The sequence below is a fragment of the Chenopodium quinoa genome, unplaced genomic scaffold (assembly GCF_001683475.1).
Source record: "Chenopodium quinoa cultivar QQ74 unplaced genomic scaffold, ASM168347v1, whole genome shotgun sequence".
Taxonomy (NCBI): domain Eukaryota; kingdom Viridiplantae; phylum Streptophyta; class Magnoliopsida; order Caryophyllales; family Amaranthaceae; genus Chenopodium; species Chenopodium quinoa.
Window position 1 is genome coordinate 5,316,386 of NW_018745286.1, and position 72,089 is coordinate 5,388,474.

Sequence of the window (72,089 nt, forward strand, 5' to 3'; positions counted from 1 at the left end):
TTTAAAAAAAAAAAAGTAGATCGTCGAAATTTTTTAACCCCCTTCCTCCTCATTACCCTGGACCCATTTATTGTGATGTCAATTACTAATATTCTATCTGTTAATGTCATCTAGTTTAGGTTAGACGAGCTTGATCAGCTCAATGGATAAGTGACTTGGGGATATATTTGTTTCAGTATATAGGCTGAGGCTGTTCTATTCGGCTTTTTTTTTTTTTTAATGTCTGAACCTATATTATCTGAACTTATTTTGTCTTAAGTCAAAATGAGTTATACTGAACGGGGCATATACCTTATCTGCTCTTACTATGCTTTAGGTTAGGTTTAGCCCGATTTTGGTTTGATTTTGGCAATTTTGTACGAGTGACGAATTGCTGCTATGAAATCAATTTTAGTCTACAATGAAGGTCAAAGTTTGACGCCCCAATAAAATAAAAATATAACCAATCGATTAAATTAGATTTAGCTATTTAGTACAGTACAGCAACACCAGAAGTGCAGATTCAGTAATCAGTGTTGAACTGTTGATCTTGCTGGTAAGTTCTAGCAGGAGGAAGTGTGCTATTGCTAGCTTTTGGTCACAAATTGCTGCAGCAGCTGTTCGTCAAGTTGAATCTGTACTCCGAGTCTTCTAACTCATTCTTCGACCTCTTATCTGTAGGTGACATCTAATTTGTGAGAAACGCCCTCTACTTTGTCGAAACTTGAATAATGCGTACAACATACGAGCTATTTTAAATTGAAATTACTTCGTATATTTTATTGTTTAAACAAGTTCTGATTGAGAGGGAAAAAAGAAATCAAACGAGAAAGATAAAAATCAGAATCTGTTGCCTAATTATCAAAATTAATGTGATACACAGACATGTAATCGTAACTAATGAAGCTATGTACCTTCAATTCATATGATTTCACCTTAAACGCGTAATGCAATTCCTTTGCTTTATAATACGGAGTGATAGAATACATCTTATGAAATTTTTAAAGGAATGAGTAAAAACTAACCCTTAAAATCTCTTCTTTTTTTGTTTATTATTATTTTTTTTCATAAATTAAATTTTGTAAGTGTTCAACTTTGTGAAAAGCTTGGGAAAATAAGATCAAAATAAAAGTGTGACCTATTATTTAAAGACTGTTGTAGTGAAAATGACAATGCAAGATTAAAACTAGAATGAGATATGGAAACGCACTTTCTTTTGGAACAACACCATGATTTACAACAATTCCTCCAGCTACGCGATATCCTTGGCAGCTTTGGTGGCTGTTGAGCTCTCATCTTTCTTTTCCTGTATTGATTAAGCAAGAGTGTATGCCATGAATCAGATCAAACTCTAATTGTATTATAATCTATATACTAGGGTAGCCACTAGTAGAATTATTTCTCCGTTCTCACTCGACGTTTGCCACAAGATTGACCCATATTCATGATGATAGAGGACACAGAAATGTGGCAATTTTTCCAATGGGGTTAATCATGCATAAAGAGAAGAAATAAAGAGAAAAGCAACTAAAGTTTCAGCTTCTTTTACAGTCTTCTACGGGTTTTCTCAACTAAGTTAATTGACATCTACAAAAATTGAGTGAAGGGACAAGTGGGGTAGACATAGGAAGTGGAGGAGATAGGATCGAAGAAGAGAGAAAAGTGAAGGGTACGACAGTAATAATTAGACCGAAAGAGGGAGAAGGGAGGAGAAAGAAAGAGATGTGACATTGTGTTAATCACTTGTTAAAATTACTCTAATAAAATTATTTTGAAGATTATATATACTACCACCATATTGTTGTGAGGAAAATTTTGAGGAATTTTCAAAAATCATATCATATAAAAAGAACTAAAAAGGGAGATACTTCTAAAATCATTATATTCCGAGTCCTTTACCTTAAGCTTAGAGGCCATAATAAAAGAAAACATAAAAATAAAATCAAAGCCTCAAAGGAAGAATAGGAAGATTATTACTATCTATCAACAACTATCAATCATAGATGGCATCATTGCGCAAGTTGATGTTCTTTTAGGTAGTTGGTGAAGAATATAGCATATCTAAAGAAACTTTTTAAAAAAAAACCATTAGATAACTAACATGGCAAAATAAGCTGTTTTTAAAAAAAAATTAAAAAAATAAATAAATTGTTGGAGAAAGTAAAGTAGTTTCACAACTTATCATGACCAAAGGCAAGATGTAGTTATTTAATGATTAACTTTGAAACCTTTAATGTCATGGTCAAATATTGTAAGGGTAAAAAAAAAAAAAAAAAAAAAAAAAAAAAAAAAAAAAAAAAACAATTAATCCTTATCAAGAAAAAGGTATAAACCCTCTAACAATTACACCAATGAAGCCTTGACCTAGTGGTTAAGACTAAAAGTCTTGGACACGTGATCATCAAATCCCTCATTTGGACCAATTTGTAAATCTCGTCTCGCGTACACATTAGCTACCTAGAGACAGTGTGATAGCTAACCATTTCGAAGATGCGCAAACTTTACTCTGTTAGACTTTAGAAGAAAAAAGAGTCGGTCTTTGCATTTGTTGTTCGGTATCATATATCCTAAGATTGATGCCATTTTGGTCTAGTGTTACAAATTTAAGAAGCTGTAATTATTTAATGGTGATTTTTATGAATCTAATGATATGCACAAAGATTTAGCATCTGCACAGACTTTTCTGCAAGCACACATGTGCCCCATATGCTATTAGTATTAAAATTTGTTAGATTATACTTAATTAAACTGAATGACAGCTTTAATCACATAATTTGCACATCAAAAATCTAAATAATTGGTTTCTTTGTCTAGAGATGTTGGGAAACCAAAATCAAACACTTATAAGGGAAAAAAAAAAAAAAAAAAAAAAAAAAAAATAATAATTAAAATAAAAAATCTTGATTTTGAAATTATAAGCAAAATTTAGTCAACCAAAAGCCAATAAATTTGAATCCAATTGTTCTAGGTTCATAGTACCAAAGATGAAAAAACCTTAAATAATAAGATAAGAAAAACACTATTAACCCCAAAACTTGTAGAACCCAGGACAGGGCAAATAAGCATATATAGCAAAGAAGATTTACCTACACAATAAAAGCAAGAAAAAGGAGATGAAACACCAAAAAAAAAGACTATTAAAAATAATAATAATGATAATAATAGTGCCATATTATGAGTTTGACCTAGAGGGGATAGAATTTTGGAAATCTCATCAAGCTTATCTTCCCTGTCCTGTAAATTAATTCAAGGGGGTTTTTAAAGTAAGACTCGGTGGATTCTCACTTGGCCATCATAACCTTGACAAACTCCTCGTAGTTGATCTGACCATCACCATCTACATCAGCCTCACGGATCATTTCATCAACTTCTTCATCGGTCAGCTTCTCACCAAGGTTTGTCATCACGTGACGAAGCTCAGCTGCAGAAATGAAACCGTTTTGATCCTTGTCAAAAACTCGGAAAGCTTCTTTCAGCTCCTCCTCTGAGTCAGTATCCTTCATCTTCTTGGCCATCAGGTTGAGGAACTCTGGGAAGTCAATTGTTCCATTTCCATCAGCATCTACTTCATTAATCATGTCCTGTAGCTCGGCTTCAGTTGGGTTTTGTCCAAGTGAACGCATCACGGTTCCGAGTTCCTTGGTGGTAATACAACCTGGAGGAAAATACACATTAATTACATCAATGGAATGAAGTCGTCACAAATTTAGACATATGCAATAACCAGAGAACAGAAGTCAAGGATAATAATGTATAACAAGAAACCTCATCATCTGTAAAAGCAAGGAATTCACTCATTAAGCAAAAAGGAAAAGAAAAAAACAACCATTAAAGAAAATAAAGCTAAGCAAAACCAGATCACGGGAGCTGTCACGGGCAAATAATAATATGATGAAAGAGGATATGAGATGTATAGTAGGTGGTCAAAAAGAGCATGGAAATAATTCAGATGTAGATGAAACAGTTCAGCGCCTTTCTATTCAAATCACGTAAGTCAGGTTCTTGTAAAGCCATAAGTTGCAATCACAAATTCACAACACACTACAGGACCAAATGCTTATGTATCATTTACTCAAGGTGCACACAATTAATCAAATGAATGCCTGAATATGTTATACCGTTGAGAATTGAGACATTCTGAAACATAAAACAGCGACAGATAATCAAACTTGAATGGGTGAACTACAGAGCTATTGACATATTGACCTTTAAATGCGCAAAACTACCAAGTCTCGGGGCTAAATATTACTTATGGTAACAGTTGACACATATGGTTGACTGGTTGACCTTTATTATCCCCCTTAATTCATCACCAATGTACAACGAAACAAGTTCTCACATAGATTTTAGACATTGTCATCGAGGTACATTTGATCAACTCCAACAATTATCCGGTGGCAATTCAGCAACCAATCTAACAATATCATCTGTCAAAAACACCAAGAAAAGATAGAAATAATGACATTCGAACATCCACTTCCTCAGTTCCTCCCCTTCCCCTCCCCAACCCAAGGCCAAACATCAAGTCCTCCCCTCCCGCTTCCCAACATAAAGGCCAAACATCCAATTTCTCCCATCCTACTCCCCTACAGACAGGCCGAACATCCAATTCCTCCCCTCTTGCTCCCCAATAGAAAGGCCAGAAAACCGCCTTTTTCCCACCCCCTCACCAACAGAACGAGATAAACAAAATATTATAAGCAATCATACCAAACAACCGATGGTTGACTACCTCATCTACAGGTAAAAATCCTACCAGAGAAGCTCAGCTCCTCGAAACACATATCGATATGTCAGCTATTAAAAGAATTTTGGCAAACTTAGGGTTCATAATTCGAATTTTTTACTCATTTTCAAAAACATCCCACAATAGCTTCAACAAATCACAAAAATGGCAAAGAAAAACCATTCAATTCAAGAATTTCATTCTCATCCAATCAACCCTGTTGCATTTGCTTCCATATATAACATCAAACACACCCGTAAGATTAAGCAAAACCAATTACATATATAATTCCATCAAATCCCACAAATTCTCCAAACTAATCATACAAAATCAAATCAAGTATAAGATCTAAATCAAACAAACAATCAACCAGATCGAAAACACAATCAATTACATTATCAATTATTTAAAATCAGGGTAAAAAAATCAAAATCAAAACAACCCATAACAAGATCTGCAGAAAACAACAACATTTCAAAAACCAATCACAGATTAAATTATCAAACGAGTCAAAATGATCAGAAAACCAAAATCAACAAAAAGAATGAAGATAAAAGAAGAATTCAAACCATCGCCATCCTTGTCGAATAGGCTGAAGGCTTCCTTGAATTCAGAGATCTGATCGTCGCTGAGTTGATCAACCATTGTTGATGTAAAGCGAGAGGAAGAAGAAAGAGATCGTGAAGGGAGGAGAGAGAAAAGGAGGGCAAGAGAAAGAGAAAATGGGAGTATGTGAGATGGATTGGAATGAAAAAGAGGAGAGGGTGTTTATATAATGTAAGGAAAGGAAAGGTAACAAAACTCGGGGCCCAAAATAATATGTGTATTGTAAATGGAGTTTCGAATTTGATTCTTTAGCCCATTTTGTGTGTTATCCTTTTCTCTCACTTTCCCCCCATTTTTTTAGATGCTAATCTTTGATATGGAATATCATTGCAAAATGGATTTATTTAAAATGTTTTTATCAAAATAATAATAACAAAATAATGATGATGATGAGGATTCATGAGAGGAACATACACTCACTCCGAATGTAGATTTGTATGTTTAATTTACTGTTAGAATTTTGATGCTATGACGGGGGTTTTTGAGAATAGTATGTAGTTTTAATTTTCTGGAAATATAAGTTGTTCCTTGATTTGATATGGCATATAACACATGTTCACCTTGATAAGAAGTTTTTGGACTCCTACTTCTGAAGTAAGTAGATTCAATTATGTTGGCAAAGGGTTTTGGTTATAAATGAAGAAGTGATTTTTTAGGGTAAGTGTAGATTTGACTAACCAAAATAACTACTTAACATTCAGGTTACCAATAGGTGTTGATTGTCAACAGGCAAGGCAACACTGAATACACAATGATGCCATCAGAATACAAAAAATAAAAAAAGCTAGGGCACTAAAGCAATTTAATTCTTCACCTTCAAGCATTTGGTGTAGGGAATCATTTACAACTGTCTCACAATAGTTACAGTAACTTGCTAATATTATTATAGTGAGTTCTTCTTGAATTCTCTCATTCCAAATCAAGTATGCAAAAATTAGGATTTTCATTCTATAAATAGTCTATGCCACTCTTGATTTTGAATCGTGTTTACTATATCTCCATATGAATGTTTGTCGTCACTAGTGGAATGTTCAAATAATTTGGTCAAAATTGGCTTTAATGCCTCATTTTTGGACCACAACAAAAGGCAAAACATTTCAGCACTTGGTAAAATGATTTAATAAACTTAAGCTATAACATTTAATGACTTAAATGCGAAGGTTAGTTCATAAAACTAAAACACTTAATGACTTAAATGCAACGGTTAGTTCATAAAACTAAAACACTTAATGACTTAAATGTTATGGTTAGATCTTTACAGTTAGTTCGCTATTACCGTGTCACATAAGATTCCTATTGAATTTATCTTTTAATTCAATATAGATGTTGTTTTTTTTTTTTTTTTACAGAAAAAAGTCATAAAGAACATTAAATTTCATTAAATAAAGCTATACGATATCTACAATTAACGATAATGAAAATAGATTTTATAAAATCAAACAAGAATTAATCAAGGAAAGGCTAAGAATCCAAATACATAGATATAACACTTCGGCACATTCTCGATTCGTTGTCTCATACAACTTTTTGAGTAGATCCGTCGCTGCTTCATAATTTTGTGAGAAATAAAATTCTTGTGCCGATTTCGTACAAATCCGAGTCATAATCAATCGTAGCCCCGCATAACTAGAGACCCTATTAAGCGCAAATAAAACCTTGTCTTTCGAAGGAGATTGAAAAAACCTTGTATTTCGAAAGAGATAAACCCTCTCTTTTGAGGGAGACATTATTACAACCTAAAAAACAAAGAAATCGTAAAAGATATAAAGATTGGGGTTTTCCACCGGTAAAATCCGATGGAAGCCCCTTCAAAATTTAACAATGGAGGCTAGAGTTTAGGAGAGAGAAGAGGCTAGGGTTTTTATTCAATACATACGCTTTTAATTTTACTCAATAACTATACAACAATTTAAAAAAATAAAAAATAAATAAAAATGAGTCCTTTCCTTAACAATGCAAAAGAAAGAAGCTTGGAAAAAAAAATTATACCAAAAAATAATTGTTTTCAACAAGAATGTAACTTGTACAAAACCATCTTACTAGCAATGAAACTTTTAGAAAATTTCCCACAAGAAATTAGATTAATACGGAGCATAACACTACATCTTTACCTTATAAACAACCTGTTCACGGATCATAAATCTATATAGGCCTTGTTCACTTCACCTTAAAAAATAATATTTAGTAAAAATAATTTTAGTTCGGTAAAAATAAGTTCAGTTCAGTAAAATTAATTTCAGTTCAGTGAAAATCAGTAATTTTAAAGAAGAAATATAAAAGAGAATCAGTAAAAATAATTTCAGTTCAGTAAAATTAATTTTAGTTCAGTAAAAATAATTTAAATTCAGCAAAAATAATTTCAGTTCAGTAAAAATAATTTCATTTCAACAAAAATAAGGTGAAGTGAACGAGGCCTTAATCTATATTATTATTAAAACTCCAAGGCAAGGAGTGGCATTCCGTCATGTGTAACATCTTTCGTTCCATTTCGCCACATCATTTTTTTTCAACTTATAAACTTGCCACATAAGCAATTACATGTTAATGATGCATCAAAAAAAAAAAAGTATTTTCTCTCAATTCAAAGTTTGTAACCGGCATTATTTATAACGGTCTTAATTGTTGGTCTTAATTAAGAATTGAACAATTATATTATTATTGAATTGCTTGAATTGGAGCAGTCTGTAAAGATTGTAACCGATGATCAATTGTCTATCAATTGGAATTCTACAACTGAATAATGAATGGGTGAGGGATTAATGAGTAATTAGTCAACAAATTCATCCCTATAAATAACAAAACCCAAAGTATAATTGTTGGAAACGATTCACTGACCCTCTTGGAACAAGTTTTTTTGGTTGAGTTTTTTTATTTCTTATTTGTTTACAACCTTATTTGGCCTAGACATGCAAAAGGTGAATTTTATTATGTTCATGTTTTTATACCTTTATCAATGCAAATAAACTTTAGCCTAGCTGTATTGGTTTTACAATTCTTTTACAAGCATTTTGGCTTTGATAATTGTGTAATAATTAGCTATGGAGTATATTTTGTCTCGGATTCCATTGATTAGGTCAATATAGCTAATTGGATGTAAAATATTCATATAAAGCTTTAGTGTATAAACTTCACTATATATTATACTATGTAGCTAAATGCTTATATTTTTTGGGTACTAGTGTACTATTAGTACATCAAATAAATTGACGGGAGGGTAGAGATATATTAAAGAGTCAAATCACAAATGTAGGTTTGAAAAATATAATATTAGTGTACATCACTATTGAAAGGAATGGTGTCCTTCGAAATAGTGTATTATTCCGATAGAAGGTTCAGAATTAATTAGAAAGCCAATAATTCAGTGAGGTCAAGTGATCGGAATGCCTAGCCGGAGGTTGCTTCCGATCAGTAATATTAATGAATAATTAATATTACAGCTTAATCTTGACTGAACCCTTCGGGTCACACCCAATCGTGTAACCAAACCGAAGCGACGAATTCATCCGAAGGATTAAATGAGTCGATAGAGAGTTTACGAACTAAGACGTTGGATTCCGAACTTAGAGCGTCGAAGCCGAGCGTCTTAAGTCGGGTCGAATTTAAGAACCGACGAGACGAAAAAATCAGTCAAACAACAAGTCAACGTGCGCGAAAGTCCTAGCTTCGCGATGGCCTAGCCAAGCGAGCGCTAGGTAGGCTAGCATAGCTAGTCAAGCACCTTGCCGCAAGGCAATGCTTGGCCGCAAGCCCAGCATGCATCGCATGCATTGGCTGGGCAAGCTAGTCGAGCAGCCCTGCTAGCAAGGCGTGGCAGCATACCCAAGCATGCATGCGGGCTAGCAGCAGGCCTCGCAAGTGAGAGCATCGCGCAGCGCTAGCAGCCCACGTATGCTAGCGAGGCTTGCCAGCGTGGGCTGTGATGCTGCTAAGGCCGAGGACGCGCGCATGTGTGCGGGAAGGCTGGCAGGCCCAGCCAAGCACCAGGGCGCCAGCGAGGCATGCCTTGGCGCGCAAGGCTGGGTGCTAGCTGGTGCCTTTTGATTAGGAGGGTTGTGAGGGGCGGTTTGTCTTGGGGAGCAAGGGAAAGTGGTCCTTCCCTTGTGGTCCTTACCTAACCCCCTACTCACCTCATGCCACTTGTTGTTTGATGATTGTTTTGGCTTTTTAATTTAATTTGAAATTAAATTAATTATTAATTTTGCGTTTTTACCTTACTATCCCACATTGAAAGATGATGGGAATTCTTGGGAACAATTCCCTATAAATACCAATCATTTGGCATTGGGATTTTCACTTGAGTTGGTGAACTCTAAGGGATCTCCAAAAGCGATAAAACCTTAGCTCGTAAAATCTAAATTATTTTTGGTCTAGCCCCGTCTATGTTACGGGGTAGGGACCAGTTACGATTCGGTAGCGAGAGTGTGAGCCGTTGGAGGTTCTTGCACTTGCGGAACTTGAAGCTTTTAAGTCCGAGCTCAACGATTGAGGAAGGACGCTACTAGGGTGAGCATTCTTTCTCTCTCTTCTCTATCTTCTCTTATGTTTATGTTTATTTGCATGTTTTTATTTATGTTGTAATTATTATGCATGCGATCCAGTTATCGGGTTTTGTTTCCGCGCGGTGTTGGACACCGCAAAACCCAACAGCGGTATAAGAGCCTCGTGCATTTAATTTTTACAACTAAATATTAATTAAGGTGATTTAAAATGGATTTAAATTTCTGGTTGTGCTTCCTAATTAGATTAGGAGCTCGTTTTTAATTGGATTAAAATCGTATTTATGCTATTTTTGGCTTACAAACTCCAATTTTGACTCAAAATTAGTGAATTATGAGTGGAATCGACGTTTTAAATCATGTTCTATCCACAAAGTATTTAAAAATGACCTTTCAGAAGCCAAAATCCACCCAGAAAGTGGTTTTTCGAGGGGTTTTCCGTTTTTGACAAAAAATTTTAAATCTTTAAACCTTGATTAATTATGGCATGCAATTGTTGGATTATGTGTTTGATTATACCATTAATGTTCTGCAATTTTAACCCTCATTAAGCATGTTTATGAAGTCATAATTGGTGCTTAATTTGATTAGCTCTTATTTTCACATAAACTTGCAATTTCACATTTTTGCAAATTAATTGCTTGGAGTGTGAATGTTTATGGTGAAAATATATTTTTGAAGCCCCTAAAATATTAAAGATTCAATCTTTAATGGTTTTTTTGGTTGGATCTTAACTTTCTAAAATCCATATTGAACAAATTTTTGGTTTTAATCGTTTTTAAGTTGATTAAAGTCTTAAATGTTCATACTTGTGCTTGAAATATTATTGTTCTTCATATTGAAAGATTACAATATTCAAATGTGCACAAGTGAGTGTTGGATAAAAAAAAATTATTAGATAAATAATTATTTATTCAACTATTTTGTCAAATCTCATTATTAATTTATGCGGTTAAATTAATTGTGAGAATAGCCCTCAATTTTTGTAGCATCAAGTTGTGCCAAAAATATTTTAAAGAATGGTTCTTGAATTAATTTCGGTTTGTGCACTAAAATTGAATTTAATTAAGTTAGACTTGTTATTTTCATATTGCTTAATATTTAGAATGAATTTAGAATGAATTTCTTTTTATGTCACACACAAAATTGGAATAAAATTTCGAAGAGCAAGCACGTAAAACGAGGCACCAAGCCTCGAGCACAACCCTCGGCTAGCTGGGCTGCTTGCGCAACCCGCATGTGGCTGCCGAGGGAGTGCACCGTGCTGGTGCGTGTGTGGATGCGAGCAGCAACAACTTGGTGCGGAGATTTGCGTGCGTGTGGCGTGAGGTTGATGCTGCTAGGCAGTGTGCAGCTCGTACAACGTAGCATGGGCCAGCACATGCATGCGTGCAAGCACGCTGCTAACGCTAGCGTAACGCAAGCTAAGACACTGTTAGCGACTAGCAGGTCGCTTGACGCTGCTGTGCTTACGCGAGCAGCACCCACGCATGGCTGCAGGGCCATGGTGCCTAACAAGCTAAGCCTCGTGACTTGGATGTTAAGCACTCGGGCGTTTGAGGGGCTCTGAATTTTGTGATTTTGCTTTTTTTTTTTTTATTTTAATCAAAACGAGGCTAGGCCTCGGTTTTTGCCGGCATTTGCACGGCATTTGCAAAATAATTTTGCAAATTTTTGGGTAACCGACTTAATTAATTTTAATTGGATTAATTTTAATTAAGTTGGATGTGGAATTTACTAGGAGCTTCATTAATCGTTTTGAGCTATTATTATTGTGTTAATTCACATAATCGGATAACAACTTTGACTAGTTTTAATTAGGCGCGTTAATCGGATTAACCACCTAAGTTAGTTACTAGTTTGCGCGTGTTTTGCATTGTTGCTTAATTTATTTTGTAAAATGCTTGGGTCATTCACTTTAGAAGTGAATGGGTGAATGGAATAGATATTCTAATGCAGGTTTTACAAAATGGCAACTAGTGGGGCTCGACTAGGATAGTAAATACGGACTATGTTCCATTTTTGTATTTTTGTAAATCTAAACACGGACTGCGTACCGTTAAGTATTTTTGTACTTAAATTATTTAGATTAGTCCTAGCTTTTCTAGTAATTGCATAATTGGTGGTGATGTCTTGAAGTCTGTGTTTCTAAGAAGACGAAGCCAAGAAAATGCAATGAAGGCCCTTGAAGATTCAAGTTTCAAGGGGTCATGCTAGTTTCCAAATGCATCTCTATTTATGCCCTATATTTTTTACTTATATATAATTGCGATATTAGATGCATGTTTAGGATTTCAAATGTTGAATGATTAATTTAGTTCATTTAAATCAACCAACATAGAAACCCTAACTCCCATAGAATATTGAGTTAAATTTGCTATTCCAAAATGACATTTATGGAACTAATGAGAATAGTAATGGGCTATGCCAAAGCAAGACATAACTACTTTCCTAGGGAAGTAAGGTATGTTGGTGGGCTTGCCAAAGCAAGACATCATATACACGTTAGTTTTGGTTAAACTCAACGATATCAGTAAGGAGTCCTTAGATGTCGTGGCAATGGAGATAAATGTCAAGAAAGCATTAGATGAGACGTTTTATAGAACCAAGAGTAGCTTAGTGGTATTAGCAATTAAATTGCTTACCTTAAAATATTAAGTGTTAAGACAAGCCAAAGCATGCTTAATCACTTTTTGATTTTTGGGATCTTGGAATCGTTTTATTCTCACCTCATTGGGACAAATTTATAAATGTGTGAATAGAACGTAAATAAGTTAATTGAAATTGCTTGGTTGCATGTATTTCAATGCTTATTATGTTATCTTGATAAATGGTGATACTTTGCACTTATATTTATAGAATTCTAAATCAAATTTTAATGTTTCCAACGATTGGTAAAAGGAAATCTTTTGAGAATGATTCTCAAGGAAAGAAAAGGCATTTCTAAAATACAACTGCTCATAAATGACTTTTATAGCTTAGTCCGAAAGGACAGTTGGACATCATGTATTCAAAATACTAGGTAGTTTTGATAAATATGAAGCATTGAGATGAAAAACTCAAATTCTCAATAGTTGACAACCAACATATCTTTTCGCTTCATACACTAATGAGTAGGACTTATTGATGTAGTAATTCAAGTACGAATTAAAGGAAAAGATGGAACTTTGTTTTACGGCGCATCAGATGCTTAATTATGCCTAACAATGTATAAAAGTGAAAACACTTAAAGAAATGGTTCTTAAAAGTTATGAGATGATGTATGATAAGAAATATAGGAAACAAGGAACATTGGAAAGGAATTTGAGATTCCAATTCTACCTAAGAGTTCATGTTATCGTAGTTAAACTAAGCAACTCATTATCTTCACAAGTATCGAATACTGCTTGAGTGTTCCACTTTTAAAGTGAACTCAAACCATTGAAGTTAAGCAAAGTTATTGACTTACAAGCTTGGAATGAAGCAAGTGGTGCTACATCGGTTGTAAGGTCATCTGCTTTGTTTAAAGACCTTTTAAAGCTAAAGGCTGGAACAAATAATGGTTATTGTGTTCCATAATCAGCAAATGATCCGTTTACACATGGAAATACTCACATTCAAAGTAAAAGAGCAATAGTTGTTGGTTTTATTTGAATGACATGGTTGTTTAAGCCATGAGTCAAAGATGCTTGGTTATAAACAAACATTTATCTAACATGAAAACTCACAAGGTTCAAGTCATGGACATGATTTGTGTTCCAAACATCTTTAGCAATGTCACATCGACAAGAACATACTCAAGGCTCTATCAGATAGACTCTTGAAATTTGATCGATTTAGAATTATTCTAAGACAAGCAGGTCTTACTTGTTAAAATCGAAAAAGAAAAGAGCTATTGTGCTTGGTATAGACAATTGACTGCAAAAGCTAAAGAGGATTCCATTACTTCAAAGTTTTCACAAAAAATTTGAAAGAATATGACCATATTCATCAAAGTGAATAAATTGGATCTTGAGTAGCTCAAAAGTTCAGTGAAGTATAGAATCGACTTGGCAAAATATCAAAACGTCTAGATTAGATCGAGCGATGTTTGCTTGAGCCAAGAGTGATCATATCAAGGTTATGAAATTGGAATTTCATAATTAGCTCCACAAAGAATATAGTATGTCTTGACGGAGGCCTCGATGCCATTTGGAAATGACTCGAATGATGATGGATCACATCCCTTCCTATAAAGTCGTTAAAGATTTGCACACGTGTTACACTAAACAAAATTGTCAAAGCTAAGAAAGGACACCATATTCAGTTATGGATAGAAATAGTTTCTAGCGTCTTTTCAATTATGTGTCTAGGGCTCTTAGCTTAATGGGAGCTCATTGGCTCAATGGGAACTAAGTGGCTCAATAAGAGCTAAGGTAGCTCAAGTGGGAGCTAACTGTTTGTTTCACAACAAACTTTTACCCAAAGACAATATACATGTCTCTTTATAAGCATTCATGTGAGATTACGGGCATTACTTCCACAACCTGATTGAGAACATAGTATTGTTGCTCTAAGTGGTTTCATTCTGAAAAATAACACAATTCCAAAACGATAAGTGAGAGGAAAATGAACTCGATGACCATCGAGACAACAAACTAGAAAGGAGAATCTTGGAAGGCTTTAGAAGGGCTTCATGAAAATGATTGATCAAGAATATTCAAAGGACTTTACAAGTGCCTTATAAGAGAATTCATTACTCACAAAAACTTTAGAAGTGTGGGAGTAAGATCAATATAATCAAAGGGCTTTAAAAGCGCCTTGAGACTCAGTATTTGATGCAATTACCCCGTATAGGTATAAAATTCACCAAAAGGCTTAGATTGAATCATGTAAAGTTTCTATTAAGTTAGAAATAAACCTAAGACTTACAAGCATACTATTTACTATTGGATGGTAAGGGAATAGTGTCTTATAAATTAGTTACGACAAATTCAAATTCCGAATAGTGGTTAGAGGCCATAAAAATCAGAAACAGACTCCATGTTTGAAACTTGATTAATTTGCATGACGGGTAAAAACCCATCAAATGCAAATAATTTTTCAAGGAGAAAACTAACAAATATGGAATTGTATATGTATACATAGCTAGATTAGTTGAAAAGGTGATAATTAAATTCACAGCGTTGATTTTAATAGAATCTATTCACTAATTGGAATGCTTAAGTCTTTTCGTGATTATTCTAGCAAAATTGCGCATATGAAATACGGCAAAATAGATACCAAAACCTTGAACTGTTCAATGGGTTAGGGGCCCATTTAAAACCCTGACCCAACCCTTTTATAAACGGGTTTTATCCATCCAATATTTAAATGGGGCGGGCTTTTAAAGGGTTATTACATAATAGGCTTTTAAAGGGTTGAGTCTAAGTTAAAAAGGGCTGAAATTGGATAACTCTTATGAGGCGTTTTTTATCCTAATTTTTCTGTTTCTAAAACTTCCTAACATCAAATTATAATACCTTGAAAAAAAAATTCCCAATTTCCCCCAAATTACGAACCCTAACAAATTCCCAATTTCCCCCAAAAATAAAAAAATTAAACGTTTTCTCTCTCTTCTTATTCACCAGCAAAAAATTTATGTATGAACCCTAAATATTTTTTCCTACTCGAATTCTTCGCTCTGATTCTCACAAATTGCTACTCTAATTATTCTCTCCAAATAGACGTTCAGATTTCACACATTGTTGCTCCAAATTATTGCTCGAAGTCGGTCAAATCGCTAGTCGTTCAGGTATTGATTTTGGTAATTTTTCGCAATTCTACTAATTTTGGCTCAAAATTATGTGATTAAGCTTTTGATTTTGTAAGAATTTGTTGATTTCGAAATCCTTGCTCTAAATTTGTTAATTTTTTTGTCAATTTGTTGCTGATGTTAGTATTGCTATCTCTAGAAGTTTTCGGGTTTTTTAATTATTCAAGTAATGTAGAGGCAATGTTAGATAGATTATGGATTTCCTACTTGTTGCTATCTCTAAATTTCCCAAATTACGATTGCCCTATTGCACTATTTTATATAATTTCCGTTTATGAATTTGATTGCTCTTTTTGAATTTGTAATCTGAAATTTCAGTGTGAAATTGTGATATAAAGTGATGGTTTAAGTTGTAGCTATTCTTTTTTGTTACCTGGAAACATTTGGATTTATGGATGTACTAATGTACTAGTAATTTGCAATGTGAGGTTGACAGACTACTAATAAATTGCATTGCCTCTTTTGTTGTCAATTTGATTTTTTTTTTTTTTTTTTTTGTTACTTTTGTGCATATTTAGTGGTTTCTGAAAATTGGGAAATAAAGTTGTTGGGATTATATTTGGCATATGTATTCCTGTAGGCTGTACCAAAGTTTGGTTTGTTTGTATGATTTGCTGCCAACCTAACGTTTGTATTATTTGGTGAAATTTGTTTTTTGGATCAATAATTATTAATAATTATTATTATTTACCTACTTTTGCAGTTTTTTTTAACTATAGAAAGTGAAGCAACTACAACATCAATGCCGGTAGATGATGAGCTTGATGAATCTAATGCCGCCCATAAGCGTAAAAGGAGTAGAAAATCTAAAGTTTGGCAAGAAATGACGGAAGGAAAGAATGCAAAAGGTGAGTGAATTGCTTTTTGTAAGCATTGTAAAGTGGAGTTTATTGCCCACAAAAATAGTGGCACATCTCATTTAATACGTCATTTGCTTGAAATGTGTAAAAAAACAAACTAATGGACTTCCACTTGGGGAGGCGGTTGATGATGAGGAAGAATTTGTTTTTGATATGAGTGAATTAAGAAAGGAGATTTTATTGTATGTTGTTGAAGGTTCTCATTCTTTTTCGACCGTGGAAGAAAAAGGTTTTAGGCGGATGATGTTAAAGTCTAATCCTAAATTTAAACCATTTAGTCGAACAACTTTACTAGAGACTTTTTTTCTTTGTATGCCTCTTATAGAGAGAAATTAAAAAAAAAATTGAGGAGTGCACCCGGACGAATATGTTTGACAACTAATAATTGGAAATCATCATACACTTGGCAACGTTACATTTGCATAACCGCCCATTTTATTCATTATGATTGGAAACTTCATAAAAGGATCATTAAGTTCACATCATTGTCACCCCCTTTTGATGGACAAAGCATCTCTGAAGAGATTTTTATGTTTCTTAACCAATGACATTTAGATGACAAAGTTCTTAGCTTAACAATTGACAATGCAAGTTACAATGATGTGATGGTTAAGCACATGAAAAATCGTCTTAGATCAAGGGGAATGTTGGTTAGTGGTGGTTGTTTTTTTTCATATTTAGATGTTGTGCTCATATCATTGATCTTATTGTCCAATCCGGTCTATCTTGTATTGAGAACATATTAGATAGGATTAGAAACTTGGTAAAATTTGTTATAAGATCATCTTCTAGAAGCAAGGATTTTTATGATACCGCTCAAAAGCATTTTCATTTAGAGGCTAAGAAGAAACTTCGTATGGACATGCAAGTTTGTAGGAACTCTACATATATGATGCTTGATAATGTGCTTTACTATAAAGATGTGTTTATTCATTTGGGGTCATTACATGCATCTTTCAAGAGTAATGTGCTTTTGGAGGATGAATGGGATAAATTGAGTGTTGTTCACAAGTTTTTGAAACTCTTTTATGATGTTACATATATGTTCTCGGCCAATAAGTCTCCAACTTCTAACATATATTTTAAGGGAGCATGTATGGTGCATCGTCGTTTACTTGAAACATCTAAAGATCCACATGAATTTTTAGCTCAAATGGTGTTACCTATGTTGGAAAAATTTGACAAATATTGGTCCGAGTATACATATATCTAGCTTGTGCGGCAATCCTTGACCCAAAGTTTAAGTTAAAGTTTGTGGAGTATTGTTTTGACAAGATTTATGGTTCGGATGAGGCTATATATAAAGTTGAAAAAGTGTTGAACACTTTAAGATCTTTGTATAATGAGTATTTCAACTTCCCCAATTGTTGCTCCCTCTACTACAAGTAGTAGGATTGAAGATGAAGACTTCTTTGATGATTATCAAAGCTATAGTTCAAGAATTACAAGGACTCAAACAAAAAAGTCCCAACTTGAGTCATATTTGGAGGAATCGGAGCTTGATTTGAACATGGAGCTAGATATTCTAGAGTATTGGCAACAAAATGTAGTGAGATTTCCGGAGCTTGCAATATTGGCACGAGATCTTCTAACGATTCCGGTTAGTATGGTGGCTCCCGAGTCGGCTTTTAGTGTAGGGGGGAAAACTATCTCCTAATCGTAGCACATTGAAACCCTAAACGATTCAAGCCCTAGTTTGTGTTCAAGATTGGCGCCGTGATGAATATAACATCCCTTCAAATTTGGATCGGGTGATTCTAGCTCGGATGATGATGAGGCCGTTGATGATGGAGATGATGACGATGAGGTTGATGATAGTTTCCTATACTAGGTAATTGTTTTGATTTTTCTACTCTTATTGTTATAATCTTGCTTTTTTTCTTGGTATAAATGCCGAAGAGAAGTATTTTTTGCTGGGATTCAGCTAGAGATTTGTATTGAGTATTACATGTCTGATGAAATGCTTGAGTAATACACTTGAATTTTTACTATGACTTTATGTCATTATCCCATCTTAGGGGCTGCTTCTGTCAATGCATCATATGATTACCATTGGAAACTTGGAATAACTGATGCCTGATAAAGGTTGTGTGAAATGTTCTCGCAGCCATCTATAATGCAGTATATGTTGAGGCTGCTGCAACCCAAATAATGGCTTAACCAAATGGGTTTGGTAACTAGGATATGGGCAACAAAACCCGGCATGATTTGTTTAGACTAGCTCTTCCTTAAAATAACATTGCTTAGTTACTTGATTGTAACAAATTTGTGACAAGAGCATTGCTCAGTTCTTTACTTTTAACTTGTTGGCTAAGACCCTTTATAAGGCCCCTTAAAGGCCCTTTATAACTCTCTTATATTGTGTTAACTTCATGGTTGTTGTAGTATGTTTATACATTTTGAATGGGCCGGGCCGGGCTTAATGGCCCATGGACAAGTTCGGCCCATATTGGATTAGGCTTGGCCTGGCCCATTTCATATAAAGCCCAGCCCGGCCCATTGAACAGGTTTACCAAAACCGCCTTCCTAAAAAAAGGGTTTTGGAAGAGACTAAGGAAACAGTTTAAGGGTTTTGATTAATCTAACTAATGCTAGATTTGAAAGCAAGCTCTAGAAATCCATTGGTGGATTGAGGGAAGCATGTAGGAATTGGAATGGGTTTTCTCATAAAGTTAATATAAGGTTTGGCTTGTTGAGAAACATGGAAATTCTTTAAATAAAGAACTTTAGTGGGAGCAAAATTCAATTTTGTTAGGTCCAATAAGAAATTTACGAACTCTATTGTAAAATAACTATCAAATGCTAAATGCTTAGATTTGAAAGAATTTTTCAATGATGGACCAAGCTAAAGGCATTACTTAGTACATAGTGGGAATTAAGAACTATTATATAGACTTAATAAAATGTTTGAACGAGTAAAGGAATTACCGTATTAAACATGAAGGACTTGAAAAGGCCTTCAATCCATATTTATAAGACTAAGTAATTGTTTGAACTAAGTATAAACTAGGCAAATACTAAGTCAAACAAGAAAGACTCGAGTAGAGACTTCCAGCCATATAGCAAACAGTTTAGCAAGACTCATTGAAACTGGATGAGCTAAAAATCATATGAATGGGATCAAATTGGAATAATTTTGCAATTAGATCCATCATGTATTCTATGATATGGAATCGTCACATGACCTGCATGTTTAGAGCATGACAAGTATAAAATACCAATCGACTTGAATCTAAGCAATGGATCTTTAGATTATGATCAAGAACGTCCAAAGTACTTGGTTAAGTAAAAGGATGAGTTCTTGATGCATGGAAACAAATATAATTTGAGTATTGATGTTGCAAGCACAACCTCAGCAAGGATTAGATCCTTGATGAGGAAGCCATTTATAAGCACGAGGTTAAGACGTGTCGTGGCTTGCGAATGGCAACATGAACTTATGTCCATGTATATTGTGCGAAAATTTAAGGTAAATTTCCATAATCACAAATGCTTAGGGTATCCAAATCATTGTGAGCCAGTTGGAGTAAAATCCAAGCAAAGTATCATTAGGAAATATGCTAAAGTATATGTTAACATTGCTGCCTTAAAGGCAATAATAAGGAAGTTGTTAAGTGGATTGTTCGTTGTTGAACTTTGATGATTGTAGGTTGCCAAGTTGAAGATCTCAAATCATGAAAATGTGTGGGAGCCATTAGTTGGACAATAAATCCTAAATCACATATAATCCATAAACACACTCGAATTTTATCATCTTATTATGAAAGTGTTCGATAATGAAGATTGAAGATGCTAAGATTTGCAAAGTAATCATAACTAAACCCATGCAATAAGTGAACCACAACATTCACAATTGCATGAAAGAAATCAAGCATATTAGATATGAGTATGATTTCTATAAATGTTTTGTAAAGAGTATTACTCTAAAAACATTTGGGGAAAACTATTTATCGAAAGATGAAACGTTGAAAAGTTTCATAGTTGAATAAATTTCTTTTACTAATAATTCCACAAAATATTTAATTGTGGTTTAGAATTAAATAATAAGTCCATTTGATTTGACGATATTCAAAATATGGTATCAAGACAATGTCTTGGATAAAGAAACACCTATTAAGTGAACGTTGAATATCATATCGAAACTATCCCTAATCGAGGTCATTTGAAAGTTGGACGATTAATGACCGCGTGAGATTAGTGTGTAGTATGATTTATAGCAGTGTTTCTTGTGCTATAAGGACAAAAATGTCATAAATCATTTGCACAAGTATAAGTTTGGAACTGTATCGGATCGACCAATGAGAATACTTTAAGAGACTTAGCAATCGTCATAAATATATTACTCATTATGGCTATCGGAATCTCTTTCCTCAACCATGAGTATTGTAAGTTCTCTTGTTTAAGTACTAGTCCGCTTTGATGTTGTCAAACGTCTGTCGTACTAGGGGGCTATAAAGGCAACACTCGAGCAGTTAGGGCCTCTTAGTAAGGAAGCTAACTATGCAAGACTGGGAATGTCCCCTTATTAACAGTAAGGAACATGTCTTTGTTGTTTATAAACCTGGGCACGAGCCGGGTTGGCCCGCGTGCCGCCCGGCACGGCCCAAATTCAAGCACGGCACGACACGAAGATCAACTCCCGTGCCACGGGCCGTGCCACGGACAGGGTTGAGAATTCCTAGGCACGGCCCGGCACGAGCACGGCCATGGCCCGCCGTGCTGGCCAACGTGCCGGCCCGCAGGCACGGCCCGGAACGGCCCGCGGGCTAACAGTAATATTACCGTTTATTCTAGCTCCTTAATAAGCCAAAAAAACGGCTAAAAAACGACTAGTTTTTTGCCAATTTGCTCCCCAAAAATTCTATAAATACTCACCTCCATTTCATTCCCAAATCACAAAATCACAATCTCTTCTTCTTATCTCTTATATTCTCTAAATCTCTAATAATCCTTATTTTCTTAAATTCTCTAATTATTCTCTTAAATTCTCTAATTATTTTCCTAATATCGGAAAAAATTAAAAAGTTCGTAATCGTAATTAGTGGAGCGTTGAAGCACGGTTGTAAGATCTAAACTAATCTTAAATTTATTATTGTTTTATTGTTATTATTAGAATAATCTTGTTTAATTATTATTGTTGTTAATTGTTATTGTTGTTGTTATAATTGTTGTTATTAATTATTATTATTGTTACAATTGTTGTTACTATTTATTTTTGTTGTTATTGTTATTGTTATAGTTGTTGTTATTACTTAATATTATTGATATTTTTATTGTTAAAATTGTTGTTATTAATTATTATTATTATAGTTAACCACTTTTTATTAAAAAATTAATTGTTGATTATGGCATCGAACAACCCATCATCTAGGTCTAGGGGGAAAGGCCGACTTATCCGTAGTAGTAGTTCTAGGGAACCACCAAATACAACGAGCCCCCAAATTACGAGTCAAACCAATGACCCCATTTACTTCCCCCCGGGCTATGAGCCATATAATACGTCGGGATTTCCAGCACCACCACTAAACCAATTTCCACTACCACCATACCAATTTCCACCTAATTATATCGGTGATCAACAAAACTATTGTTCTAGCCAAGGTAGCCAAGAAAGTACCCGAATTTCCTCCGGTTCTACCCCTTCTACTGCCACTCCCACTAGTCCCATTACTAACCATCACACACATCATGAATGGTTAACCGAAACTGAGATGCTACTTTTGAAAAATCGAAGGAGTGAGGTATGGCGTTATTTTGTCCTAAGTAAAGATGGTGAACAATGGGCAAAATGTAAAACATGTAATAGTGTATTCACGGCAGTTACCAAAAACGGGACGGGACACTTATCTAGACACATGAAAGCTTGTGCAAAACCAGCTAGTGATCCAACCCAGCCCAAATTTCCCAATTCCATCCATACGGCTTTACATACAACTATGAGAGGGATAGGGATGAACTAGGAAAAATGATAGTACACGCCGAACAACCTTTTCTTTTCTCGGAAAATGACGCATTCAACACCTACATTAACAAAGCACTACAACCCCAACATAAAAGAATCTCTAGGAAAACCGTTCGTTCCGCCGCAATGAAAAATTTCCTAGAGTACAAAGTCCGGTTACAAGCCGAATTGAGTAACCTTAACTGTAGAGTATCTTTAACAGCCGATTCTTGGGATAGTGGTTATAAATATCACTATTTATGTGTGACTTGCCATTGGGTAGATGATCAATGGATGTTACAAAAAAGAATAATACATTTCAAAATGCTGGAATACCCACACACCGGCATTAACATTGCTCACCATTTAATGCAAGCAATAGACGAATACAACCTTCGAGATAAAATGATGTCTATGACTTTTGATAATGCAACCTCTATGACATACACAACTAATCTTATCAAACAAAACTTAACCGATGTACTATTAGACGGTGAAGCTCTTCATACTAGATGTGTTTGCCATGTACTTAACTTATGTGTACAGGATGGAGTTCGGGCAATTGGCCCATACTACAGCAAAATCAGAGATGCTATTATGTCTATTAATAACTCTAACATGAGATACCAAGAATGGAAGAGTTTTCTAAAACAACAAAAGATAAGGGTAATAAAAATTAGAACCGATTGCCCAACTAGGTGGAATTCCACCTATGACATGTTAGCAAAGGCAATTGAGTACAAGGGCCCGTTAACATTATTTTACAACCAAAAATTTCCACAAAATGCTTTGTATGATGATGATTGGAAAAACTGTGAAAGATATATGCAATTTTTACAGTTATTATATAACATGACGTATTGTTTTTCTACTGTTTACAATCCTTGTGCTCAAAACTTTCTTTCTAATGCATGCTTACTCGCCCAACTTTTCGCTGATCATCGCCATCAAAGTGATTATGATCAGTATCTTCCAGCAATGGAAAAAAAGTGGCGTAAATATTATAGTGAGATTCCTTTGATTTATATTTTTGCTTCCATATTAGATCCTAGGCAAAAGTATGAAAACACATTTATGTTAGTTGACATTTACTTTCAATGCATGTTTCTTGACGATGATGTAGAAAACTATAAGACTAATGTGAAGGATCAGTTTTTTGCTTTATATAGAGTCTATGAAGCCAAATATGGCACCGTTCCTCGCTCAGGGCCTTCCCAACCATCCAAAAACGTAAGTAAGAAGGCCAAACATTTATTTTCACAAGCTACTAACTTGATTTCAAGGTTTTCAGGTGATTCATCAATCAGGAGAACGCAAAGCGACGTCTCGGAGTTGCAGATGTACCTGAGTTACGACTTCACCAAAGGCATGGACGACGATGAGATAAACAACCTCGACCTCCTTGCATGGTGGAAACAACAAAGCTCGAAGCATCCAACTTTGGCGGCAATGGCACGAGACATTCTTGCTATCCAAGTTTCCTCCGTCGCCTCCGAACGAGCTTTCAGCGCATCCGGAAGGGTTTTAGACGATAGAAGAACAAGTCTAAAACCCGAAACACTAGAAATGTGCGTGTGTTTCAAAGATTGGTTGGATGCGGAAAATCGCTCACAAGACCGTTCTTACGACCACAACGACAACGAAGAAGGAACCTCCGCTTCCGGTTCGGGTTCGGCTAGTTCCCAATCTATGCAACTAGCCGATGACCTTGAAGGCGAAGGCGAAGACGAAGACGAGCAAGAAGAAGGAGAAGAAGAATAGACAATTATTGTATATTGTACGATTTTAAAAATATCAATTTTATCATTTTCCAATTTTTGTTTAATACCATCATTGTATGATTTTTATCATTGTTATCATTGTACAATTTTCTCAACTCAAGTAATAATAATATAAAGTATGCATTATTCACATCCAAAGTCCAATTTGCCTTTTTTCCCCGTTTTGTTACAATTTGTAAATTCATATTAAAAAAAAAAAAATTATACCAATTACTAATAAATCATAAACATTAAATTTTAAAGTAATTGTATAAAGTAAATATATAAATATAAATATTGAATATACAAATTATAAAACATAAATATTCAACTTATAATTATAAAATTCATAACTTAATAACTTATAAGTTATAAACTTATAAGTTATAACCTTATAAAACTTATAATTATAATTTTATAACTTATATACATTATAAACTTATTAATTTATAATGTTGTCATAAAAAAAAAAAAAAAATTATTTGAAAACTGCACCAGCCCGCAGGCCGGCACGTGGCCGGCACGACACGAGCCCTCCAGGCACGAGGGCCGTGCCGTGCCGTGGGCTGGCCTGTGAAAATGCCCGGCACGGCACGGCACGAAATCCTGGGCCCACCGGCACGGCACGGCACGAAATCCTGGGCCCACCGGCACCCAGCCCGTGGCCCGCGGCGGCACGACCCGCGGCGGCACGGCTCGGCATGGTGCCCAGGTTTAGTTGTTTACAAGGCCTCTGGAAGAGCAAAACTGTAAAAATGCATGGCCTCTGGAAGAGCGAAACTGTAAAACTGTAAAACGAGACGGAAAAATCAGTCAAACAACAAGTCAATGCGCGCAAAAATCCTAGCCTCGCAATGGCCTAGCCAAGCAAGGGCTAGGTAGGGTAGCATAGCCAGCCGAGCCCCTATTCGCAAGGCAATGCTTGGCCGCAAGCCCAACATGCATCGCATGCATTAGTTGGGCAAGCTGGCCGAGCAGCTCTGTTAGCAAGGCGTGGCAGCATGCCCGAGCATGGATGAGGGCTAGCAGCAGGCCTCGCAAATAAGAGCATCGCCCAGGGCTAGCAGCCCGCGTATGCTAGCGAGGCTTGCTAGCGTGGGATGTGCTGCTGCTTGGGGCCGAATACGCACGCATGTGTGCAGGAAGGCTCGTAGGCCCAGTCAGCACCAGGCCGCCAGCGAGGCATGCCCTGGTGCCAAGGCTGGGTGCTAGCTGGCGCCTTTTGATTAGGAGGGTTGTGAGGGGTGGTTTGCCTTGGGGAGCAAGGGAAGGTGGTCCTTCCCTTGTGGTCATCACCTAACCCCTTGTTCACCTCATGTCACTTGTTGTTTGATGATTGTTTTGGCTTTTTAATTTAATTTGGAATTAAATATTAATTTTGCTTTTTTACCAACTATCCTACATTGAAAGATGATGGGAATTCTTGGGAACAATTTTCTATAAATACCAATCATTTGGCATTGAGATTTTCATTTGAGTTGGTGAACTCTAAGGGATCTCTAAAAGCGAGAAAACCTTAGTTCGTAAACTCTAAATCATTTTTGGTCTAGCCCCGTCTAAGCTACGGGGTAGGGACCGGTTACGGTTCGATACCGAGGGTGTGAGCCGTTGGAGGTTCTCGCACTTGCGGAACTTGAAGCTTAAAAGTCCGAGCTTAACGGTTGAGCGAAGCACATTACTAGGGTGAGCATTCTTTCTCTCTCTTCTCTTATGTTTATGTTTATTTGCATGTTTTTATTTATGATGTAATTATTATGCATGCGATCCGGTTATCGAATTTTGTTTCCACACGGTGTCGGACACCGCAAAACCCAACAATTATGACTCACGGTTGTAAACGATTCAATAAATTGTTGTTCAATCTAGTATTTCTTTTTAGGTGTTCATTTGTGAACAAAGCTAAATTTTATTCTCACTTTTATCAAGGGAAAATCTAGCTCAGCTACCACCATTTTGTGTATAGCATTACATGATATGTTTTGATGAAATTAACAACTTTAAAATTTTTATATACGTATAATGACCCGGGGCATCACCCAGGCCATATACTAGTTTAATTATTAAAAATGATTAGTTAGCGAGTCTATGATATGATCTAATTATGTCCAAAATCTTCTGTATAGGTTGCTCAAAGTCAAATACTTCCGAAAATCGATCCCAATATCTTCCAGAATCGGGAGGGAGGCTTTAACCACTTGAGTCGTTATCCCTACAAGTATTTACTTGTATTATTAAAAATTATGAAAAATTAAGACATTATTTGAAAATATACATTAGCTAATACAATAAAATATTACTCTCTTCGTTGCTAAATATTTGACATGTCCGACTTTTTTTCACTATTCATATACTAATATTAACCCTCGTTTTTTTAGTATAACATATAAAAAACATACATTGTTAAATAGGTATTAATATTTCATAATATCAACTGTTTTTATATATTATGTATTATATATATATATATATATATATATATATATAATCATATATATCTAAGGCCAAAGTAGTGCATTGGTGTGTTGTTGTGTATGTCAAGACGTTAAATTTGACTGTGTTATTTATTCAGAAACGGATGAAGTATACAATAACTTTTGACTTTTCAAATTAGTAAAAAAAAAAATGTGGTCAAAGTTTATAGTTAGATAGTGACACAATCAAACTGCTTCATAGCGAATCGGGTACAACCCAGCTTTAGCGACCCCAGGGATATCAAACTGCTGGGATATATATTGGAGTCAAAACCAAATTGTTACGAGTATTCATAGGCAAAGGGTGAAAGAAATTGAACTTAGAGGTGTTTAATAGGCCGGATCCATGTTTGAGACACATTTTATTTAGGCTCGTTTGCTAATACATACTTCCTTTGTTCTAGTAGTATTGCAATAATTGGACTTTTGCACTATTCATCATGCTTGTTTAACCCACATTATGATTTATATGTAAAGTAAAATATAGTCATGTTGAGTTTTGTTAGATTTGTCTCGTAAAATTCTTTCACAATATCAACTTTTTATTATTTTTACTATTATATAATTATAGATATTTAGCATATAAAAGGTGTTTTGGATGCGTAATTTCATCCTTGTTGCAATATTTGTGAAACAGAGGAAGTATTTTATAATGCAAATATCATTTATTACATATTAGCAAAAATTAAAAATTTTAATATTTTAAAAATAGATGTTGAGATGAATCTAACAAGATAGCACATGACTGTATTTTTTCTCAACACGAAATCATAAAACGAAGTCCAAGCAAGTTATATGAATAATACACAAAGTCAAATCGTGTCATCTAATTTGGAATGGAGAAAGTATTGTAAAGTTGTCAGGCTTTTAACGGGGCGAGCTTATACGGGCAAATGGGCAATTGCCGAGTTCGGGTCGGGTTCTGAAATGGTCACTTCTTTTATGTTCTGAAATTCTCTGATTTCTCTCAAAACGAATTTGTCTCTTTCTTTATTGAAACGTAATCTAACCTCTCCATTGAAGCAGCTTGTGAGCTTTCTCTCCTCCATTGAAGCAGCAACTGAGGTAAGATGTTTTTCTTAATTGTCTAATATCAGTTTCACAATCTAGTTTTAATTGTTAATTCAATTTATTTAAGTTGGATTGGTTATTGAACTATTTATTTGTTATAGTTTAATTTGATGATTGATTCAAATTTGGTTGCTGGTGTATTTTCAATTCTAAAGAATGGAAAATTTTAATCTAATGTTGTAATGATTCTCATAATTTCAATCTAATGATGTAATGATTCTGCATATAATCATGCATTCAATTCAATTGTTACTGCACTTTTCGTTAAGCGCAATTTGTTGAATTCAATATACTGATTTTGCTTAACTTGATTTGATCATGCGTTTATAATTGGTACTGCTATTTCCATTAAATTCAATTATACCTGTGTAGAACTTTGATTTGATCACTCATTTATTTGTTTTCTCTAACTCAGCAATTTTATAATGCGAAATATGAAATTCTGTGCTCAATATCCATGTCTCTTTGTATTGCTTTGTTTGGGGTTTAAGAAGTTCAGCTCATTTGGAAAAACCCCTTTAAATTCTTTGAAATCTGAAGATACTCGAATTCAATGCTTTCATGGTCTTGTGATGGCCGCCTTGATCACACCTTTTTGGTCCTCTCATACCAAGACTAGCTGCTATAAATCTGATCAGAATAGTAAGTGTTGATTTTACAGTAGGCTTACTGCATCTGTTTTTTTTTTTTTTTTTTTTTTTTTCAAATTTATTTTTCTTTTTGGTGTTAATAGCTCCTTTTACATCTTAATCCCTAGCTAACCATTTCATATTTAACAACAACAACAAAGCCTTAGTCCCAAAATGATTTGGGGTCGGCTAACATGAATCGTCATAAGGAATCGTACGATATAAAGAAAAAGACATAACAAAATCATCATAACCATTTCATATTCAAATCTAATGAAATTTTTTACAGTTCATGATTTACCTTTATTGCTCAATGTGTTATATTCCTCGAGGATAAGATAGATACAGAACATATCGGGGACATAGCTCTTGTAGAACATAATCAGCATGTTTCATTGTTTCCTTACTATTGCAGTAAGATAGCTATTCTGAGTTGAATTGCTCAGAAAGATCATATGTTTTTGTGTAGCCATTTGGTAAAGGTATAAGAAATGCTCTCACTGATAGCTTTCACGCGTACACTTGGACATGTACATTTTTTTCTTTGCAAACTGATTTCATCTCTGGGATTTCTTTTGCTGTAGTGCACAAAGACTACCTTGTTATTGCAAATTCAAAGACGCAAAATTTGTTTATCTTTATATCATTTTTATGATGAAAATAATTCCTTACAAGGACTGAATAATATGTTTTGTTTGTGCCAGTGGAAGAATTTGTTATGTTTTTCAATTAGTAGAATGTTGGTAATCTGTACTGTTTTTTTTTTGACATTTGATGCATAACATGCATTTACTTTGCTTAGCTTGAATGTGTAAGTGTAGGGGTGACCAAATTTGTCTAATTTGTGAAAAAAAAAAAAACAAATATTTGCTCAAGTGACAAAAAATATCTAGAAGGAATGTAGTGAAACTAGAAATAAACCAATTTTCACTTTTGAACTCTTTGCTAGGAGACACTTATATAGATGTTGAAAGAGTATGTACTACCTCTGAATGTCAATCATACGAGCATGCTTTGTCATATTGTTGTGTCTATGTAGGAAAGAAATGATACACAAATACATTACCTATTTACCTTTCATTGTTAGCAATGATTGCTAGAGTTCCCCTCAAGTGCAGGTTTAAATAATTCAATTTTTAAATTTTTGTTTTTATATATATAATTTTTATGACGTATATGTTATAGAATGGAAAAATCAGAAATATAGGAATGAGGATGAAGAGATGGGGAAATTTGATAAATGTATATAACAGCTGTGCATTTATATTATTACTAAGGGAAACTTTAATCCCAGGCCTTCAAGTGGCTGGACAGTTCCATTAACAAGCTCAAATAAAATTCCGTTCCCTCTAACAAACTATCTGCCCCTTCATCAAGCCAACTTTAATAGGCTAATGTGCATCGTCAGAAGTGCTCCTTTCCCTTAGGCTAGTCCATTATAATCTACTCTGTATCCACTATTGAACAACAAATGGTGTACTTGAGGTACTTCCTTTTTTTTTTTTCGGGTAGCTGGTCACTTATATGTGCAACTTGTTCTTGAGATGGAGGTTTCTGTGATATATGTCTTCATGTTTTTGGTAATGCAGAAATTTTGTATCATTTATCAGACAATGGGGAGATCGACTGGAGATGATATGATTCTTAGCTACAATGATGTGGTGCTTCGACGCTCTGACTTGGATATCCTTAGTGGACCTCATTTTCTCAATGACCGTGTAATTGAGTTGTACTTCAGTTACCTATCATCATGCTATCCCTCTGATAACATCTTACTAGTTCCACCCTCAATTGCTTTCTGGCTGCAGAACTGTTCAGATAAAGATAGCTATAAAGCTTTCGTTGAACCTCTAAATCTACCCGCTAAAGCCCTGGTTGTATTTCCGGTCAACAACAACGACGATGTAACCAAAGCCGAGGCAGGAAGCCATTGGAGTTTGCTTGTATATTATAGGACTGCTAATGTGTTCGTTCATCATGACAGCTGTAGGGGATTGAACCATGCGTGTTCCAAAAAGCTTTACACTTCTGTAGCTAAATTCATGGGCAACATAGATTCCGATGTCAAGTATCAGGAGGATCAGTCCTCACCACAACAACAAAATGGTTATGATTGTGGATTGTTTGTAACTGCCATTGTGAGAGTCATATGCAGTTGGTACACAAGCAGTGAACGTGTAGACCAGGAACATATTTGGTTTTCTGATGTGAAGGAGCAGGTGACATCAACCACTGTTTCAAAGATGAGGAACGAGATTCTGAATTTAATTAAAGAACTCATGTCCGTGTCATGAGTGATGGAAAAGTTTGATCGATGTCCATTTTATTGTCTATTGTAATTCCTAGGTTTTAACATCTTAACTGTAGCTACTCTGTAGTATATACTGCCATGCTTTCCTAGATGCAGATTAAACTTGTATTTGTGTTCTGCATATAGGAAGCTGCTAAATCGATTAAGTATATGTATATGCCCTTTTGGCTCACTACTCTCATTGACATCCCCATCTCGGACCTCCCTCATTCTCGTCAATATAATCTTGTACTTTCCCTGCCCTCTTCACAAAGTAGATCTAAGACCGACGTTTTGTACATCGTCACACATACTAGCTACCAATGCATGAAAATATACTGTTGAGGTAAATTAGGTTAATGTTGGTAAATTCAGATGAGAAACCAAATCAATGTCATGGAATTATATTAATTACGTGATGGAATTATGTAAGCTAGTGAATCATTAAATATGTTACTAGTAATACTAAGCTAAGAGAGTATAGAAAATGAAGAAAAACAGCCTATATAATCTTGGCATTGTGAAAAATATAAAATATAATAAAAAGTGTCATAGAGATCGCTATAATATGTTTGATAAGAAAATTGTGCATCCTGTATGCTTCAAAATTTGGTGTAATTTATTTTGGAAACATTGAACATGTGATTTTGTTGGTCTTATATAACAATGATTTACAGTAGCCTTTTGAAAAGTGACTACCACAATACTTATTAAGTGGCATAATTTAATTGGATGTAAAATGTCACGTAATCTTTGACTTATCAAAACATATTTTAATTAAAATTTATTTTTGTAATTTCTGAAATTCTTTTTTATTTTCGAAAATTATATTTTATAATTTCTGATTTTTTTAATTTCATAATTAATTTCAGAAAATCAAAATTCAAAATAAAAAAATTAAAATTAAAAAAAACTATTATTCATTGTACTGAATTTCAACTGATGATTGAACACGGCGGCTTTGCGGCGTTGATGCTGTCCACCACCAATAAGATGGTTGTTATGGTAAAGCCGATCGCGGCGAGCACGCTCCTTCTCAGCCTCACGTTTACAAGCTTCAATTTCTTCGTCGCGGCGTTGAGGGAGATGGCGAGATGGGTTGTTATGGTGGTGGTGGATATCATCCCAAATTCTCAGGGAATTATCGCAATGTTTCTGGGTATCAACCAAATCATTGCCAGGTTGAAGCCTCTCAATCTTGTAAACAATTTTCTTAACCACCTTCTTACCTTTCCTTCCACTAATTTTCTCAGTAAGTGACCTATCAGCTTTCTGGGTTTCATCCATGGAGGTATTTTTCTTCTGCTTGGGTTTTGAGAGGTCAAGAACTTCATCAGATGGAAGAATTTTTTTTTTTTTTTTTTTTTTTTTTGATTTTATGATATTAATTAAGAAATTAAAAAATGAATTTCAGAAATTATAAAATATAATTTCAAAAAAAAAACAGAAATTTCATAAATGAATTTTAATTAAAATATGCTTTGAAAAGTCAAATATTACATGACAAATTACATCCAATTAAATTATGCATGTATAATAAGGCTTGTCGTAGCCATTTTTCAAAAGACTACTGTAAAATTTTCACTTGTATAAATGTTGACAATCCAGACCACTAAAATGTAAAGTGGCATAATGTTTATAACAAAAACAACTCACATTATGATCCATGCAAATTGCTTATTAATGGGGTTAATGAAAAATTAAGTCAGTCTTGAACAAGAAGTCTTACAAGTTACAAACTTACAATTATCTTCTTATAGTCTTTTCAACATTTTATTAGGGTGTTTATGATAAATTTGATTCTTTCTTTAAATTTAACTCTACATTAAGGGAAACCATTTTAAAAAAGGATATACGAAAATTATAGATTATTTTTATTTAAGGCCATTATTGCAAGTATATAACAATGTAATGATGCATTTGTTAATGTAATGCAATCTAATAATAATGTTAAATAAATTTATTTTATATTATCTACAAAGAAATTAAAATTAATCTTGCGATTTGTAAACGTCCATTACAAGAGCACTATACTAGTTTGTAATTAAATTAAATTCATAATTAATTTTAGTTGATCTTTTTTGGGTCAGTTAAAAATAGGTTGAGTTGACATACGTGTTCATATTTATTTTATGTATAGTGAAGAGCAAGTCAAGTTACCCAATGATAAGTAGAATAAGATCGAGTTAATGTCACAATGGATTGAGCTAATGACAGGTTGTGTCGAGTTATAATTGGTTTCGCGTTTTAGTTAGGTAAGGTGCCTATTCTGGCATATCGTTTGTGAGTCGAGTTAAAAGTTGATTGATATCAGGTCGGGTTCAGGTTTAAGTTCAAGTTCGGGTCATAAAGTATTGGATTGTTGAATGTCTTATTTTTGACAGCTTTTTACTCACCCCATACAACTAACAAGTAGTCAACCTCTATAATCCTCACCAATTATCAAAAAATTACTATTTTCTTAACATGACCTTACAAATCATTAAAAAAATACTCATAACACATTAACACTTATCACTGTGTGGAATCGAGGAATCAAGGAATCATATATTGCAATATCATATCAAACCAAGGATAATCCCAAAAATTAAGAAACTTTAGTTAAAAAAATAAAAAAAATAAAAATAAAAATAAAAATAAAAATTGTAGTCGTTTGAAAACACGCAAGCAAGTTGCAAGTGAATAGTAAGTAGTTGGTAGGGCTAACGCGGTTATAGTGCGACGGCCAAACCGTTACACGCCGGCTCCAAACCGTGTTATAATTTATAAAATAAAAACTATCCTTAATTAAAATATAATCAGACCAAATTCTATACCATAATTGTTTAATTATTACCATATTTATTTATTCATTATCGTTGTTAAACCTTAATCCGCGTATAAAACCAAAAAAAACAACATTGACATAATTAGCTGTCACTCAATATTAAGTTTACTCGTTCTTCTTATTTTCATACATTTATATAAATAAATTCCACCACTTTACTTATTCTTTGTTTACACTTGCTCACGTCTTACACCCATTCTCTCTCTGCCGAATCAAATTGGAGGATTATTGTAAGAAATTTGGAAGATTATTTAGATTGAAATTCATTTTCATCATCATCTTTCTTCAAAAAGCTCAATTTCATTTCGACGTTTGAAGTTTCGTTTATATTTGCTTCAGAAAATTTCAGGTTTGTCATCGGATTTGCTATAATTTTGATTATTTGGTTGCATTAATTTCGTTGTTTAAATTCAACATTATTTCTGTAATTTTAATTTCGTTGTTTAAATTCAATTTGAATTTTAATGCGATTAGTGTTGATTATTGCTGATTTTTAGTGTTTATTTAGTCAACATTAAATTGTTAGTGCTTTTGAAGCTGATAAATTCATTCAATTTTATTTATAAGTGATTTTTTTTTTTTCAATGATTTTTTGAAAGATTTTGATTTGATTTTGTAGAAAATTTATTTAAGTGTCTAACATTTGATCAACATTCTCATAATTTAAGATATGAGTGGAAATTTGATTGTGATTCTGGAACTAGTGTACGATTCGCCGCTAATCATTGTAATTAATTACAAGTCAAATTTGTTGATGAAATTGGACAATCGTAAAAAGTATTACGAAAAAAGTTATTCATGTTAATTAAATTTGGGGAAAATTCATTGGTAAACTATTCAAAAGTGATTAATTTAGTAAGTGCCGAAAAACAGAGGATAAAAGCAGAGCAAGTGAGTCTATTAACTATTATACGTATTAAGAAGTAAGAAATGCGGATTTTAATTGTAATACAACCGGAATTAGTTATCGTTATTATGTTTAAAATGTAATTTATCAACACGACAATTATTTTAGGACGGAGGGAATAATTTGTTGTGTTATAATAACACGGCAATTATTTTGGGATGGAAGGAATAATTTGTGTCAGTTATAATTTATATTCAGTATTGTAAAATTGTTTTGTTCTATGATCAACAAAGTAATGAATGTATAATTGTGTTTGAAGTAATTGTTAATTCGTTCACAAACTGTCTAGGTGATGAATCAAATTTAACCTGTTCACCATAATGTTGTTTTCTCCACAATGTCAAGATAGAATTAAAGAGGAAAATTAATCAAATTTGACGAAAACATGTATAAGTAATTTTAAGGCTTAATTGGGTTCGTATGATTTCATCAACAAAAACGAATACGATTTCCAAATAATCAAACTCGACAAAAGACACTTATTAAACTACCATTACGACTAATTGCGAATCAAGTAGCGTAGCACAACCTTCCTCGGCCTGCTCCATAAACTGAGATGATATTGTCAAAAGAGACTAAGTCTTAATAAGTAGACATCATCCAACTGTGATCATCTTGCACAATTAGTCAAATAATTAGATTAATCTCCATATAATTTTTTCTTTGTTTCTTACGTTTTGGACTTCATCTCCACTTGTGTAACACTCCTAACAACCCCAGGAATTGTTTACTAATCTCTGTTTTTGACCATTTCACTACATTAGCATCACAATACTAAATATATTATTGAATTGCACGTTTGATTTTCGTCGTTAAATAATATTTGGATCTTCTAGGAAATCAAGGAAGATTGATGCAAATTAGCTTTTGTTGTGTGATAAGCATACATTATTTGATGTATATAACTTTTAGGGAGATGAAAAGGCATTTCCAGCTCTTTGAACATGATGTACAATAATAACACTAGCTGATCAAATTATTTTCTTTTCAGATCCAAAATCCTCTCTGGTGACACTGGCGAGTGATAAAGAGATGACTGATCAACGAGTCTACCCAAGAGAATCACCACCGGATTCTGGTGAACACTCGAATGCTAAGCTGATGGCGAATTCTAATTCACCTTCACCACCAGTATCAGGTGAGCATCAGCGGCATGGGCGGAACATGAGTCAAGACTCATTCGCCTCCTCTAAGATGAGTTATGGCTACGGTTATGGTCCTAACCCTGGAACTTACGTTGTGCAAATACCCAAGGATCAAGTATACCGCGTCCCACCACCAGAAAATGCACATAAGTTCAAGCTCTACACCAAAAAGAAGGCTGGCAGAAAGGGGTGCAGACGTTGTTTTTGCTGCATATTCGCTGGAATACTCATCCTTGCTGCTCTACTCGCCGTCACCGGTGCAGTTTTATACCTTGTCTACAAACCTAAGGCTCCTAGCTACTCCATTGAGAGTGTGCACGTTAAAGGAGTCAACCTCTCAACAATCGCAACATCCTCAACCATTACTCCGGTGTTCAACGTAACGTTGAAGTCCACGAATAACAACGGTAAAATCGGGATTTACTACGAACAAGGGAGCTTGATTAAGATTTACCATGATGGGTTAAATCTATGTAATGGTAAATTGCCAGCCTTCTACCAGCCCCCTAAAAGCTCAACGGTTTTTTCAACAAAGTTAACGGGGGCTGGGATCGTATTGTCCGAGTCAGCACGTGACAAACTGCTCACACAACAAAAGAATGGAAAGGTACCATTAGACATTAACGTTAAGGTCCCTGTTAAGATCAAGATAGGATCCATTAAGACATGGACTATCAACATCGAGGTTTCGTGTGGTGTAACGGTTAACGCGTTGGCGACGAATTCCAAGGTTGTATCAAAGAAGTGTAAGGTTAACGCCAAGCCATGGTAATGTGGGTAAGACTGTACCCTAATTGACAAGAGCTCTTTCAGGCATAATTGATGGTTTTGGTGGGACCTAATCAAAATTGATTGACAAGAAGAGGATGACAAATTATGGAATGATCTTCTTTAATCCTACCTTGTGTTATTTTATTCTTTGTAAAACATTTTTTTGGGAAAACTTTGTTGTTAAATATTTGATGTTTATACTACTGAATTTATGCATTCAAAAATTGAGGGGGTGTTTTCTCAAGTGAAGATGGAAAACAAGAAAGGCAAAGTAATAGAGTTATACAAAATTTGAGGACATATGTATAATTTACGCAATAAATGATAATGTTTTGTCATGAAATATGAAGATTTGATTCGTCTTTGTTGTTTATATTTCTCATTCCACCTAGCATTTCATATATAAAAATAGAAAAAGAATTATCAGTTTAACAACATTTATTAAAGCTTCCTTTAATTCATCGGAAAAAACTTTAAATAAAATACATTCAAAGCATTTTACTGTCGCCTAAAACCTAGCTAATTTGAGTAATTTGTGCTGACTTTCTCTTTTATTTTTCTTTTTTAAAAAAATTACTCCCTCGGTTTTTTTTTAAGGAAAATAGGCTGGAGTAATGGAGTATCAACTATAAGTAGTGCGTGCAAAATAATACGACCTCAATCAGCTATTAGTGGTGTGTACAAAATAATACGAATTCTTATATGTACAAAATGATACGCCGACCACCAGAGAAGATATCTCAAGGAATATTTCGTTCATATTCATTCTAATATGATTTTTTATATTAAATATTAAGTAACACAGAAAATTAAAAAATAAATAAATACTACTGAACATGTCCTTTATTGTTTGATAAATAGTTGCTTAATTACCTGAAAATCGTGTAATTGCAGATTAATCGTTACCCGTCCAATTCTTAGGAAGTTAACTTTTGCTAAATTAGGAGAGAAGATCTACAACATCTGGGATTTAGAGCAATACATGGGCATTGCACTTAATTTTCAGCCATCAAGCATGCAAAATAACCCAAAAATTCATCGTAAGAGATGAATCCAATGACAGATCTGTACTGACCATTTTGCTTATACTAAACCTACTATAACTTTTGCATTTCATGTATAAAATTTAACCAAATACATCATTCTGCTATTTTCTTACAACAACAATTGAATCAGCTGATAGAAAGGACTACATGACTTTGTAGGGAAGATATAATCAAATTAACTCCTTTTATTAAACTCGTAACGAGTGAAGAACCTTCGAGACAGGAGTATATCTTTATTCTTCATCCCTGTACATATGCCAAAACCAATAAAATTTTACCCCACCTCCATTGAAGAAAGAATATATATACCTGTATCCGTATACCATATTGCCCCTGTCAAACAGCTATAATTACGGTTGAGACATCTTGTGCTCATAGAGTCTCTTAGCTTCTTCAATTTTAGTCTGTAGCTCCGTAAACATATTCAGAGAATGATCTGAAAATTTACAAAGCTCATTGAGAAAATGGACAAAACTTAGTTGGAATCGATCATAGCCTGTATTCCACTCCTCAAAGCCTTCATGAGTACGCATTTCAACCACAGGTTGTGCTTCTTTGAAGGTCCTCTTCCCATGGACTTTCTCTTGGTGAGGAATGAAGTGTGATATCTCGGTTGCTAATCCCTTGATTTTATCTGCCACTTCCGTCACTGACAAATCTTTGAGTGAGTCATGCCAAGCACCACAGATGGTGTATATTGGAGGGCCTGCAGATCTCAATCTCCGCTCTGGTGGAGGCCCCCACCTTCTCTTCTTTGAAGATGCCTCCTGAACAATGACACATTTGTTTAACCATTCATTAATTGCCTGGATGTAAGACTTCAGAGCATTGATCCATTTGGTGAAACTCAATGACAGTTTGTGCAATTCGTCTTCAAGTTGGAGAGTGATGTAACGACGTGATTCTGATTGTAAGGATAGTTTCACATTGCCATTTATGAATGCAATAGTAACTATATGCACCTGTAACTTGTGGCATTCAAACATCACTCCCCACATTCTTCGTAATCTGTCATGAAATGAACCTCGTGAGAGAAGCATTCAATCCAAGGAAAAACAGTTGAGACCACAGTGATCACAAGGCCGTCTAAATCGCCTCAATTATAAAATTTCAGCCACATGATGAGCAAGACATTATTATACTCGAGTAATGAGAAACAAGGAAAACTCAATGGTAGGTCTCCCATCCTACAAACACCAGTCAGGGTCTGAATCTCATCCCCTCCAACCTTATGATTGAAGTAATGCTTATACGGCGATGGGACTACAGGCCCTTTGCTAACTTGAGACCAGGATTTAACACTGCTAGATTATTAGTGTGATGTTAGGCCTTTAGCATGTAAAAATGCAGTGGAGCTTAGTACTCAGTAGAGACTAGCAATTTTTGCGTGTTTAGTTTTTTGTAATTTAAAAAAAAAATAAAAAAAAAATAAATTAAAATAAAATTAAAAAAATAAAATGAGATAATTTTCCTCTATCATTAATTCCACCTCATACAAAAACCCCAAACTCTTCTACACCATGAAAGCTTTGACCATCCTTTACCACCACCCTAAAGACCATCCTGACCCCTAGTCCACCACAAACATCACCAACTGCCCAAACCAAAAGAAACCCTACTACCTAACTTCACCTGCCCAACTACAACACCAAACATGCCGAAATCGGAAAGTTAGAGTTTCTATGTAATCCATTATTTTAGGTCATGATCCAGAATCAAGTGGCTTTTATAATGCTTATGGAGCCTGAACTACAGCAGATAGCCTGAAGATTGGTTTTGCAAAAAAATTGTCATAGAATTTTACCTATACTTCCTAGTAGTAGTAGTAGTCCATTTCAGATATTTATTTTCCTTTTAATACAAAATCGAGCTTCACAAAAAGATTTATTTTTTAATGAAACCATAAAACTTGGCATATCTTTGGTACTGCTATTTCTGATTGTTGAACTAAGAAACCTGGAAGGACATACCCTTCAATTAATTCCTCAAGTTGTGGCTGCAGCTCTTTGTCCCGCAATTCTTCGATTCTTCTTGATATTGAATCGATTCTGTGGATTGCAACTCGAATCCTAGAATGCAAATCCTTGACAACAGCACGAGTCTTATCAATCTTCTGATGACTTTCACTTGTAGATTCTTGTTCTCTCAAAATCTTACATTTCATGTCATACTCCCTTCTGACAAGCTGACTAGCCTGTAATCAGAGCATGTTTTTACAGATAGAACAATATAAAAATGAGGACAGTACACAAACCATCATTAAGGTCATATAAGTATCACAATATGCATTAGTAGATTGCCATCAAAATACAATCATTTTTGCCACACATTATATGGAAAGTAGCATTCAAACAGTAACTTTCTGGATGAAACATTTTTTTTTACTCCAATAGCAGAAAAGGTCCCACTCTTCTACCCTTTACCCGGGAGTCTTTGCCTATTCAACAAATTATACATGTCCATCGTAAGAAAAGCGTGCACAACAGAACCACATTTAATTACAGAAACTATTTCTATTGAACAGCCCAACAATTAGTCAGCTATGCAGCAAGGAGTATCTATGCAAAAAACATGGTAGAACCTATTTAGTAACTAACATGGCAAGACCATGTCCCAAGATTCTCAAATATCACGAAAGACGGGCTATGAATCCATGTTCAAGCATTCAACCTTTATGACATGAAAGTAGACATAGAAAAGTTGCCATATCCAGAAAAATTGTCACATTACAAAATAACCTAGTGATATGGACTATAGTGACAAACCTAAAGCCCAATACTATTGACCCTGAAGAAAGGAAAATTTTGGAGTTAGGATGAATGGAAAACACACTAAGTTAAGACTACATAATTTCTAGATAAAACCATTAATTATCAGAAATATGATAGCAAAGCACAAACATTGCAAATTTTATCTGTCTTAATGGAACCAGGGAAATTTGCCTAAAAAATATTCTAACTTAACATCCTAAAAGGTCTGTTTCATCTTTATCTGTCTCAATATGATTGTGACTTGACTAACAAATTATTGGCGAACATTGTTAGTTTGTTATATTAAATATCACCTATTGCTAAAAGATGGGAAAACAGCAAGGTTTGACCCATTGATTAGCCAAATGCCAAAAGTTACGAGGAAGGATCTAGCATATTCCTATTGCAGCAACAGTCTACCCAAGTCATTTCCCAGATCCAGGCTGGTTTAATATGCTTACTCAAAACTACTGGGTGTTTAATTCCAAGCCACAAAATAATTTGGAACCATTGTTTACCCAAATTTAAACAATCATACAAACCACATAACAACTAATAGAACAGTATACACTAATTTTGAAAACTGCAACAAATCTTCAACTAATGGCATACCAGTACATAGATAGCTGAATCAATCCCAAACTATAAGGACGTCAGCGGATATGAAAGTAAAGTTGAGAAAGGTCCAGAAAAAACAGTTAAGGGAAGATTAAATACCTTAACTTCATCATATAGCTTTCTCTCCCAGGCAAAAAGTCTATCTAAAGTAGAAGCATGACTACCAGAATTCATGTAGATATTATCAAACAGATCACTTGTAAAGTCCTCAACATCTTCTCTTGCATGTGAATCAAGTGGGTTCCTGGATGATGATGAGCGGAACGATGTAGTCCGATGCCACGTCAAGTATTTCATTGAGGACTGAGTAGGCTCTGAAGGACAAAGGAAAAAAAAAAAAAAAAAAAAAAGATTAACAGCTAATAACTCTTAAAATTCATCACATACAAAATGAAAGCCAGACTGGTCAGAGACAAAGAACAAATGCTGCAAGCTCTTCCAACTATGAAAAAGCAAGCTCTTTGGCAATTGACATCAGCATCAAACTAGCAAATTGCAAATCTATAAACAATTGAGTTCATGATATCCCAAAATCATAATATCAAAGTTGTGGTATATCCCAAAATCATAATATCAAAGTTGTGGTATATCCCAAAATCATAATATCAAAGTTGTGGTATACAGTCTATACACTTCTCTAACTGTTCTTATACATTGCCAAAAACATACTATTCAAATTAATAGGTGGGAGTACATAAATTGTCAGGAAAAAGTAACTACTGGCCGTTTCTGATACGTGCAACATATTTCCTTTAGGAATGTTTTACTAAACATGCATCATTTCCTTTCAATGAAATATTTTTTTATTTTGGGGGTGAATTCACTTCACTGCACATTATATAAGCTGTGCACGATTGCTTCACAAATTGAAGAATCAGTGATGGGTACTTAGCACTTAGCAGGTACCTGGATGATATGGGTACTCCATGAATATGTCCCGATATGTTTCCAAATAATAGATACGGTCAATGATTTTGGGTACAGTCAATACTTGATGGGGGTTATTCAAGGATGTTTTTGGCAAAATTCATCGGTACCCATTCTTTTTCAACTATAAAGGGGTATTCATTTTTCTTTTTCTTTTACCTTCATTCTTTCCACAATTTTCTTGAATTGGGGTCATATGGATGTTATGTTTTCTTCGATCATTTATATGCTGCCTTTTGTAAAATCTATTTTCTTAATTATTTGTAAATTAATTTGTGTGGTTGCGTCATTGTAAGTTGTGAGTCTTGTGACAGACCTAACTGTTAATTATTCAATCTTTAAATTCCTTCTTTGTATTTTTTTTTTTTAAAATGTGCAATTAATTTTTTGCCTTTTTTTTTGGTTGTATTCTTGCCATACTCATTCCTTGAAATTATGATTTTACTGTTTTTCAGTCCCCCATACTCTTCCAGTTTTTATCCTGTAACAGTTTTCGTGCTACCTAGGGGGACTAATCCATTTGTAGTTCACACTCTCCTTCTAATCACATGAGAAGCAAAATGTTGTCAAAGTTCATCCCTTTCTTCACACAATTTATTTGTATGCAAATAGAAATTATGCATTTATTTTAGAAATAGAGGCAATAAATACTCTATAAAGGTTTCAACATACATAACTAAGGCTATGGTCTCTTTATCTTATTTTCAAGAACTTATTCTAAATATATTAAGACTAACCGCAAATTTTCAGCCCATATCAGGTCCTATTCTCTTAACCTTAATTATACTAAACTAAAATTATATTTGCTGAAGTGAAATTAATTTTATTGAACTGAAATTATTTTTACTGATTATCTATTATATTTCTACTTTAAATTTATTAAATTAAAATTATTTTTACTGAACTTAACTAATTTTTACTAGTACCTGAAATTATTTTTATTGAACTGGAATTGGAATTATTTTTACTGAACATTATTTTTTTTAAGGTGAAGAGAACAAGGCCTTACTTTTTAATACTCATTGTCAGATCTTAAAATAATGTATTAGTAAACATCTATGTTACATGGACTCGGGAACGAGTGTTGGACACGGACACATGTCCAAGTGTCCGATCCGGCAAGTTCCAAAATTTTTAGGACACGGGGACTCTGTTCGATATTTGGACACGGGTACGGGGACATGTCTATACGTCACTTAAAATTTATATAAATAAATTATATATTACAAAAGTTTTAAATTTTTCATTACGTCCACCCCTATTTTTATTGTTTTAATTCTTTCCTCAGTAAATTCTCCTAATAAATGGCAATCTTCTTGTCTCCATCTTCTCTATATCAATGGTGATCTTCGAACAAGATGTGTTTTTCTTTCATGTTTCTCCTATTTTTTCCTCTCTATTCTTAATGGAAGTGTCCGAGTGCACAGTGAAGGGTCGGACACGTGTCCCGTGTCCGTGTCGTGTCGTGTCGTGTCGACACAGACACTTTGTGATTTTAGCAGTGTCCGATTAACATAGGTAAACATTGTAAAAATTATAAATTTGGAAAATATGAATAAAGACAAAATAAAGAAGATCCCACTTGATAATGCTTGATTACACTAACACAAACTAAAAATATTCGGACCAAACCAGACTACATAAATTAAGACCACACCAAACCACCTTATATCAATTAAAGAGAACATACCCTAAAAGTCCTTCAGAAACACTAACAACAAACATTACATACAGTGACACAGGCACATGATACATGCTTATTATGCCCTTTTTCCTAGCCTTTTGCAAGGCATCCCTCTGAATAGCAATGAAGTTCATTCACATGTGCAATTACCCAAATGTTTAAATAATTTCTTCACTCATGCCATTCATTGATTTTACTCATTTAAGCCCTTACTCATTTTGTGTACTCCCTCCATCACAAATTAGTCACTCTTAGTTACCACAGCAGGTTTTTCATGCAAAATAATTGACTTTACAACTTTATTGTGTTTAGTTGATAATTTTTTATTTTTTTTAATTATTTTTTTTCCCTGTTGTAAGTGGAAAGTAGGTCATATTTTTAGGAATGAGTGAGTTATTTCAATGTTCTTATTACACACACACACACACACACACACACACACACACACACACACACACACACACACACACACACACACACACACACACACATATATATATATATATAAGGTCATTTCCATCTATATAAGTGTTGCAGATAATGTGGGAAAAGTAGTGAAAATAGTATTAATAAATTAACAAGGAAAATGCAATGCTGGTTACTTTATAAAAAATAAAGAGTGATATTTCAATTCGATCGTTTACTATTTTACTGTAATGTGTACCTATGCAGATATTATGAGATATAGGGACCGTATATTTAAGATATAGCCAACCCAAATCCAATGGCACCAAAAAGACTTGAGAAAATATCATCAAGCCCTTGTCCTTTTCCTTTCCTTTTCTATTTGTCTCCTATCACTCAATATAAGCTTTAGAAGTTTTCATGTCTTCTTCATCACATTCAGTTCTAACAACACACTCCAAATTCAGCTAACTCCGAGACTTCAAGGCTAAGAAAAATATTTCATGTTCTTGCACACATCCATTAGGCGAGGCTGTGTTTGGTTAAGCAAGAAATGACTTCCATGGAGAGCTCTCGTATAGCACATTCTAACAATTAGACAAGAATTATTTCAATGAACTTCATATTGTTTAAGACTGAACTACAAATTAATCACTATCTTCACCAATTTCCTTAATGCCTAAGTAGTGGTAGAACCACTATGGTATCTATGTTTTCCTTATCTTAGCCCTTTAATACTATTCTCCTGCTTTTGTTTCCCCCTTTCATTTCAAACCAACAAAACAAAAACTCTTACCACCTTTTAAATTCTTAACCCAAATCCTTCCTCCTTTAACACAGGATAAGAAATTAAATCCTTAACCCAAAACCCTTCCTCCTTTAACATGAAGTAACAAATAAATGACATTCAAAGGATAAAATCCATTAGTATATTGGAGTTTTTAAGCACACCTATACATTTGCTGTAATTTAAAATTTTCACCAAGATACATTCATTGTATGTTGAAGCTTCCAAACCCACACCCCAAACTTCCTGGATCTGCTACTGTGCTTGAGTACTTTTTGTGGACATTTTTGTGGACCATCATTTCCATTTCCACACCCCAAGCTTCCAAACCCACACCCCAAACTTCATTGTATGTTGAAGCCAAAAGTTATATGCTTAATTCTGCCTAGACATTTTTGTGGACCATCATTTCCATTAATAGCTTAATAACTTCAGAGTTTAGACTAAAAATCAAGCACTGTGTCAATCAAAAAAGTATTCCACTTCATCCCCAACCCAAAATCAGCCTCAAATCATCACTCAACTTGGTCCAGCAAACTTCTTGGGTTAGTGAAGCGTGGTTTTATCCGAATTTGCTTGAAAACTTAGAAAGAGATCATGTGAATTATTTTGGGACTTTAGGGAGGCGAATTAGAGAGAAAAGAAACATAACCCTAGATAGCAAAAGTTCATCTAACTTCACTAGCTCAAATCTCTCTCTCAATCAGTCTATTGAAGATATGTGTGGCCTTAAATAGGCATTACAAACTAAAAAATAAGAAAACCAATAAGATTCCTAATAGATAAGAAACAACAAAGATTCCTAAAAAATAAGAAACCAACTAAGCTTCCTAAAATAAATAAAATTTAGGAATTTTTGACTTTTACCACCTTTAAATAACCCGCTTTTATATTTAACTACCTTAAATAAATTATTTTGTATTTTACCACCTTAAAAAACTTTTTAATTTTATTTTGCAACTACTTAACAAATTCCATCCATGAATTTGAATTTGTTAATTGGTGACAAAATATTTTTTTAAAAAAAAAATTAAGGTGGTAAATTACAAAAATTGATTAAATAAAATATTTTTTAATACCTTAACCAAAAAAGAGCTGACCAGGTTACTCATTTTGAGTAACAAATCTTATTACTCAAGTGGCAGGTTTTTAAAAAAAAAAAAAATCAAACCCATCTTCTAGCTTCACCGCATCTCCATCACAGCACCACCACCATCACAACCACCACCCAAAACCCATCAAAACCATCACCATCTCTCCGCCTTCCTCTCCGTCTCCCCTTTGTCCTCTTCTTCTTTTTTCTGAACAATGGCCCCAACGCTGCTTCGCGGCGAAACAAAAAAGACAACGTAATAGCAAATAGTGAAAAGTAGGGTCATATCAACCCCTTAGGGAAAGTTAGTATTTCGTGGCAGCATTGTAGGAGGAAGAAGGAAAATTTTTGGAGCCCTGGAGCCATGGATCTAATGCTGTGAGCTAGTTTGGTAGAAGGAGGAAGAAGGAAAAAGTTTCGAGCCCGACTATTTTACCCCCAACTTACACACCGAAATGACCTCCGTATCCCTTGAGTAACTTGTATTTGCTCACTAAAAAGTTACTTTTTGATTTTGCCACCATTTAACAACCTCCGTCCATCAATTTGTTTACATGGTGGCAAAATTAAAATAAAAAATATATTTAAGGTGGTCAACTACAAATAAAATTATTTAAGCTTTAAGGTAGGTTAATCCAAAACTCGTTTGAAGGTTAAAAAAATACTAAGATTTATCCTAAAACAAATCTCAAATTAAAGAATCCTAATGTGCTTGAAACACGAAAAACTCAAAACATGTAAGTCGAATCTAGACTAAAATAATAATCTAAGACAAACCATGGTTGCACACGCATCAATTGGCAAGCTCCGATCATGAGATGGTCGAGTTTGACCACAAAGGTGCAAAGCTTAGGCCTCTAATTCAATCAACTAATGATGGGGCTATTACTTTGCGGTGGTTGATGAGCTAGCAAGGAGGCCAAACAGAAGGTATGGGAAGATTTGAAGGTGGGTTTGACAGCGGTAGTACTCTCAGTTCTTGTTGGTTTGTAGTATAGACGTATAGTCAATAGGGTAAGGCATAATGTAAGAATCAATGACACAAAGAAGGTTTTTTTTAATTACAATTGGCATCATTGAACCTTCCAAGTAGAAATAGAAGGAAAAGCAAAGGGTTCAATTACAGAACAAATCAAGAGAAACCTAGATAGTAATTGTCAATAATAATTTTCAGAAAATTGTAAGTTTATCCATTGCATGAATTATTTGATATATACTTCTTTTATTGCGTTACCAAAACAAAATTTTCATTTTATGTACTCTCTTAAACTTAACACTTATCACAATACAATTTTAAGTTATAAGCTGTTTGGTTATCAATTGTTATTTCATTGAAAAGATAGATTTGATAAGAGATAATAGGTTTTTTATTTTTTATTTTTTTAAAAAAAAAAAATTGAAAAGTAGATTTGATTAAAGGTAATAGAGTGTCATTTTTATGAATGCAATTGAGTGTGGGCCTGCACTTTATAGTATTTGGAAAGAGAGAGATATTAAAATGATAATAATGGGACATTAATTTAATTAGAAGCGTAAATCTAATAAGGGACATCTGATATACAACATATATTTAGGTCAACTAGAATTTTATGTTATGCCTTAATCAACCTGATTCTTAATTTTGATAAGAATTCAAGAAGTAAGATAGGAAAGGAAAGAAGGAAGAGAGGTAAATAGAGTCATATCTTGGAGACCGGAAAGTCATATGAAGTAATCTTTAATGGAAGGAGGGAGCATGAGCTATGTGGTGACCTAGTGGTATAGCACGAGTATGTAAACATGAAATTGTGGTCTTATATATAATATAATCTCTTGCCTACTTTTTCTTAGTCCAACCAATTGTTATTTAAACAAAGGAAAACGGACCCCTTTCTTTCCTAACATCCTCCATATTCTTCTATGCAACACTATAAATGAGTCAAATCTCAATCGACTTAAGTTTACCTCTTCTCCTTTTGTGATCTTATGAGACGACAAAATGCTTCCTCATCAGTCATCACATGAACCACACCATATCTTCTATGAAGGTCACATCTATGAACTTACCTCATCTTCTATCACTCATTTTATATAATTTGTCTTATGAGGCCACATGTAAAATGAAGCAATCTCATCTTTAGCTCTTCGATTAATTGAATAACTCTCTCTGTGTGCGCATTATGAGTTTTAGCTTTCTTTCACACCATGCTCTTCATTAGGGATGTCATTCACTCACCCAGAAGGCTAAGAGTGTTTCTCTACTCAAAGGAAAAACAATTCAATTTCTTGTATCCAAGCATGGAAGAACTCCTATGCAAACAACCCAAACGACAGTGGCTCAAAGCCCCAAATGCTTGTCTCTCCCCTCTCCATGGCCTGGTAGCTAAAATTTCTATTTCCTTTTTTCACTGTGAACACTTGCTAAGGCTTGAATTTTTTTTTTTTCTATTTTTTGGTTCCAGATTAGTCACATTAGAGTATGAGCATTGGTCACAGTAGCTAGTATTCCATTAAGCCATTTCCGCACAACAGGTTGTGCTAGAATGACACCTACATTTCTCAACTGCAATGTGTTGAGAAGAAAAAAGATAGAAAGATACAGTAGCTAGCACTCCATTAGGCCAATTTGGCTCAGCAGGTAGTGCAAGAATGACACCTCTATTTCACAACTGCTATGTATTGAGAAGAAAGATGATAGATGTATACAGAGACATAGTAAGGGAAAACACAAGGCAAGTCCAATAATATGCACACAAAGACATTAGAGTCAAGGCATACACAACAGCAGAATAATGAAAGTCACCTTCTTGAACGTGGCTTGGATCTTCTCCACAGGAAAAACAAGCCTTGAGTAGAGTAGCTGTTGTTGACGCACCAGCTGCAATAGAGATGTTGCATGTTTTAAAGAAAATTTAACAAAAGTTGCCTTACAGAAGAATAGCATAGGAAGATTACACCCTTATCCTTTCACAAAATACCTTAACCAGCAAATCACTTTAGATAGTTCCCCTTCCCAGCACAGAAGTAAAAGTCCACCTCATATAATTCCAAAATTATTCCCAACCAGCAAGTTACAGGAATGTTGAATATAGATGCACTTTACAAAGTTAGCATATGAAGCTACTTAGGGATCTAATAGCAGCATTAAATATATGGGACGTGGCCAGGCAGTCTCCTGCATCGGGACAATGTCAGTATGCACAGCCCCTATGGAATGTCATAAATGGATTTGCTTCGAAAATTTGGTATATGCAGCTTCTTATAACCAAGTAACAGCATATAATCCACATGGCCAGGAAATTTCCCAGGCTCTGGACAAGGTAAGCGTGCATAGACCAGTGAAATTAGACAATGAGAACACTATATAGGGATAAAAGACTTTTACGTCCCTTATGAAAAGAGAAGTGTGAGAGAAAATCTATTTCCAACTGGGTTTTACACTTTAACTACATTAAAGGTGAGATAAGTTCCATCATTCATTCGCATCTCAACTGCAATTTTGGGTGGACCCATGAATGGTAATGTAATTCCCATGTCTAAGCAATATTTATGAAGCGGCATCTATACAATATCAATGGAAAATTTCCAACTCGTTACTTCCCAATAAGAATTACATGCTGAAATCACATCCCACATTTTAAAATGAGCCTCATAATCTACACAAAGCACTTTATGTTAACCCCACAGACCATATTGCATATGAAGATGCATACCAAACAGTAATCTATAATTATACAAGTCTTGAGATTGGAAAACAAGAAAATATAAAGTGCATGCCAATTTGATATAAAGACTACCAGTGAGCCATTATCATAAGCCTCAAAATGAGATAAACATCCAAAATAATTGAACTGAAGCTCAAGTCTTAACAGAAACTTAAATTTTTTAATGACACACGAAAAGAAATATCAAGTAATAAAGATGAAGGAAGAATTGGATTCTTTTCTCTCTCTAGATAATATGAAAAGAAGAAATGAGAAAGGGTCTTACACTCTTGCCCAGGCATTAAGGGACGAAAATGTATTCTGGTTGCTTCTAACATTCTTGGTACCTCTTTCCCAGATTCAGAAGCCCTAACAAACAGACTTTCAACTTCTCTCATACTAGAGAGAAAGTCTTTAGGGGCAATCTTATGCTCAAAATCGTCATCTTTCTCTGATGTTACCTTAGTTGCAGGAGTAATTGTAGGTTCTGAAGCTTTTGTTTTCAAGGGTGACAACTTAGGAGAGCTGACTTTCTCTTCATCAAACATTTCATTCTCTGATTCAGCACTTTGCGCTGTAGGAGAGGTGCTTGTTCCACCATTACTTTCTTCTCGGTTTAGATTTTTAAACCTTCGAACTAGTGTATCAGAAGAGGGATCATCAAATTCATCGGAATCAGATTCTTCGCTTCCACTAGAAAAGATTTTCTCCTCACCATCTTCCAGTTCAGGAACTTCCTCATCTTGTTTAATGTGTTTAAGGTTATCATTGTTTCCAAAATCATGGTCTAGATCTCTTTGCTCACGGGGTGACAAGTGATTGTCAATTGGATGGAAAAGCCCAAAATAATCCCAAGGTGAATTTTCAGGTAGATGGGACGGAGTTCCAGGCTGGTGAGTTGGAGTTTCTGACGGAGAGCATTCGGTTCTATCAATGGACCGAGGAGTGGAATTTTGTGGTGTGCTCAATGAAGTTACAGTCCCAGTGACAACTACTGGAGGCTTTTCTTCAACTTTTCTAATGAAGCTTCCCCTGAAATTCATACGGTGCACCTGATACCGGCCCGCAGTAGGAGGTGAAGGAGATGGAGCCAGACGTTCATTAGTCTCCACACGTTGTGACACTGATGGTGAAGGATATGAAAAACGAGAAAATGACTTCTCTGTCAAAGCAAGTGGTTCTGGAGTGGCACTGGTGGAAGTATACAGGGAAGACTCCACTGGAGGATCTGGTTGCACAAATTTTCTTACTGCCATTCCAGTAGCCTTCAAAGAATGGATGTAAGCATAATGAGCAGCAGCTAGAGCACACCTCCCATCAAGAGCTAGTCGAATTAATTTCTTCCTTTCACGGCATAATTTCAAGGATTTATCATCTTCTATTTTAGAGCTCGCTGCCCCCATATCCCCAGACCTCTACTTTAGACAATCCACTCATAAAAAGAAACCAAGACAGAGACTTCTCCCTATAAGTTCAGCAATCCACAAAAACCAGGAAATCAGTTATCCTTATCAATCACAAGAAACCAACAAATCATTCGATGCGACATACAATGGGGAAAAAAAATACTCGAATCGTAAACTATTGAATCATCTCCATGTCAAGATTAGGTTATAATCTAAGCAAACCCATCAAAGAACAACACAAAACTAAACTGCTACCAAAGTGCAAAGTCGAAAGATAAAATCAGGCACAAGCCCAGTAATCAATACAGTTACATTGGATTCAATACACAATCACAAAACTATTGCAGTTCCATCATCAACAACCAAAATTCGAACACTTGAAACAACAGACAGATTTGAAATTGAGATGACACACATTCACAACTTTCAAATACACAAACTTATCTCAAATTTCAAATACAATACAAAAAGGCAAATTATTCAAAAACATTGAGATCCCAAAAAAGCTACAAAATTTAAATTTAACCCTTAAAAGATGAAACCCTCTTAGAAAAAAGAAGCATATATCTTGTTGAATATTCATCTATACACATATCGAGGCAATAATAATAAATTAAGCTCACATCCAATTTAATACAAACTCATAACAACCGACACAAAACAAATCACTGAATAATCTTCAATTTCCTATTATGGTTTATAATTAACCCTTTGTTATCAAAAATGTATTTCTCACACATCAAATTCCATCCAAATAACATCATTCTTTTCACATATAACAAAACCAGAGCAAATAACAAATAAGAATATCCAAATTACATAATCACAAAATTTGGGGATAACCCCACAAAAATAATTAAAATTTACCTCAAAAAGACCAAAATTGAGATACCCAGATCAAAATTCAGTTGAATTCCAACAAACCAAGAACAAAATCGAACTGGGTAATCGAAAAAAAACAATCAGAATTTCTGAAAAGGGGTAGAAATAGTAGTAAAATCTCAGAATCTGAGTGATGTGAAGCAATGAAGTGTACTTTACAAATAGTTGAAATGGAGAGATTAGATTAAAGAAGTAGTAGCATCAACATGGAAATCAGAGAAGAAGAATCTTACAAAGTGAAGGGATTAAATTAGTATTGCTAATCCTAGAAAGTGCGAGGGTAAGAACTAAGAAGGAATCTGGATAGAGAAGTTAGCATGCAAAAAGAAGTAAGCACATTTGGAAAGGTGTATGAGCTTGTGGGGCTCTGACGCCTTCTAGCAAACTTGCTTAGTCACGCCGCACTTTGCCTAGAAAAAAGGTGTATATAATTCTAAAAGGGTGTTGTACTCTTGTTGATCATAGATCTAGTAACTAGTAACTAGTAACTAGTAATGTAATGGACTCTATTAGGTGTAAAATAATGGATTTTTTCGGCAATAATTTTTTATAATTGGGCTTTGTTTTTTAGAGTATACCAATTTATGGGGTATTTATCTGAAAGCAGTAGTGTAAATAAAAGCATATGGATTAGTGAGGATAGTATTACTTTCTTCGTTTCATAATACCGTCTTTGATATAAAGTAAATATCCAGTTTAATTGATATATTTATCAATGCGAAATTTGACCAAAAATATGAATGACACCTCACTTAATGGTGTTGTTTTTTCCCTCTAAATTTTTGCGATTTTTTTTTAATGTCAATTAATATTTAACGATTATTATTATACAAGATTCACATTGTATTTAAAGTAAACCAAATGGTGATATGAGTTGGACAATTTTGATTTACGAAACTATGAAAAGAATATTGAGCATTTTTTTTTCTAATGAATATTAAATAAGTTTCATTTAACATCAAATAAGAACTTTATCATTTAAAATAAAAAAAAATATAATTTAAACGTTGTAATAGTTTTAAAGATTCACATTGTATTTGTAGTTATGGTAAAATTGTCATATAAATATATCTTATATAAGATAAAATATTTTTAAGAGAAAATTTTTATAAAAAACATTCGATGTTTAAATTACGCTAAGAATAATCGCATGTTATTAGGCTTGTTCACGGATTGTATATCCGAATACTCGGATATCAGAAGCTGGTATCCAAATTCGATCCAAAAATTTCAGATATCCAAATAGATACTTCAAATATCCATTATCCAATATTAATTAAAATTGATTATGATTTAATTTTCTAAATTTCACTAATTTTATCGCTTTTTTTATCGCTAAGTTGTACAACATATTTTAACAAAATTGTAGTATTTTTGCAATAAAAGTTATCATCAAATATATTAAAAATATTATAATAAGTTAATAATACATGGTCAGTTTTATAAGAACAATTTAAAAAAATTATATATATTTCACTATTTCAGCCTTTATATTTCGGATATCCAAAAATTTTAAAATCAATATCCAAATCTACATCCGATATCTGCTTTTTCGGATTGGATATCTGATCTGAAATGAAAATTCGGATCGGTTACGGATCTAATTTTCGAATTCTCGAATAGTTTTGTACATGCCTACATGTTATGCCAAATAGTGTTATTTGTTCTATAACTCTACATAAGTTTTAAGTTTTTATAATTTGCAAACCAAATAAGTTGGTGCCATCATTAGATTACTACCATTAACTAGCATATGGGCATCAAAATTGAGTTTATGATCCCACCTAATACTGCTAATATAATATAACAATTAATATCAAAATTTTGTAATTTATAAAGTAAAGGCAAAAATACTAAGTATCATATTTTTCATCTAATCCTTGATTAACAATTATATAATATATACTTTATTAGGCAACCAACTTAGGTAATTTCAAAATATAATATGTAGTTAAAAGATATAATCATAATCCCTATGAAATCTCAAAATTATATATTAGATGTCCAATACGTACATTCTCTAAAAAAAAATTACCAAAATATAATAAAATTATTTGACTTTCATTGATTTGTTAAATCAACAACTATAACATATTATCCTATGACTTATACCGATTCTTTTAATACTATGGAGTTATATTTGTTATTTAATAGGATGACAAATGGTTAAAAAATGTTATTTAATTTTTTCAAAATATATATTGAATGAGGGTAACCTAAAAAGTCAGAAATAGCACCTAATCTCTCAAATGATAGTTGGTACATTTATAACTTCTGTTTTGGGTCTTGTGATGTGTCTTACGGGAGAGTTACAACTTTAAAACTGGATCTTCGGGCTTTTGTACCTGCAAACGGAAGCACCGGTGTTCAGAATTCCGCCTCCGACGATCAAGTTAGTAAATGTCGAAGTTGAGTAAAATGCAGAAAGTAAAGTAAATCTTCTCGAATCCCAAGATCAGGTGATTTCTCTGTTGTAAGAGAATAATGTAATAATTATAAGATGTGGAAAGTGTCCTTCCCAAGGTAATAAATGTCCCTATTTATAGGACATGGGAGTGCATGCCCTTACCTTAGGTCATTTAACCTAGGTAATTGGGTTGCGCCGTGTTTATGGCACATTGGGATTTGGGCCCATGAAAGCCATCATTTTCCCTTATGGTTGGTGTGCCACGTGTCTTATCCTGGTTGGCCCACTTTGGGCGCCTGCTAGGGTGACACGTGTTACGACCTAATTACTTAGTCCATGTGTTTAGGGTATTTTTACCCTAAACCATTGCCCCTCACAAGGGTGACGTGGCAGGCCATGTGGCGACTGTGACACTTGTCAGGCATGCATAGGTGGCGGTTATTTTGACCGTTTCATCTTCTGGGGAAAATTATAGGGATGCCCCTGAATTTACCCCTTTATAAATAGTTTTTACCCCCCTCCCCTCATTTTCGCACCTTTACGAAAAAATCTAAGAGAGATATTATGATATTTTTAGAGGGAAATTTACTGTTGCCGCTTGTATTCTGTCCGCCTGTATCACAGCTGTCATACAAGCTTTAGCAGTTTTCAACGGTTCCCTTTTCTACTAAGGTAACCATCTGTCTCTCCCCCTTTTCTTGTTTATTTACCGTCTGTGCTTGATTTTTACTTTTTTAAAAAAATGGTTTCACAAACACACACGGCACAACCTAGGTTAGCCGTCAGTCGGTCACCTGGTATGACTGAATCTAGGATTGGGAGTGTCGTCTGCTCATACTTGGACTCTCCCCTACGAACATCCCCGAATCCGACCATATCTGTGTAAGACACTATGGCTCGACCTAAAAGGACGGATCAGGGCCTCATAGTCAGTGACGACAGAGACGACACCATTGTAGTGCCAAGGAACGAAGTTTCCGATTACCCACCCGGCCCTCCAAGTGCGCCGGGTGACTCTATTTTAGATGAGTCAGAAGAGAGTTCCAAAGGTAGTACATCCGGCTCTATACAAGGGTCCCTTCGCTCAGGAAGCGAAGAGAGTGCATTCGGCCCTGAGCAGAGGTCCATTTGGCCGGATGAGGAGTCAGACGGTTCAGAGGCTGTGTTAGAGCCGTCTGTATCGGCTGAAAAGGCCGACTCTGAAGAGAGGGAGAAGGAGCGACCTCCACCTCGCATAAGGAAGAGTTTGCAGCTTACTATCACCACATCTCTCCGCACACACAGAAGTCCATGCTAAAAAAGATGGACGAATTCAAGGCTGCTCATGTAATGGGAGGCCGCTATGAGATGCATGTGCCGGATCTGGACAACACAGTCATCTGGCCGCATGGGTCCAGCTACGGGGATCAATTCTTCGGCTGTTACAAAGCGGCCATACAAGCGGGTCTTAGATTCCCTCTCCATCCGATCATGGAGAAGATTCTGGACGGATACCGCCAAGGTATCTAGCAACTTGCCCCCAATGCTTGGCTGAATATACTAGGGGTATGTTGCCGCATGTGAAATGCTCGAGGTAGAGCCTGGCTTCGAGGCCTTTGCCAAAATGCACTACCTCAGCAAGGCTCCAAAGGTAGGCGGCTGGTACACCTTGACTACTCACAAGGGGTACATGATGACCGTCTGCAAGTAGTCGAAGTGGAGGATTGGCGAAACAGGTTCGTCATAATTTCTTTGCCGGATGCCAAGAGGAACCGTAAGTACAACATACTCTTGGAGTCAAAACCCTTATCTTTTGGGACAGAAGGCACCTCTACCGCTTGGCAGACAACACTTTTTGGCCGCCTATGGCCTTAGTACTAAGCTTAGTAGAAGTAGTTGGCCGAATGTGCAATTTTAACTTGAAAAATTTGTCTAAGTGTTGTGTTTTTTTTTTGGTTTGATGACATCCGGTTATTCTGCGCAGACGAGGTTATAGAGCAAGTACTGAAGAACAAGAAGCCCTCCAGCTTTGCGGCCGCCTACCGCATGATTAATAAGCGGAAGGTGGAGGAATTCGAGAGAGATCAGTTAGAGCATGTAAAACTCTCAACCCTTTAATTGCTTTGGTTTAGTATACAAGTGGCTTTTACCACCTGACACTAATATGTCTTGACTTTAACTTTGTAGGAGGGGCTAATCAAACCGCCTGTGCCTCTTCCCTCTGCCAAGAAGCAGCACAAGCGTCCGACGGTTGATGAATGGACGCCATCAAAGTCTAGAAAGACTGCTACTGGGCAGACGCCTTCGTTCGTCAAAACGAGGGATGACTCTCACCCTACCACAGCTGGAAAATCTCCTTCCTCCCTAGGAACTCTAAAGAAGACGGACGTCGTTAAGACGTTGAAGAGTGGCAAGCAACTCACCACTACTACCGGCTCAACTGCAGGCGGACACCATGACAAGCGTCCGAAAAGTTGGGAGATTTCCGCCCCTCAAGGTATCACTGCCACTTCGCCTTTCCCTTACCCTTGTAGGGTCAAGTCTTATCAACAGTCGCCTAGCAGCTCTGAAGATGTTTCGTCTGTTGATCGAGCTTATGTCAACTACTTATAATGTGTTGAATGTGCAGATGTCAGCCGAAGGCCGGATGTGCAGCAGTTCGCCAAGAACATGCTGAAGGTGTGTCTCCTGGTGAGATGGCGTCTGTGAGAGGGGTTGGGACCCTTAACTTCGACGCCATCAATGCTATGCTTGCTGAGGTACACTGACTCACTTAAGCTTAAAAACTTTTCTAATTCTTTAATGCCAGCTATATTTAATAAATTGGTGTTGCCGAATGCAAGCTATGCTGCGAGTGGATGGGCTCAAAAGGCCATTTGCCTACAAGCAGAAAGAGGTAAAAAGTGCCAAAGAGAGAGCCGCCTCTGCTGTTGATAGAGATCAATTTGACATCATGAGAAATGAGTTACCGACTCATGATGTCTTGTATTCATAGGCTAAAGTCAATCTACAAGTCAAGGCCCAGCTGGATGCGGCCAACAGGAGGGTGGACGACTTAGAGGCCGAGCTGAAAACTGCTCGGTCTGACCTCAAAGCCTTAGAGAACACTGATCACGAGGCGGAGGGCCTCCGCAATCAGAATGAGGCTCTGAGGGGTGAGTTGGCGAACAGGACATCCGGCTGAGGGCAGAGCTGAAATCCAAGGCCGAAGAAGAGAAGGCACAGTTGATCTCTGAAAATGAGGCCGACTGTGAACCCTGGTTCTGACTACTCCATCTGGGAGTATCAATATAAAAAGGCCACTAATGAGCTAGACGCCCAACAGCCGGAGGAGGCGGCCAAGGATGAGTAGATGGCTGAGAATGATAAAGAGGAGGATCTTGAGCATGAGCATGAGTATCCGGCCTATGAGGTGAAGAGCCGGGAGTCAATGAAGGGGAGATCCCTCCTCTAGAAAATTAAGTTTTATGTGCATTTCCTTTGGCCAGATGGCCTAGTACTTTGCCCTTTCGGCCTACGTGCCGAGTTTCTTTGTACTTTGCAGACCGTGGGGTCGGAATTAACAATATTTCTGCCGGTTGTGATATCGGTTTAACAATTTAACTTTCGTACTGACTGTTGTGTCGGTAGTAATTTTGATGAATATGGCGACTGTTTAGTTGGTTTTGCTTCAAATTGCTCAAGTTCTCAAGCTTTTGAATTTTTTGCTATGCATGAATTTGACTAAGTGTTTTACTTGTCGTATTCTATACATGCGGCCTTAGTTTACCGGATGTTATTGCCCTTAGACGACTGTCCAGTTGGTTTTAAACAGTGGGTTGATTAACTTAGAAATTTTTGATACTTGAAAGAGTATTACTAATTTCTAAGTCAATCAATCACTATGGTGATTACCCAGACCAAGTGGACAGTCGTCCATCAAGCAGACAGTAGACTTTTCGGCTTACAGACTGCCATTGGCCGCATCGGAACCATAGGACGTACAAACGATTGTCTAAAGCCATCTGTGTTGCAAGATCAAACATTATTGCTAAGTCTTAGACTTAGTCTTTAAGATTGTTTCTTGAAAGACCAATTGGTTAGAAAGCTAGTAAATGTAGACGGCTATAGGCTGCCTCTACTACTTAGGGCAGGCGGTGTGGACCTAGCCGTTTGTACTGCTTGGCTCACTTAGAGTGATTTAACTTCTCATTGAGAAGACCGGACGGTCTAGGGATCGTCTGGCTTGTAAAATTGCAAAATAGAACGATAAGTTCGAAATTAGAACCTAGCTTGGTCCTTGGGGACGTATGACTTCATTTGCCATCTAGGTCAACTTTTGTGAAAGTTTAACTAAGTGGTAGATGGCAGCTTGATGTCCCACAGGGCATGCGTCTTCCTTTGTCGTCTGTGTTGCCCTAGGGCAATTACAGACGCCTTAGACGTTTGTATCAGTTAGTCCAACGTTTGTGACTTAACCAATTTAATTTAGTTAGTTTTATGGTAACCAAGCGGTTGGAGGCCGCTTCTGTTCCAATAAGAGCAGGCGACATTTGACCGTTTTGGTTAAAAAAAAAAGGCAATTACAAACGTTTGTGGACTGTTCGATTCGGGCAGTCGGCTTAGGCGTTTGAGGAGCAAGTTTATAGAGCAATGTGAAGGTTCAATGGGCACTCAAGAGGGGGGGGGGGTGAATTGAGTGTTAAGTAATCGTTAGCGATTTTTGCTTCTTTTCGGATTATGTGTAAGGAACCAGTTGTGCTGGTTCCCTTATGCAGCGGAATAAAACAAAGCAATAAAGAACACAACAAATTTAACGAGGTTCAGCCAACTCAGGCCTACGTCCTCCTATCCTAAGTCCTTTATTAATCTACTCCGAAAAACAAAGACAAAGAACACTCTACTGTTTCCCTACTCCGGGAACCAGTCTACCCCACACTCTACTCCGAGTGTGCTCTCGACTTACACTCGTAAGCCCAATGTGTTTGAACTCACAAACACTCACCCAGCCTTTAACCCCTTTGTTAAAGACTCAATACAAGAATCAAGAACTCTCCTTTGATCTCACTTCTACGAAGCTAATTAAGAGAAAATGTTTTTTGTACTAGAATGCTCTTGTATATGACTTGATGAATGGGATTAGTGCTTAAGTATATGCTCTCAAATAATTGCTCTTTTTAATTTCTGGAGAGGCACACGAAATATGTGAAATAAGATGAGTTTATATAAGCTTAGATTCCTAAAACCTAGTTTCCTTAAATCACACAATCTTAGAGAATAAGATATATTGTAATTTTAGGAAAGTATTTATCTTATTTGATTTAATCACAAAGATAGAATCAATTAAGATAAATACTCCTAGTTTTTAGGTAACCAAGAATATTTCATCTTATTTCCAGCTGCACAAAATATTTTCAAAATAATCTTTTCGAAAAAATCTTTTTGTAAAATCTTTTTCCAAAACGGCAGCTCGAATATTTCGTACAGTGAACCTGGTTCCCCGACCTGGTTCCCTGAATTGAAACATGTTATGAAACCTGTTCCAACTTTGTACCAGATTTCATATCATACTTCAATATACTTTTAAGCACTTATATAACCCAAACATGCAAGCATACTACGGAGCATATTACATGAAAACCTAGATAACATATTAAAGCATAAATCGTCTTTTCTTCATGTAATCTTCAAGACTTGAATCTTCCTTGAATACTTCTATTATGAGCAAACAATCTTTCTTCGAAATATCTTCGAAAGGCTTCTATGCTCCAAGTCTTGGAATCAACTCAACTACTGCACATGTAACATGGTTAATGCACAATAAAGAGTATGTGACTGCTTTTCCGCATAGCAGTCAAGGAAACGGTTCATACTGGTTCCCCACCAGTACATAGCACATTTATCATCTAACTGTTTCCTGTATATAGATAAGTTAGTTCAATAGATAACTCATATAATCAATAACTTATCTAGGAAAACAGTGTTCTATTTTAGTTGGTTCCCCCAACTGTATTGAACACTTTCAAAGACCTGTTTCCCTTAGCTGTTTGTCATCATTCAAAACTATCAATCAAAACCTAAGGGACTCAACAAATTCCCCCTTTTTGATGATGACAAACTCTTGAAGTTCTTGAACCTGTGGACATGCTCAAAAAGAAAACCGTCAAAAACTTCAAGGACTCAAAACTCTTTGGAACAAGTTAGTTAGGCTAACTGGTCCCCTAAACAGAAAAAAGAAAATACGAAATAAAAAGACTCAAACTGACTCAATCTAAACTAGCTAAACCTCAAACTGACTCAATCTAAACTAGCTAAACCTTAGGCTTCAACTTCAAACTACTTCCCCCTTTTGGCATCATTAAAAAGTATCCACAAGTAAAAGCAATGTGCACAAGTTAATGTGCTTATCCATACAATGGCATCAACCACCATTCAAGCATTATGCTGCAAAAAGAGATTAGTCAAACAGTTCATACCATAGCAGAGTTAGTAGTTCATACAAGCCAACAAAGTTCAACCAAAGAAGCCCAAATCCATCCAAAAAGAAAGTTCATGGAATGGAGAGAAGTAGACAGACCAACAAAATCAGTTATTTTAGAATAAACATGAGGGTGAGGAAACAAGAACAGAAACAGCATCACTCCTCATCATCATTCTCGTTCCCTTCCTCCTCCTCGAACTTTGCAACATCTTCTGTATTATCATCTGATTCCTCTTCATCCTTGTCACCATGCTCTGCTTAAACCAAAATCATTATATTACTAAGCATATTCTTGTGATTCCCCAATCTGTTTCAAAACCACTTCCTGACCTGCTGGTTCCTCTATTTTTTTTTTTTTTTTTTTTTTTTTTTTTTTTTTTATAAATCATGAGAGATCCGCACTTATTCATAAAGTTCTCCTTGTTGCATAACGAGTACAAGACTAGCATCACATCAATCAAGCAAAGACCTCCACCCTTTTGTGGTGTGAAAGGTTCTTGCTGGTACCCTTTTTCTCTTGGTTTTCGGAAGAGAATTAATGGACTGTTCCTCCTACACCTTCTCAGTGAACTTCTTTAATGAAGATTGAGTTACTCTACTTCGTACCATGGCCTTAACAATGAGTGTCTCCTCATTGTAACCAACAATCTCTATTTCATCCTCTTCACTCTGACTTTTCCGAATTTCCTCCAACTTCGGGCTTAAGGACATTTGAGCTTCCTTCTGATGTTCCCCCTGAGACTGAGCTGGTTCCTTGAGTGAACAGTAACCGAATGAGCAATGATGAATTTAAAGCATACGAGAGAGAGAAAGAGAATTTCGAGTGATGATGATTGATGATCTGCACAAAGGGTTAGTGTATATTTTTAACAATGAAGCACAAAGAGAGAAGAAGGAAAGAAAAGAGTTAGTTGAGCCAATAAAAAGAAACTGTAAAGGATATTTTTTTTTTATTTTTTTTTAAATTGAAATCAAAAATTTGGTAATTATCTTTTACCATAATTATCTCAACCAACTATAAATAAGGCATATGATATGTTTGCCTTTTATATGGGATTAAATAACTGAAATAAGATAAATTCCTTCCAAAAGGAAATATCTTATAGTAATCTTCCGAAAATAAAAGATATTATCGGATGACATATCAGAGCTGGTCTGCTGTTTCCCTTTGCTGGTACCTGTATAGAACCATGTCACGCTGTTTCTGGCAATTCAGCCTGATTTCACCTGTTTCTTACAACAATGATTCTCAATCCTTTTGAGATTTTGAACCATCTACACAACACTTGAAAGATATCAACATAAGTATGTACACACACTATACAAGAGAATACCATTCTAACCAATCATTGAAGGAAGTAATTGAAGCCAATACCTAAAATCTAACTAGACCTGAAAGGACTCTTAACCTACAAAAAGACTCTCTACACAAAGGCTTTGTGAAGATATCAGCAATTTGATCTTCACTTTTACAAAACAACATCTCCACCAATCCTTTTTCCACATTGTCTCTTAAAAAATGGTGTCTTATTTCAATGTGTTTTGTCTTGGAGTGTTGCACAGGATTCTTTGAAATATTGATTGCACTAGTGTTATCACAAAAAATAGGAACACTTTTATAAATAACACCAAAATCTTTCAGCTGGTTCCTTATCCACAGTAGCTGGGAACAGCATGAAGCTGCAGCTATATATTCAGACTCTGCTGTGGATAGGGCCACTGAATTTTGCTTTTTAGAACCCCATGAAATTAGACAAGAGCCAAGAAAGTGTGCCATACCTGATGTGCTCTTTCTATCAACTAAGAAACCAGCATAATCTGCATCTGTGTATCCAATAAGATCAATGGTACTGCCTTTGGGGTACCACAATCCCAGATTTGCTGTTCCTACAAGATACCTAAGTATCCTTCTAACAGCCTTCAAGTGAGATTCCTTTGGATTGCTTTGAAACCTAGCACACAAACCAACAGAAAACACAATGTCAGGTCTACTAGCTGTTAGGTAAAGTAGAGAACCTATCATTCCTCTATAAAGAGAAGCTTCAACATCTTTTCCCTTAAGATCAGCATCTAATTTTGTAGATGGGGGAACAGGTGTATCATAAGCTTTGCTGTTCTCCATGCCGAATTTTTTCAGCAACTCTTTTAAGTACTTTTGTTGATGGATCATTATTCCATCATCCATTTGCTTAATCTGCAGCCCTAGGAAGAATCCTAGTTCTCCCATCATGCTCATTTCAAATTCACTCTGCATAAGATTAGCAAATTCATCACATAAAACCTGATTAGTAGCACCAAATAAAATATCATCAACATAAATTTGTACTACAATCAAGTGTTTCCCCCTGGTTCTTATGAACAAGGTCTTGTCTACTGTTCCCCTCTTGTAATCATATGCCATCAAGAAATTGGACAATCTTTCATACCAAGCCCTCGGAGCTTGTTTCAACCCATATAATGCTTTGTCCAACTTGTACACATGTTGGGGGAACAGTGCATCTTCAAAACCAGGTGGCTGCTCCACATATACTTCTTCCTTTAAATATCCATTGAGGAAGGCAGTCTTTACATCCATCTGAAACAGCTTAAAATTCATGTGAGCAGCATAAGCAATTAAAATCCTAATAGCCTCTAGCCTAGCTACTGGTGCAAACGTCTCATCATAGTCAATTCCTTCTTGTTGATTGTACCCTTGCACCACTAGCCTTGATTTGTTTCTGACTATAGTACCAAGGTCATCTAACTTGTTTCTAAAGACCCATCTAGTGCCAATGACTGATCTTTCCTTGGGACGGGGAACCAGGTGCCAAACCTGGTTCCTCTGAAACTGATTTAACTCATCTTGCATAGCTAGTACCCAATCAGGATCAGTCAATGCCATTTTATAGTCAGTAGGCTCTACATTAGACAGGAAAGAATAGAAAGCACAAAAGTTTTGAAAAACATTTGTTCTCGTTTGAATCCCCTTATTTATATCACTAATTATTTGATCAGTGGGATGAGAAGATTGATATCTATAACTTTTAAAATTAAGACTGTTTTGTGCTTTCTCATTAAGTTGGGAACCAGCATGTTCATGGATCTCTCCTTCTTCTGAGGAGCCAGGAGGATTCACATTCATGCTGTTTCCTCTATCATTACTTACCTCAGGTTCAGGGGTGGTACCTTCTTCTGTTCCCCCTGAACTCATTACCTGTCTATTATTTAAGGAACCATCAGGACTTGGTTCCCCTTCAGAGTCCTCATTATCTTCATTTTCTTCTCTAGGCACTTCATCATTATCATCTGGTGGAGTATTTGGTAGGCCTAGATCTGCTTGCACTTCATCCGTGGGACCAGTATACTGGTACCCCGTGAAATCCATCAATCCAATCACTTCATCAGGTTGTACCTGCGCAATCTCAGAAGACATGTTAAATTCATCAAAAATGACATGGACACTCTCCTCAACACAAAGAGTCCTTTTATTGAAGACTCTATATGCTTTGCTGTGAGAAGAGTATCCAAGAAAGATTCCCTCATCACTTCTAGGATCAAACTTATCAAGTTGATTCTTCCCATTATTATGCACATAACATTTACATCCAAAGACACGAAAGTATGTGATGTTGGGCTTTCGACCTTTAAGAAGTTCATAGGGAGTCTTATTTAACTTTGGTCTAATGAGACCTCTATTCAATATATAGCAAGCAGTGTCAACAGCTTCTCCCCAAAAACTCTTTGGGAGACCACTCTCAATGAGCATCGTCCTCGCCATCTCCTCAAGAGTTCTATTCTTCCTTTCTACAACACCATTTTGTTGAGGTGTTCTAGGGGCTGAGAAGTTGTGATTAACTCCATGTTCCCTACAATAATCAATAAAGTTAGCATTATCAAATTCAGTACCATGGTCTGATCTTACCGAGACCAGCTTGTGGGTGAGCTGGTTCTCCACTTGTTTCACCAATGTTACCCATTCTTCAAACGTTTCATCCTTTGTGTGTAACATCATTACCCAAGTGTACCTAGAATAATCATCAACCATAACACAGACATATCTATGACCTCTTCGACTTTGTACTCTCATGGGACCACACAAGTCAATATGTACAAGTTCGAAGGGTCTGCTGGTACTCATAATAGTTTTAGGCTTAAAAGAAATTTTGACCTGTTTCCCCCTTACACATTCAGAACAAACTTTATCAGCTTCATACTTAATGTTAGGAAGGCCTACAACTAAGTCACGTATTTTAAGTTTGTTTAGAAGTGTTAGGCTAGCATGTCCAAACCTCTTATGCCAAATCCATTGATTATTGTCAGAAACAGCTCTCAAACAGATGGATTTGTCTTGAGGGATTTTATCTAAGAAGGTGATGTAAACATCATGCTTCCTGGTTCCCTCACATACAAGTTCTCCTGTTTGTGAGTTAACTATGTGACATAGGTTGGCTTGAAACTCAACTCTATTACCTTTGTCACATAATTGAGAAATACTCAAGAGATTATGTTGCAAGCCTTCAACATAATAAACATCATCTATTGCGTTAGAAAGTGTCTTACCAACCTTACCTAAACCAGTGATGGTTCCCTTGCTGTTATCCCCAAAGGTGACACTTCCTCCATCAAAGGCCACTAGTGAAAGGAATTGATCTTTATCCCCGGACATGTGTCTTGAGCAACCACTGTCCAAATACCAATAGGTGTCTCCCTTCACTCTAGCCTGCAAGAGCAAATCAAACATTAGATTTAGGAACCCAAACATACTTGGGTCCCTTTTCAACAATATTAACAACTTGTTGATCCTTTCTTCTCCAAACACACTTTGCACCCTTGCTGTTCTTATTAGCACTAATTTTCTTAGCTGGACATTCATGTATCTTATGTCCATTTTTACCACAATGAAAACACACATGCATCTCTTTAGTCATGACATACTTGCCTCGTTGATATTCTTTGATCCAGGTGGTTTCTCTGGGAGACCAGTTAGTCCTGGTTCTCTGTCTAGTATAACCGAGACCAACTTTTCCTCTGTTTCCTCTTGATGAAGTCAGGTAATTTAAGGATTTTTGAGCATTCAATAATTTGTCCACATGTCTATGACTATCATTAAGTTCTTTTTCTCTGGTTTCAAGTGTCTTAGTCAACAATTCGTTTTTCTCTTTAAGAAAATCAAAGTTACTTTTTAAAGCTTCGAATTGTAGATTAAGCTTTGAAACCATACGGTCAATAGACATGTCAACAACCACTGGTTGCTTGTCCTTTTTCAGTTGATTGATTTCCGCATGCAAATCACAAATATTACTTTCATACTTATCAATCATATTACTGACATCTACACTGGTACCTGTAGGGGAAACAGTGAACTGTGCAGCTTTAAGTGAAGCAATTTCCTTGTGAGAATTTTCCAGGTTGTAAGCCAATGTTTCAAAGGCCTTCAACAAGGAAGTTCTAGTACATGAATTTGCTTTACTTATAGCTACTGAAAAATCAAGAGTACCACTAGTGGTTGGTAAGTCTCTAGGGAACCAGGAGGTCAGATCCTCTTCACCATCAATTGGTTCAAACGATCTTTCCTTTTCTAGTTCCACTTTACACTTGTCCAATTCAACCTCTAGTTCTGCTACTTGATTTTTTAGTTCATAACAGACTCCTTCTAGATGATCACAGCTAGCAATAACAATATTACATTCACCACTTTTTTCTTTTAATTCTCTTTTGCAAATTATGTATGTTTCACTTAATTTATAGCATTCATCTAGTAAGGAATCAATACAAGCAAGCATATTTTCTCTATCATATTCATGCATATCTTCTCTAATTTGCTCTAAGCTTACCTTGCGTTCATGTAGTACATCCTTCTTTGCCATAAAGCATTTGTTGAATGTACTGGTTCCCCCTCTGGTTCCTGGACCAGTGTTGTTTTCCTTGATGTTTGTAAAGGCAGTTAGGCAAACATCTGAGTTGGGTGATCCTTCTTCTTCATCTGACCCTGAGTCAGAGTCTCCCCACATGGAAGCTATCATGGCATTCTTGTATGCTTGTTTATCTCCGGATTTAGACTGTTTGTCATTCCACTTAGGACAATCTCGAATAAGATGTCCTTTTTCTCCACACTTGAAACATCCTGTAGAAGAAGAATTAGAGTTAGATTTTTTATAGTTTTTAAAATGCTTACCTTTGAAATTCTTTCTTTGATCTCGAAGAGATCTCTCAAATCTTTTTGCAATCATGCTAATTTCATCTTCATCATCTTCTACTGTTCCCTTAAGCGCCATGCCTCTTGCTGGTTCCTTCTCAGACTTAGAGTCAATCAGCATCTCATGAGTCATAAGGGAACCAATCAGCTGTTCCAGAGACAAGGTAGACAGATCCTTTGCTTCGTATACTGCTGTTACCTTGGCTGTCCATGCATCTGTTAAACTACGCAATAATTTTCTCACAAGATCCTCGTCAGATAAATTTTTACCAAGAGATCTAAGATCATTTACAATAGTCATAAACCTACGAAAGCAATCATTGATTTTTTCATTTTTATTCATGGCAAACAATTCATATTTAGACATGATTAAATCAATTTTAGATCGTTTTACCTCACTGGTTCCCTCAAACGCAAGTTCAAGGGTGTCCCATATCTCCTTAGCACTACTGCAGCCAGATATACGATTTGTTTCGGTCTCACCTATTGCTTGTTGTAGTATTGACATTGCCTTAGCATTCTTCTCCAGCAACTTGTGATCAGCAGTGACCAATTCGCTATCTTTCTTGGGAACCTGGTTCCCCTCAACATCTGTCTTGAGAATGATATTAGGACCATTTTTAACTACGAGCCAGCATTCATAATCAATACCCATGATAACATTCTGGATCCTGTTCTTCCACCAAGCATAATTATTTCCATTAAACTTGGGTGACTTGTTGTCATAACCGATTGCACTTAATTCTTGAGTACTCATTCTTAACTCCTCTAGATGTTACTCTTTCGAGAAGCTTAGGCTCTGATACCAATTGAAGGTTCAATGGGCACTCAAGAGGGGGGGGGGGGGTGAATTGAGTGTTAAGTAATCGTTAGCGATTTTTGCTTCTTTTCGGATTATGTGTAAGGAACCAGTTGTGCTGGTTCCCTTATGCAGCGGAATAAAACAAAGCAATAAAGAACACAACAAATTTAACGAGGTTCAGCCAACTCAGGCCTACGTCCTCCTATCCTAAGTCCTTTATTAATCTACTCCGAAAAACAAAGACAAAGAACACTCTACTGTTTCCCTACTCCGGGAACCAGTCTACCCCACACTCTACTCCGAGTGTGCTCTCGACTTACACTCGTAAGCCCAATGTGTTTGAACTCACAAACACTCACCCAACCTTTAACCCCTTTGTTAAAGACTCAATACAAGAATCAAGAACTCTCCTTTGATCTCACTTCTACGAAGCTAATTAAGAGAAAATGTTTTTGTACTAGAATGCTCTTGTATATGACTTGATGAATGGGATTAGTGCTTAAGTATATGCTCTCAAATAATTGCTCTTTTTAATTTCTGGAGAGGCACACGAAATATGTGAAATAAGATGAGTTTATATAAGCTTAGATTCCTAAAACCTAGTTTCCTTAAATCACACAATCTTAGAGAATAAGATATATTGTAATTTTAGGAAAGTATTTATCTTATTTGATTTAATCACAAAGATAGAATCAATTAAGATAAATACTCCTAGTTTTTAGGTAACCAAGAATATTTCATCTTATTTCCAGCTGCACAAAATATTTTCAAAATAATCTTTTCGAAAAAATCTTTTTGTAAAATCTTTTTCCAAAACGGCAGCTCGAATATTTCGTACAGTGAACCTGGTTCCCCGACCTGGTTCCCTGAATTGAAACATGTTATGAAACCTGTTCCAACTTTGTACCAGATTTCATATCATACTTCAATATACTTTTAAGCACTTATATAACCCAAACATGCAAGCATACTACGGAGCATATTACATGAAAACCTAGATAACATATTAAAGCATAAATCGTCTTTTCTTCATGTAATCTTCAAGACTTGAATCTTCCTTGAATACTTCTATTATGAGCAAACAATCTTTCTTCGAAATATCTTCGAAAGGCTTCTATGCTCCAAGTCTTGGAATCAACTCAACTACTGCACATGTAACATGGTTAATGCACAATAAAGAGTATGTGACTGCTTTTCCGCATAGCAGTCAAGGAAACGGTTCATACTGGTTCCCCACCAGTACATAGCACATTTATCATCTAACTGTTTCCTGTATATAGATAAGTTAGTTCAATAGATAACTCATATAATCAATAACTTATCTAGGAAAACAGTGTTCTATTTTAGTTGGTTCCCCCAACTGTATTGAACACTTTCAAAGACCTGTTTCCCTTAGTTGTTTGTCATCATTCAAAACTATCAATCAAAACCTAAGGGACTCAACACAATGTACCACCCAAATGAGAGATGCTCTCTTTGAGCGAAGTCACCCGAATGGATGTCGCCGAATGCATCTTACTCAATTAGAGTGGAAAGTTGGGTCAAATTTGTCGTCTGTACATAGCATAGACGGTGCTTCTCCCATAAGGAGATGTATCCAACAATGTAATGAAATAAAACAAAATTTGAAACAAAAAGCAATTCTCATTACTTAAGCTTTTCATTTACAAAATTTACAAGGCTTAGAAGTAATACTTTTTCAAGTTATCTACTTTCCAAGTTTTGGCTAGCTGCCTGCTGTCTGGTGTTTCTAGTCGGTAGGTGCCGCCTCTTACTTCTTCATAGATCTGGTAGGGGCCTTCCCAATTGGGTGTCAATTTTTCCTGCTCATTAGCCCTACCAGTTGCCTCCATTTTCCGTAATACAAAGTCCTTCACTTTTAAGGACCGTTTGTGTACTCTCTTATTGTAGGCTCTTTTCATTCTCAGACGGTAAAATTCATGGCGTAAGGTGGCATTGCCCCGGCGTTCTGGTAGAAGATCCAACGCTAGCCGGATGGTTTCTCAGTTTGCCTCTTCATCATACAACATGACCCGAAGAGTCAGCTCATAATGCTTAATGGGTAAGATGGATTCAGCACCATATACCATGAAGAATGGGGTTTCGTCGGTTTCCACATTTGCCGTCGTTTTAATAGACCAGAGTACATGAATCAACTCTTCGGCCCATAGACTGCTAGCTTTCTCTGTTTTCTTCTTAATGCCGTCTGAGATGAGTTTGTTGAAAGTTTCAACTTAGCCGTTTGCTTGTGGCTGACCGACTAATGCAAAGTAGTGGGAAATTCCTTGATCTCCTAACTAGTTTTTAAGGTTAGGCGTCTCAAACTGAGGGCCATTGTCATAAACCATAGACATAGGGACCCGATACCGGGTAATGATGTTTTTCCAAATGAAGGAAATCACATCCTTTGTCTATTTGCCTTTGATAGCCTCTACCTAAACCCATTTGGTGAAGTAGTCAACAAACACTGGAATGTACCACCTCTGGCCTGACGCAAGTGTATACGGGCCCAAGATATCCATGCCCCATTTGGAGAATGGTACTAGGCTATGAATTGTAGTCAAATCAGTTGTCGGACGGTGAATGAGTTTACCGAACCGCTGACACTTGTCACACTTTTTCACCACCTCCATGGCTTCTGCTTCCATAGTCGGCCAGAAATAGCCTTACCGAGCGGCTATTCCTATCAGGGCTCTTACGCCTATGTGTGAGGCACAGAAGCCTTGATGTAAATCATCCATAATTTCATGCCCCTTTCTAGGGTTATGCATTTCAAGAGAGGTTGAAAGAAACCCTTCTTGAACAGTTCTCCTTTGTGGATTTTAATGTTGGCCGCCTGTTTTTTCATGGAAACCATTTCTGGATAAGTATCTGGCAAAGTGCCGTTTAGCAGGTAGGCCCGGATGCCGTCCATCCAGGTTGAGCTCCGGTCGAGTACATTAATGGGATCCTCTTCAATACTTTGTTTTTCCATAACTTCCCAAAAGTCCGGATCGAGGTGTATCACAGGAGGCGGATGATTCCAATTTCGACAGAGCATCCGCCTAATTGTTCTCTGACCGAGGTACTTGACTTAGATGGAATTCGTCAAGTTTCTCAGCCTCAATTTTGACCGCCTGAAGGTATTTGATCATAGCCGGATGGGTGGCCTCATAGTCTCCATGGTATTGACTAACGACCAACTGAGAATCAGAATAGGCGTTAATTTTCATTGCCCTTGCCGCCTTACACATGCGGATGTCGACTAGCAGGGCTTCGTACTCAGCTTCATTATTTGAAGCTTGAAACTTGAACTGTAGTGCATATTCATACTTGTCTCCTTCATGATACTGACATATAATCCCTGCACCACAGGCGTTCATAGTAGAGCTCCCGTCTACATATACCTTACAAACCTGATCCAAGTTTTCTGGCTCTACTGAACGTGTCATTTCTACGATGAAGTTAGCAAACACCTGACCCTTCATCGCATTCCTTGGTTCGAAGGTGATTTCAAGACTTTGAGTTTTGATAGCCCATTTTATCATTCGGCCGGTTGACTCTAAAGTTGTCATTGGCTGCTTGAGTGGTTGATCTGTGTAGACAACCACCGGATATGCCAAGAAGTATGGTTTCAACTTCTTGACTGCTTTGAAAAGTGCAAGACCAAAATTTTCAACTGTAGAGTATTGGAGATCTACATTTCAAAGAATATGGCTAACGAAATAGACCGAGAGCTGATTGCCGTCTCTCTCAGCAAGGAGAACAACACTAAGAGCATGATCTGAGGCGGCCAAATACATGTAAAGCGTATTCTTTGGAAAAGGCCTTACAAGCCTTGGAAAGGAGTGTAGATGTTCTTTCAACTTCTGAAATTCCGCCTTAGAATCATCTCCCCATTCAAACATTGTTTTATTTCTGATGGCTTGGAAGAAACAGAGGCATTTGTCGCTTGACTGGCTGAGGAATCTCCCCAATGCCGCCAGACAACCAGTGAGCTTTTGAACTTCCTTGACAGTGCAGGGTGACTTCATGTCAATGATCGCCTGTACATTCTCTAGGTTTGCCTCTATCCCTCTTTGATCAATCAAAAATCCGAGAAACTTCCTAGACTTAATGCCAAAGACACACTTTTTGGGATTTAGTATGACCTTATGCCGCTTAAGCGTGGTGAAGGTTTTTTGGAGGTCAGCAATATGATCTGTCTGTAGCTTGGATTTAACTATCATGTCATCGATGTATGCCTCAACATTCCCGCCAATCTGATTGATAGAGTCCGCATTTATCATGCGTTGGAATGTAGCAGGTACATTGATCAAGCCAAACAGCATCACCGTATAACAGAATAACCCATGAGCGATCTGTGACGAATGTCATCTCCTCTCGATCTCTTTTCCACAAGGGTATCTAATGAAAGCCTGAGTAGGCACCCATAAAACTCATTATGGCATGCTCGGCTGTAGAGTCGACCAAACTGTCGATCTTTGGAAGAGGGTAGCTGTCCTTCGGATATGCCTTGTTTAGATCAGTATAATTAACACACATGTGCTAGGTACCATTTGGCTTTTTTACCAAAACAACATTGGCGAACCAATTGGGAAAAAAGCATTGCCGAATGACCCCGACGTCTGTAGGCGTCATTTGAAGTGCACCTACCTAAGCATGTTGTGAATATGCTTGGTGTATAGGGTAGCTCCTGCTGGGCTGCCCTATACTATGAGCCTTGACTAGAAGATGTGCCTCTACTTGGCAAG

The 72,089-nt window shown here is 35.8% G+C and overlaps 4 protein-coding genes and 1 long non-coding RNA gene across 8 annotated transcripts; 3 read left to right on the forward strand and 2 right to left on the reverse strand.

Moving 5' to 3' along the window:
• Positions 1–2,903: 2,903 nt before the first annotated feature.
• LOC110711868 (calmodulin-7-like) lies at positions 2,904–5,459 on the reverse strand. Its single transcript, XM_021890312.1, has 2 exons — positions 5,275–5,459; positions 2,904–3,634 (listed from the first exon to the last, which is right to left on the reverse strand). Exons 1-2 carry the CDS (start codon positions 5,348–5,350, stop codon positions 3,261–3,263), a joined length of 450 nt encoding a protein of 149 aa, XP_021746004.1. The 5' UTR covers positions 5,351–5,459; the 3' UTR covers positions 2,904–3,260.
• Positions 5,460–15,001: 9,542 nt separating this feature from the next.
• On the forward strand, positions 15,002–18,431 carry LOC110711987. Its single transcript, XR_002509472.1, has 2 exons — positions 15,002–15,559; positions 16,284–18,431. It is a non-coding gene; the product is annotated as an uncharacterized LOC110711987 (long non-coding RNA).
• Positions 18,432–27,331: 8,900 nt separating this feature from the next.
• On the forward strand, positions 27,332–30,832 carry LOC110711962 (NEDD8-specific protease 1-like). Of its 4 annotated transcripts, none has more exons than XM_021890401.1 (2): positions 27,332–27,677; positions 29,607–30,832. In XM_021890401.1, exon 2 carries the CDS (start codon positions 29,857–29,859, stop codon positions 30,604–30,606), a length of 750 nt encoding a protein of 249 aa, XP_021746093.1. In that variant the 5' UTR covers positions 27,332–27,677; positions 29,607–29,856; the 3' UTR covers positions 30,607–30,832. The 4 variants fall into 4 exon arrangements, with proteins under 4 accessions (XP_021746093.1, XP_021746096.1, XP_021746094.1 ...); XM_021890404.1 differs by having other exon boundaries at positions 27,333–27,677; positions 29,923–30,832; XM_021890402.1 differs by having other exon boundaries at positions 27,334–27,677; positions 29,902–30,832.
• Positions 30,833–33,454: 2,622 nt separating this feature from the next.
• Positions 33,455–36,595, forward strand: LOC110711957 (NDR1/HIN1-like protein 13). The gene is made up of 2 exons (XM_021890395.1): positions 33,455–33,778; positions 35,328–36,595. The coding sequence occupies exon 2, from the start codon at positions 35,369–35,371 to the stop codon at positions 36,251–36,253; it is 885 nt and encodes a 294-aa protein (XP_021746087.1). The 5' UTR covers positions 33,455–33,778; positions 35,328–35,368; the 3' UTR covers positions 36,254–36,595.
• A 743-nt stretch (positions 36,596–37,338) lies between these two features.
• LOC110712008 lies at positions 37,339–51,937 on the reverse strand. Its single transcript, XM_021890437.1, has 6 exons — positions 51,519–51,937; positions 49,532–50,710; positions 48,345–48,419; positions 40,766–40,980; positions 39,269–39,492; positions 37,339–38,306 (listed from the first exon to the last, which is right to left on the reverse strand). The coding sequence occupies exons 2-6, from the start codon at positions 50,646–50,648 to the stop codon at positions 37,649–37,651; spliced, it is 2,289 nt and encodes a 762-aa protein (XP_021746129.1). The 5' UTR covers positions 50,649–50,710; positions 51,519–51,937; the 3' UTR covers positions 37,339–37,648.
• Positions 51,938–72,089: the final 20,152 nt, after the last annotated feature.

Bases quoted from the DNA above. Each gene is read 5' to 3' on its own strand.
- LOC110711868 (XM_021890312.1), bottom strand. From the start codon at position 5,350: ATGGTTGATCAACTCAGCGACGATCAGATCTCTGAATTCAAGGAAGCC. The intron at 3,635-5,274 runs GTTTGAATTCTT...ATTTTCCTCCAG, and splicing joins ATTCGACAAGGATGGCGATG to GTTGTATTACCACCAAGGAA.
- LOC110711962 (XM_021890401.1), top strand. From the start codon at position 29,857: ATGGAGGTTTCTGTGATATATGTCTTCATGTTTTTGGTAATGCAGAAA.
- LOC110711957 (XM_021890395.1), top strand. From the start codon at position 35,369: ATGACTGATCAACGAGTCTACCCAAGAGAATCACCACCGGATTCTGGT.
- LOC110712008 (XM_021890437.1), bottom strand. From the start codon at position 50,648: ATGGGGGCAGCGAGCTCTAAAATAGAAGATGATAAATCCTTGAAATTA. The intron at 48,420-49,531 runs GTAAGACCCTTT...TCTCTATTGCAG, and splicing joins CTTAATGCCTGGGCAAGAGT to CTGGTGCGTCAACAACAGCT. The intron at 38,307-39,268 runs GTATGTCCTTCC...ATTTCATGACAG, and splicing joins CTTGAGGAATTAATTGAAGG to ATTACGAAGAATGTGGGGAG.